The following is a 68,951-nucleotide window of genomic DNA, read 5'->3' on the forward strand; positions in this document are numbered from 1 at the left end:
TCCCAAGTCAGCAAGTGCTTCCTCCGTCACCAGACTCCCAGTCCCATCACCTCTCCTGGTTGTCCTCAGTGGGTGACGCTCTGATGCGGGAAGTCCAGTTGTGGGCACCTTTGGTGAGCTCCTCCTTGGCCACCTTTCACTGGGTCACTGCCCCCAGGTGCAGACATGATACACATACCCAGGATGCTTCCCTGCAGCCAGGTGCAGCCCCTCTGTCCCCGTGCCTTTCTTGGGCCTTCACAGCCGAGGGGCTCTCTTTGTCCTCTGGTTGGGGTCATGTCTCATTCTCTGCTTCTCCCACAATAAAGCGTCAGTGCCATTTGAGTTTCAGTGTTGAATCTGTGCCTAGGATGTCATATCTGCATTGTCCTGTCTGACTTTTCCGGGTCTCACCCTTGCTTTTCCTCGGGTCCCTGGCCTTACATGGATCTTGGCCGTCTGGTTCTGGCCAGGTGGCCATTGGGTGAGCGCTGCTCCTGGTAAACAGCCAGGATTTGTTGCTGAGGTGCCTCCTGGCAGGTTCGGTGCGTCCCCTGCACCGGGGTGCCGATTCCACGTGGCAGCTGTGAGACGGGCATTGTCACCCGTTATAGAGGCTCCCACAGCTGTGAGCAAGGAGCCAAGTCACGCCAGGACTGTCAGGCGTTCGCGCTTCAGCGTGGCTTCTCAAAAGCACCCCCACTGACACACACTAGCCGCTTCTTGTTGCCAGAGTGGTTGGTCCTTCTTTTTCCTCATCTCTTCGCTCTCCGGCCAACCCACCCCAACCCTGCTCCCTGACAATAGCCCTGCTTTCCTCTTTCTCCAGCCAATTCTTCTCCACCCTAAAGTTTGTGACCTGCATGTATATATGCTTGTGGAGGCATCAGTATCTGTTGTGTGCGTGTGGCAGGGGCTCACTGACCAGTCTTTAGTGAGCCGGGCGTTGCTCAGGCACTGGGGGCACTGGGCACAGGCTTACGGTCCAGCGGGACGGGGAGAGTGAAATAAGCAGCTAACAGAAACCGCGAATACGCTGTCAAGCAGTGATGAACGCCGCGAAGCAAAGTTGGTGGAGTAAGAAGCAGGGGGTTCCGGGGTGCTCTTCGAGGCACACGCGTGCTTCTGCAAGCGTGTATGTCTTCTCAGGGGCGGTTAGCAGCGTTGGCTTGAGCACAGTGCTAGGGAACCGGGTCCTCAAGGGCAAGACCACCTCCCAAGGACGAGCCTCACTTGAGGGGGGCATTTGAGGTGCCCATGGCCCCTTCTCCTCCACGTTGTTCCCTATCCTTTCACTGCAGCCTTTCTTCCAGCAGGCCAGGACTTTTCACATGCAAGGACCTTCGAAAATATGATTTTCCAATCTCTTTCTTCAATGCCACATTTATTGAAAGCTCGCCCATCCTTTGTGGCTCAGCTGAAATGCCACCTCCGATGTTCACATGTCTTCTGGTGCCTCTGGGTGGATGCTGTTAACTCATCAAGCGTTAAATGAGCAGGAACATTAGAGCTGCCGCCCAACGACTCTCCCGTCCCCCTACTTTACAGGGGTGCGAAGCGAGGCCCGGATGGCTACGTGCACTGCCCAAAGTCACAGCCCCACACACCCATGGCATCATCCCCAATCTGTATTACAGTTGGTCCTTTATTTTCCTGGTGCTGTGTTAGCTGCACACATCTGTCCCTTCACCCCATCCCCTCCCAGCCCCTTGTCCCTGGGTCCTCAAATCTAGCTTACAGTTGGCGCTCAATACAAGTCTGCTGCAGAAATGCATAGCTTAGTCTAGCCCGCCCTCACAGGAGAGAAAGAGCTCAAGGTACACACGTGTGTCCTGATGATCGGGCATGCAAATGAAGAGACACATTTGTGTTAATAAAATTGTGTTTGCTATGCATCCGTTTGTATGCAGTTTATATAATTTATCAACCAAACTGGGGCACATGCTAGACTGGATTCTCAGACGACAGGCATAGGCCAGATGGTCTCAGGCAAGGCCCCCCAGGTCTAGCACACTGGCTCAGTGTCAAAGGCCTGCCTTCAAATCCCGGCTCTTCGAATGGCTAGTTGTGGCCCAGGGCAAGATCCTGCCCTTGTAAAGTGGGGTCGATACCATCTGGCCTCTACGGAGCGCTTCCCTTGTCCGGGGTTCTCTTCCCAGCAAAACTCTTCTAAGCATCTTATGTCTGGCAACTTGGTGAATTCTCCCAACAACCTTCTAGGTTTTATTGTTATAAAGTGCAATTACAATAATGCACATCTTTGTCATGAGGGGTTAAATGACCCACCCTACATCGCATGGGTAGTAAATGGCAGAGGTGGGAATTGAATGGCAGTTCCAGAGTCCATGCTTCCAGCTGTGACACCTCATTCCCTGACAAAGTTCTCACCTTGGAGGAGAGGTGAGAACATGAAAAGGGGTAATGGAAGTAACACAGTGCCTGGAATACAGTTTGCAGCCAATAGATGTCAGTTGTTATTCTAATAATTAACGCATGTTCATGGGGTCTCCTGTGTTCGCTGGCTGTGCACAGGTCCACGACCCGTCGATCCACAGCAGGACTGTGCCCAGAGACCCGGCTGAGACGGGCTGAGCGAGGGCCGGAGGGCACTGGGTCTGTTCACCGGAGCACATTGCCAGCCAGTCACCAACGGCTAATTTCCAGACAGGAAAAATAACTCTTTGGTGCCTGTATTTTGTGCACACACTGCCCTCTGCCATCAGCTCCAGGTACCACACCTTCCTCCCAACCACGAAGGGGCTGTGGGATGATCTTGAATGGCTCTGTGCTCACCGCGGAGCTGCCAGCTGGAGGAGATGCGTTTCTGCTCCCAGACATGCCCAGGCTGGCCCCAGCCTCCGTGTTGCCCAGGCCCCATCTCCTGTCTCCCCTCCCTGTCCTCTCTGACCTCTCCTCTATGCTGGCGTTACAGTCCCGTCAGAGGACCGGGGGCCTTCAGACCACTCTTCCTCCACGGGCACCTGAGAATCTGGTGCTGATTCAGGGGTCCTGGGAGTGAGCCCCCATCCCTCAGCACTCCCTCCCCCGGCCCCACCTGCGCTGTGTGTAAAGCCCTGCCTGGCTGCAAGGGGGTTCCTCTGAGAACTCTCTCTCTCTCTCCTTCTGGGTGTTTCTTCCCTTCTCCTGCCCGGTTGCTAACTCCTGTCCCCAGGGCCCTGCAGGCTCCCTTATAACGGGGGCACAGGCCAGGGGGATGGCCATTACTCCCACCCCTCAGGCAGGTGCCCCCAAGCCCAGCCCACCACTCGGGCTCCTCCCTATGGGACTGGGTGGGGGTGGGGGTGGGGATGGGCTTCTCCCTCCTCTTTGGGCAGGGCTGCACGATGCTCTGATGGGAGATAGCGAGCATGTCATTAGTGATGACTGGCTTAATCACAGCCTGCCGCGCGGCCAGGCCTGTTTGCTCTGGAAGTGGGAGAGGAAGAGGCAGATTGAGCATCAGACCTCACAGTCACGATCGAAAGATTAAGGCATTTCTCCCAGCCTCTCTGTTCTCTTTCAAAAGAAGAATCATGCAGTAAAGGGGCTGGGGGTCAGCAGATGCCTTAGCAACTTCTTCCAGACGTGGCTGTGGGTGGAGGGGTCTGAGGGAAGGAGATGGATGAAATAATACAGGAGTGGGGGCCCGCCGGTGTTTTGAAATGAGGAAATGGAAGAAAATATGCCTTCCCGGAGCAAGACCGAGCTTGTCTTGACACAGCTTTGTGCTTCTGAGCTCAGGGGAGAGCTCCGTGTGATGACTAGGTAGGTGGTGGAGTGGAGCTGTAAAGAGTGCAGAGAGCTTTTCTTTTTAAAAAGAGGGAAGAAAGAGAACTAAAGAGGATTGATCTTCACTAAAGGCCTGGGGGTCTGTCCAGTCCTAACAGCCAAGGAGCCAGAGCAGGAGGAGAGAGAAAGAAATGAGAATGAAGGAGCTCCATGAGATGCAGTCCAGATGGGCTGAAGGTAGAAGGACACTCAGGCTGGGAAAATGGAGAACTGGCCTGCAGCTCCCCAAGCCAGAGAGCAGCTGGGCAAGGCAGTTCCTGTTGACAGAGCCCTGGGGGCCCTGGTGAGGTGGGAGCCAGGGGAACATCACTTTCCCCCAAGGCTCGGAGAGGAAAAGGTCCAGGGGACCAGAAGACAGAGCTCAACCAGCCCTGAGAAGTAAGCAAGAATTCAGGGGAAGGGGGGCTGGCCCCGTGGCCGAGTGGTTAAGTTCGCGCGCTCCGCTGCAGGCGGCCCAGTGTTTCGTTGGTTCGAATCCTGGGCGTGGACATGGCACTGCTCGTCAGACCACACTGAGGCAGCATCCCACATGCCACAACTAGAAGAACCCACAACGAAGAATACACAACTATGTACCAGGGGGCTTTGGGGAGAAAAAGGAAAAAAATAAAATCTTTAAAAAAAAAAAAAAAAAAAAGAATTCAGGGGAAGCCAGGCTGATGACCGTCCCCTTGGGAGGAAGGAGAATTCTGGCCAGAGGCTCCAACTCACCTTTGTAACGAGAGCCTATCCTCGAGATTCAGGCGAGCCACCCAGGCTGCCCCAAGGGCCACGTGGGTTGTGCCCAGCACTAGGGCTCAGGGAGGGGCAAGTGGGGACTGAAATCCAGCTGTGTGCCCAGGCGAAGGGCTGCATCTGCCCAGAGGAAGGGGTGCCTCTTTCTAATGGGCACAAAGGTGCCATGTGAACCCTGCAGCCACTTGGCTGAATTTCTCTGACGTTTCTCTCTTGAGGTAGGAAAGATGGGATGTGCCCCTCCTGAGCTGGGCTGCAGCAGGCAGATGGAAGAGATGCTAATGCTGAGGAGAGGTCCTGGGGCAGGCCCTGGACCCAGAGGACGGTGTTTGTGGAGTGACACTGAGGAGCATGGTGGAAAGTTCTAACACTAGCAAAGATAAGGGAACCACTGCCAGGGTTCAGGTCACCCAACATCCTCTGCTAAGTTTTAATAAATAGACGCTTGCTGCAAACGTCTTCTACAGTAATGTGGCGCCAATAAATGGGAACTGCGACCATGGCGACCGCCTGTCTGGGATTTCACCAGCATGGGGGCTTATGACAGAGCAGGCGTGCAACAAAGGAAAGTGGAATTGAATTTAATTTCACGTCATCCAGCTACCTGCCTTCTTAATAATCTGGGGAATTCATGTTAACATATGTGTGTCAAGGGTGGAGGGACAGGGACTAGGAGGGACGAACAGCTGGAGTATTCAAGTTTTACAGACTTGGGGAGATGTCACTACAGCGACCCCTGCAAACTACTGGAGAATCTGGTACTCTGCTCTCTGCGATAGGGTGGGTCATGTTGGGGGTGATCAATGGTCCAGGTTTTCCAGAACTGTCCAGATTGTAGCACTGAAGTCTCATGTCTTGGAAAACCCCACAGTCCTTGGCAAATTGGGACAGTTGGTCACCCTACAAAACAGTACGTAAGTCAGTCCTTCTTCCTAACACAGGACTTTCTGCTCCCCTCCCCCAACATCTCTCCCACCCTGCCCCAGCCCTGTGTCTAGAGCCCCAGATAGCAGCAGTGGGCTCTGCCCCACCTCTTGGGTGCATACCCCTCTGACGTTGGACTTGACTCTCCAGGACCCAGAGAACTACATGTCAGGAAGGGTGTGGGGAGGGGGTGTGGAGAGAATGAGGAAAAAGTAGATGCACCCTATTGTCTGAGAGAGCTAACTCGGATGAACAGGCTGCTTTCAAACTGGTTTCGACAGGCAGGGAGCATTAGGGTTCAGCTCTCAGCTCATTTTCAAAGGGAAATCGGAGAACTCAGTTTCAAGTCCTTTCCAACTCTGAGACGCTGTGGTTTGCCTCCAAGTCTTGTCTCATCCAACTCAAGAATCCCTTAAGCTTCTTCCTCTCTCCATCAGTGACTTTGATTTACGGAACGCTGGTTCCCTCAGCTGTGCCCAGGAGTAGTCAGAAGGCCAATGGACTAGAGAAGAGTGACCTTCAGGATCCATTCTCAAACCAAGCAGACACGACTTTGGTTATGTCCATTTGGGATTATTCGGGGCACTTCTCTATATTTACCTCCAGTGTGATGTACTCTGCAGAGTGGGACTCTTACCTTCCAGGAGTATCCTTAACCAAGATGGCAGGAGATTATGGTGCATACGGGCTCAGCTCCCTCGTGGCTCCCTGGGTACACGTTCTTTAACCTAAAGCACTGGCTCTTCGAAATTTCTTCCCCCAGGACCTCACATGATTCCACACTATCTGCCAGGAGAAGGGAACTATCTTGGCCAACTCCACATGTTTCTCCCATTAATCTCTACTCCCTAAGTCAAACCTTCCCCTGCAATCGCCTGGGCGGCTCACAGCCTCTCAGATGCCCTGTGCACCTGACCGGTCCAGCCCACTTCCCAGTTCCCAACCCCCACCTCCAAAAGCCCGAAGGATTTTATCCTAAGTTTTTTTAAAAATCAGAACTTCAATAACGCCTTGTCTCAATCAGTCATTTCAACACAGACTCCCATACAGGCACATGGAGTTAAACTACAGCAATAACAACAGCAAAACAGCTTTCGTGTGCTTATATTTTGTCTCTTCCAGTTTGAATTTCTTTGAGGGGAAGGAGAGTGTCTTAGATGTCTCTCTGTCTGTCTAGGGTAGAGCAATACACACAGGACACACTCAATCTTATAAGCCACGTGCTGCTTTACGATATTTTGGTCAATGACGGACGGCATATATGACGGTGGCCCCATAAAATTAGTCCCATATAGCCTAGGCGTGTAGTAGGCTTTACCATCTAGGTTTGTGTAAGTACACTCTGTGATGTTCACACAATGACAAAATTGCCTAACGACACGCTTCTCAGAATGTATCCCTGTTGTTAAGTGACACATGACTGCACTTACTGAATGAACCATTTCTTCAGGCCTTCTTGGGACACTCATTAGTCCAATAAACTCAAGGACTGGGGTGTGGAGTGTGATGACTAATTGAAGGGTAGCCAACACAGTGAAGATTGGAACTGTCAGAGGCCATGGACAATTCCCTGCAATTAAATTCCCCAGGAATCAGTCAGGAGGGGCCCCTGTGTGCGGCACGGTCACAGCACGGCCATCAGGAAATTCCCCTCTACTTTCTCCTCTTCCTTCTGCATCACCACCACCACCATGGCCATCATCACCATCACCACCATCACTAGCCCCATCCTGACCAGCCCCCAGCACAGGGCCCGGCACATGGAGGCACCCACTGCGTGCTTGTGGAACGAATACAAAGGGTGCCCGGAGCCCTGCCCACTCCCGGCTCTCCCCAGCTGTGACTTCTGGGTGTGAGTGGGCTCAGTTCATTCTGCGGCATTTTCCTGGACACCTGAAAGCCTACTTTTTATTTTCCCTCAGTCTTCTCCAGCCTTGAAGCTCCAGCCTCATGCCTTTCCTGCTCTTTGGTTGACGTCTCCAGTAAGAGGTCCAGCTCCTCTGGCAGATTGGGGCTCACACTCACCAGGCGGCAGAGGTGCAAGCTTGGCCCAGGAGACTCAAATCACCAGAACCGTGTTTCTTTCCCCTTGGAGCCCCTTAGTGAAGGCCCAGCTCATAGGGATTCTAGAATAAAATAGCCTGGTGTGAAAGGGAGTCTTTTCTTCCCTCTGCCCATCCCCATTTTGGCTGACTTTCTCTCTGAACTCTGGGGTGTCTAATCTAGAGCAACGACCTTGCATAAGCCCCCAGTTCAGGCGCAACCTCCCCTTCTCGTGTCATCAACTCGTCTCAGTGACATAAAAGAAACACGAGCAGGAGGGACTCAGAGACCACGGCTGCCGTGCCTGCCTCGTGCATCAGAAAGTCTGGGCATCTTTGGCTCTACCTCTCATCTCTGTCAAGTAATGTGATGGTCAGGAACCCGGACTCTGAGACCAGACATGCTCGAAATCCAGTCCCAGCTCTGCCTTAATTGCTGAGTGACCTTGGGCAAGTTCTTTAGCATCTCTAAGCCTCAGTTTCTTCAACTGCAAAGTGAAGTTAGTAACGTGAGAGTTAAACTAGAAATCCTTGCTCTGCCCCGTGCCTGGCACACGTGAAGTAAACAATCAGTGCTGACTCTTCTCGTTACTTACCGTCGCAATTACTATTGCTGCCACCATTGCTCCTCTCCTACAGAGAATGCATGCAATCTGGCTTAGAAAACCACGAGAAACCGCTGCAGGATGCCCTCCCAGGCCCTGGGCTAGGCCCTGCCGGGAGGTTGGGAGACAGGGTCCTGGAGAAGGAGCTTCCACTGCTGCCTTAGGAACCGTGAGCAGAACACTGTGTAAGGGGAAGACCCTCCTAGGCAGCATCCCAGGCCTAGGCTCCATCCATCCCACTGCCCAGCTCACAGGCTCCCCCTTTTTCCTCCCCATCAGCGGGCACAGTTGTCTGTCTACCACCTCTGGCTGATCCAAACGGGTCAGGGCTCCCCAGCTTAGTTACAGAAAGTATCAGAGTCCTGCCTTGGGCAGCTACCAGATGTTTGTTTTTGGAATAATCTTTTAACATTTCACACCGCCAGGACTACCTAAGCTATAAAGGCCTGGTCTCTCCTGTCCCCAGACTGAGTGGCTTCCTGAGGTGGCCAGGAAAGAGGCAGAACAGCCCACAGTGCCAGGCGTGAAACTCAGGGGCTGCTGCGCTTTCATCACTGGGCGCAGTGTGTTACCCCAGGGAGCACAGGGGAGAGTTTCTCCCAGGCAGAGAAGAGCCAATGTGCCAGCTCCTGAGGCAGCTCCACGGCTCGACCTCTAGGATGGGGCAGGCAACCTCATCCAGGAGAAAAACTTCGGCTGCAGGAACTGCCAGCTGCCTGAAGAGATTCCCACTGTTGAAAAGGCAACATCAAGGTCACCACCACGCAGGCCCTGCCCCGTACAGAAAGCTCCAGATAGCACCCCTGCTGGGGGGCCATGCAGGCTCTAGGTGGTCATTCCCACTCTCTTCCCGGGGTCCGTTCCATTGCTGGACAGCTGTGGTCCTTAGAGTGACCCAAAGAGAGGCCCCTGAAACTTCTTTCTCGGGCCCAGATCTTTGAAGACACCATCGTGTCCTTTCTGAGTCCTCTTCCTGGCATGAACACCCCAGCTCCTCAACAAGACCGGATAATAGGGAGACGGGTTCTCCTGGGAGGAAAGCTGGGGGCTTTGGGTGAGCCCTCAGAGCCAGGCACTTCCCCTACTCCTTGCTGATAGATAAGCAAGAAGGAGGCACCTGGAAAAATAAAGCGAGGAGATCCCTGAAGGGGATAACTCTCTGGGTCCCTCATTAGGAGCTCAGATGAAGGCCCATGAGGCCGCTGCAGTCGGCAAGGGCAGCATATTCCACTCACTATCAGGAGCGCTTTGTGGCCGCAAAGGGCTTGGAGATCTCTGTTCTGCCAATCATCCATGGTCCCTGGCCTTCCAGCACAAGGAAAAGAGACAGCGGAGAGACGCCCTTTCCAGTGTCCCAGGCTGGATGGGATAAAAGGAGGCAGTGCTCTGCGTGCCTCATCAGAGTGTCCTCCATTGGTGACTGCTTTTCTCCAGCTCTGTCAACGCCACCCTTCCTGCCATGAGTTGGCAACTGAACATCAAGTCCGATGGTGACAAAGGTGGCTTCAGCGGGCACTCGGCAGTGGTGCTCAGGAAGGCTGTGGGCGGTGTGGCTTCTCACCGTGCAGCTGGCAGAGAAGCTGGGGCTGGCTTCGGCAGTCAGAGCCTCTACAGTCTTGGAGGGGATTGGAGTATTTCCCTCAATGTGGCTGGTGGCGGCGTTCGGACTGGAGGGTACAGCTTCCGGTCTGGCTCTGGGTGTGCAGGGGGCCGGACCACTGGCTTTGCTGGCAGCATCTTTGGCAGCATGGCCTTGGGGCCTGCATGTCCATCTGTGTGTCCACCCAGAGGCATCCACCTGGTCACCGTCAACAAGAGCCTCCTGGCCCCCCTCAATGTGGAGCTGGACCCCGAGATCCAGAGAGTGCGCACTCAGGAGCAGGAGCAGATCAAGGCACTGAATAACAAGTTCGCCTCCTTCATTGACAAGGTGGGTCTCACGGGAAGAGGATAAAACAGTCCAGTGAGATATAAGCAATTCCCCGCAGCCTGGGAGTGGACGGGCCATTGTGGATGGCAGGGTTGCAGCTGGACCTCAGGGTGGGTTCCCTGATCATAACAGGGGCAGAGCAGACTTGTGAGCTAGATGGTGCAAAGGCATCAATGAATGTATTGCTTCCTTTGGGATTTTACAGAGAAGGGTGGGAAACTGGGTAAAGGGTAGAAAGAAGCGATGGGTTTCCAGAGGACAGGTGGATGGATCTCAGCTCTCTAAAGAGGGTGAAGGGCTGATAGAATCAGCATTGTTCCAGAGGGAAGGGCTCATGGTACAGAAGAAACGCTCAGGGGAGACAAAAGGAAGAGCGTCTCTCGGGTGCTGGGCCAGGCAGCAGAAGAAAGCTCTGGAATGTCCTTCTTCAGTGAGTTTTCAGTGACTGGATTTGTCCAGAAGGCTCTGCAGTGAGTATTTGCAAAAGGTCTAGTCTGCATGGAATTCCACAAGTGGAGAGTCAGCACTTGAGCCAAATGACTTTAGAAAAATCTGGATAACCCAGGGAGTTAATGGTGTATGTCTGTGGGTCATGATAGCATCCATTGTGGTTCCAGGTGCGGTTCCTGGAGCAGCAGAACCAGGTGCTGGAGACCAAGTGGGAGCTGCTGCTGCAGCTGGATCTGAACAACTGCAAGAACAACCTGGAGCCCATCCTGGAGGGCTACATCAGCAACCTGCGGAAGCAGCTGGAGACGCTGTCCGGGGACCGAGTGAGGCTGGACTCGGAGCTGAGGAGCATGCGGGACGTGGTGGAGGACTACAAGAAGAGGTGAGCAGGCCCCACCAAAGGTCATGGATCATGTTTCCAGAGGCTCCTGGGCTCTTGGAATCTCTGTGCCACTTTTTAGGAGGGGACACAGTGAGTACCAGGTCAGGGGCTCCCCCTGCTCCTTGGTTGTGGGGGAAGGACCTCCCTTGCTTGATGGGAACATCCTGCCTGGCCGAGAGGAAGGAGTTCTGTGCTCGTTGACCCACTGATTGGTTCAGTGGCCGATCTGGGGAGGCTAATAGGCACCCGGATATTTTCCTAGGATCTAGCAGGTGGAATGTAAATGAAGTAACTCAGGGACATAGCACTGCCACCACCAGGCTCTGAGGGCTCACCTCTAGGAGATCCTGCGGGGTCTCTGTGTCTCGAGCACTTGCCCGGCTAGCCGGAAGAGATCACTTGGCCGAGGGTACTGAGGCCTCTGCTGTCTTCTCTCCTTGTCCACAGGTATGAGGTGCAGATTAATTGGCGCACAGCAGCTGAGAAGGAACTTGTGGTGCTCAAGAAGATAGGGGAGAGAAGAGCCTATGGACTCGGGTCTCTCTTGCGCCCCCATCCTAACCATCTCTGCTCAAGACTTCAGCTGGGGCCTCCTGGGGAGGGGCTGGAGCCTGAATGGGGATGGAGTCATGGTTCTGGCCTCTAGCAAGTTGGACAGGCAGGGCACAAACCCAGGAAATGGACAGAGACAGACAGGAGAGAGCTCTGGTCTGGGAATTGGGAAACTCTGGTCCAGCTCAGCCTTCCTGTGCAGCTTGAGAAAACTTACTCTACCTTTCTGGGCTTTGCTTTCTCCAGGTGTAACAGAAGAAGAGCAGGCCCTATTCCTCTTTCCCTATTCCCAAAGATTCAGTAAGTCTGAGAGAAACACAATATCGAGTGATTTTATTTATCAACATGCTTCCCTTTGTGGGCAAAAAATAAGAAATCAGATGCCTTTGGGGGCAGGAACAGGGCAGCTGACGGGATGAGGGTTGTCTTGACCGATGGCTCCGGGTGCCTCTCGTCAGGATGCAGATGCAGCCTACGCAGTCAAGGCGGAGCTCTAGGCCAAAGTGGACTCTCTGGACAAAGACATCAAGTTCCTCAAGTGCCTGTACGATGCGGTGAGGACACGCCTGCCCCCCACCCCCCTCTCCAGTCGAGGGCTTCACCGGGCTCTGCCGGGGAGGGGCCAACAGGAGGGATTTAGGAGAAACAGAATGAAGGATGTTTTCATGGAAAGGTGCAAAACCCTGCAGTGGGAGACCATGGACGTGTAGGAGCCTGGTCTCCGGAGGCCATCACACAGGAGACAATCCCATCCCAGCCACTAGAGTGACCTTGCCTGCAGGCGGGAAAAAATGAGCCCATGAGGTCCCACTAAAGCACAGGTTCTTGATTCTGTGAGTTGTAGGAAGTGCTCTGCCTGTTGCCCGTGCGAGGCGCACCCTGCCCCTGGGAGCATTCCTCCTCGGCTCCAGTGGGCACTTTTCCCTTGTACTGTAGTCCTTTCCGCCAGGAGCCACAGGGCCAGAGACTGACAGGCAGAAGAGGGAGGCGGGGGACCTTGACTCTGTCCTCACCTCTCCACTCAGGAGATGGCTCAGATTCAGACTCACACCAGCGAGACCTCCGTCATCCTGTCCATGGAGAGCAACCGGGACCTGGACAGCATCATCGACGAGGTCCGTGCCCAGTATGAGGAGATCGCACTAAAGAGCAAGGCCGAGGCCCAGGTGCTGTACCAGAGTAAGGTGGGCACCGGGTGGGTCTCCTCCTCCACCAGCCCCTCCTTTCCTGGGGAGGGACACCTCCATCAGTGACTGCGAGAGAGACCTTTGTAGATGTGCTGTCTGAGAGAACGGTTATAGCCAATGGTTGAATGACATTCTACTCAAGAATTCTTGGCAGAGACTGTTCTCAAAGATAAATCAAAAAACTGGTATGGGTGACATATCCAGCAGAGAGGGACGGGCAGTCATCTGATGGAGGAAAGCAGCAAGGTGTTCTTGCTATAAAACAAACGTATTTCCAGGGATTGGGGCCGATGGAGAGTCATAAACATGGAAGAGAGTAGCTGTGGGTGACACAGGTGGGGCAGGGAGTGAAGAAGAGGAAGCCACGAGCTCTTTTCTGACACGTGTGGGAGGACTTCCAAGAGGAAGAAGTGGAATTCAGGGAGCCCTCTGGGTGATGGGAGTTACGCTTTGGAGTAAAACACTTCGGGCCGGTTGCTGAGAAACCCTCTACCTGGGCACTCTCCAGGGCTCCCACCAGCCCCGCTCTGGCGCTCCTTTTCACGTTCGTTAAATCTCACCACTGGGAAGGATCACAGGCTCCTTGTTCCCTGTCCATGGCCCTGTCATCCCCCCTTCTCTGGAGGACTGGGCAAGGGGACAGGGGAAGAGCTGAGCTGCAAGTCCTGAGCCAACAATCCCAGCCCCAAGGGTACACGCGGCCCTTGGCTTCCCTGGCCCTCCCATCATAGAGGAAGGATTGCCCGAGAATACACGTTCCATGGGGACAGGGACCTCACCCATCCTGTTCACTGCTGTATCCTCAGTACCTGGGGCAGTGCTTGGCCTTTAAAAGATGCCTTTATAAAGAGGCGCCACATGAGAGGAGAGGGTCGGACCTCTTCATACACCTTGGAAGTGCTCAATAAATGTGACCAGCATCTTTCCTTTATCCAGCCCAGGAAAGACGTCAGGCAGGGTGATGAGAAAGGAGGGTAGGCTAGCAAATAGGTTCTGCTTGGAGAAGCAGGTGGACCTCTAGGTCAGAACCGCCACCAAACAGCTGGAAGGACGCCCGGGTCCCAGCTCCATCACCTTCTGCTCCAGAGCCACCTCCCCTGGCTTGGCTCCAGCGGTGGAAGAGGTTGCTCAGGACCCTTTCCCCACCTCAGATTGGGGGCAATTCTGTCTCATCACCAACTTCCTATCTCTGGGAAACCAGATCCAGGAGCTGCAGCTGGCGGCTGGCCAGCACGGGGATGACCTCAAACACACCAAGAATGAGATGTCAGAGCTGAGCCGGCTCATCCAGAGGCTCCAGTGTGAGATTGTGAACGTGAAGAAGCAGGTGGGCAGCAACTCCACCGAGAACGCCGGGGCTCAGTTTCACCCTCTGTGATGGAGGCCCTGGAGCCCCCTCTTTAGTAAAAAGCAAATCTCCCTTGCCTGGGCTCGGGAGCCCCTCAACCACCCACAGCCCCTCTTTCCCATCCTGCCCCAGGATCCCTGCACTCAGAGCTGACACCCTGCTCAGAATTGGGACGGGCCTCAAGCGTATTTCATCTGACTCCCACAGTTTACAGATAAGGAAACAGCTGGAGAGGGGAAGTGACTTGCCCAGGATCCTCAGCTGGTTATTAACAGAGCCAGGACTGGAACCCAGGTTTCCTCTTTCTCAGATTTTTTCTGTGTGCAACAAACCTGCCCTACAACCCTTCAGGTGTGCCCCTCTGACGGGAGGTCCCACACCTCCTCCCACTGGACACACAGCACACACAGGGTGCATGGGGCGTGCAACTCAGCCCCTCCACAGCCTATAAAGATGGGCACAGACTCCTGGAGAGAGAACTCAGACACGCCATCACAGTAGCTTGGGCACAGGCTTTGTGCCTATTTTGGTTGGGGGTGGGAGGCCTCAGATTTTCCGAAGTTGGTAGTGGGCCTGGATGGGTTTCCAAGTCCCTCAGCTTTGGCCTGCAGAACTGAGCCCTTGAGTCAGCCTTCTGATCATCTTGTGCTCTGGGTGTGCTGGAGATGGTTCCCCCTACAGCTCTCAGGGCAACGGGGTCAGGGGGGTTGTGAGGGCGGGGCCTCCATTGGCCTCACTGCCCTTTCGTGTGTTGAGGGTCCTCTTCTGTGAGTGCCAAGAGGCAATAAACCTTGGGAAGCACAGGAACCCAAGAGTCTGGTGGGCTTTCTGCCCAAATGCCTCCCTCTGACGTCACTGCTGTCGTCTCTGTGGTGCTGGGAGTAGCACCCTGGGAGTTACGGGGTTCTGTTCCAGCTCAACCGCTAACCAGTCACCTGCTATACTCAGACCAAACAGCGATTCTTCACCTCGTGAGCGGGTCATGCACCGCTTTGAGAGCCGGTTAAAGCTGTGCACCTTTCCCCATGAAAAGTACACAGATTCATGTCTGTGTGTTCAGAGGTCCATCCGTGGACTCCCCGGGTCATGGACCCCAGGACCAGATACCCCTAAGGCCCTTCCCGGCACTGATGCTCTGCCCTCCCCAAAAGACCAAATCCCCGGTGAAGCAGTAAGAGGGGCTGGGATGATGGGGTGGAGGGGACCCACAACCTGAAATAGCCTTTAGCGGAATCCATGAGCCTTCCGCAGAATTGCCTCCTCCGGGGCCACAGTGCAGGCGTGCCTCTGACCTCTGGACTGTGGGGCCTGAGTGCGGTGCCCAGCCCGGATGCACGGTGAAGGTCCCAGGGGCTAGGTGAATGGGATCCTGGGGGATGGAGTGTGTCTTGTGCTGGAGCGCTGGGAAGAGCAGAGGGGCAGCGCCCTGGCTGCAGCTTGTCCGCCTGAGAAATGGAGAGATTCCTCGGCATCTGGAGCTTAGGTGTGATCCTGAGAAGTGCACGGGGTGACTTCAGGACTCAGTTTGGAGATTCCTTTGAAGCCCTAGAGGGGAAATCTTGAAGACAGGACCAGTGGTGACAACTTCAGCTCTGTAGTCAGACTTCAGTACGTGGGGCAAAGAGACAGAAGGAATGGGGGCGTGTGGGAGTTTTGGATGGAGAGCAGCCCAGGGGACTGAGGGAGCACCCACACTGTCCAGTTCACTTGCTCTGTGTAGACCTCCAGTGAAGGTCCGTTTAGGGGCTGAGTCATCGGCCGGGTGATGCTCCTGCTCCCGTGGTCCCTGCGCATGGATTGTCATTCACACCTTTCATTACCTGGTCAACTCTCACTGCTCCTTGGAGATTCTGTTCAGGTTCCCACTCCTCCTAGAAGCCTTCCTGAAACCCCCGGGCTGGGCTGAGTGCCTGCTTTCTAGGATCTCACAGTGCCCGGTGCTTGTCCCCACCGTGCTGTTTCCACATGTGATTGAGATGGTCTGTGTGTGACTGACTACATCACCACCAGACTTGGCGGTCCCAAGGGCAAGGACTGGCCTTGTTCTTTGCTGGGACTTGCAATTAGTCGACATGCAAGAGAGCTTCACCCAACAGAGACGCCCAGAGAATGGTGTTCCTAGGCCCTTACTATCTAGCACAAATATTTTTCAAAATTTTGAGGGGTAAAACCCACACAAGTATGGCCATTTTGACAAGATCACCAAGACCATTTGTGGAGGAAAGACTAGTCTCTTCAAGAAACGGTGCTGGGAGGGGCTGGCCCCTCCAGTGGCAGTGGTTAAGTTCACGCACTCCGCTTCAGCGGCCCAGGGTTTCGCCGGTTCGAATCCTGGGCACGGACATGGCACCGCCCGTCAGGCCACACTGAGGCGGCGTCCCATATGCCACAACTAGAAGGACCCACAACTAAAAATACACAACTATGTACGGGGGTGGGGGGGAGGTGATTTGGGAGAAAAAGGAAAAATAAAGTCTTTTTTTAAAAAAAAAGAAATGGTGCTGGGATAGTTGGATTCCCACATGCAAAAGAGGGAACGTGGACCCTTGCTTCTCACCATGTGCAAAATTAGCTCAAAGTAGATCAACAACCTAAATATAAGGGCTAAAATCATAAAACTCTTAGAGGAAACATAGGAGGAAATCTTCAGGACCTTGGATTTGGCAAAAGATTCTTAGATATGATGCCAAAAGCATAGGCAACAAAAGAGAAAATAGATAAATTAGACTTCATCAAAATTAAAAAACTCTTGTTCATCAAAGGACATTATCAGGAAAGTGAAAAGACAACCTGTGGAATGAGAGAAAATATTTGCAAATCATCTATCTGATAAGGCTCTAGTATCCAGAACGTATGAAGAACTCTTACCACTCAGCAATAAAAAGACAAACAACCCAATTAAAAAATGAGCAAAGGATTTTAATGGACCTGTCTTCAAAGATGACATACAAACCGCCAACAAACACATGAAAAGATGCCCCACGTGATTAGTCATCAGGGAAACGCAAATCCAAACCACAATGAGGTACCATTGCACATCCTCTAGGGTGGCTGTAATAGAAAATACTGGAAAATAAAAAGTGTTGGCAGGGATGTGGAGAAATTAGGACCTTTGTACATTGCTAGTGGGAATGTAAAATGGTCCGGCCATTGTGGAAAACAGTTGGATAGTTTCCCATAAAGTTAAACATAGGATTGTCATCTGACCGAGCTGATCCACTCCTAGGTGTAAATATGCAAAAGAACTGAAAACAGGTGCTCTGAGAAATTCATATCCATGTATGCTCGTAGCAGCCTGTTCACAGTAGCCAGGAGTGGACACAGACTGCTATGGTCTGAAGATTTGTGTCTCTCTAAAATTCACGCGTTGACATTCTAACCCCCAAAGATGCTGTATTGGGAGTTGGGCTTTGGGAGGTACTTAGGTTATGAGGGCGGAGCCCTCGAATAGGATTAGTGTTCTAATATAAGAGACCCCACAGAGCTCCCTAGCTTCTTCTTCCACATGAGGACACAGCAAGAAGGCACCGGCTGTGAGTCAGGAAGAAGGCCCTCTCCAGATGGTGACTGCGCTCACACCTTGACCTTGAACTTCCCAGCTTCCAGAACTGTGAGAAATAAATTTCTGCTGTTTATAAGCTACCAATCTGTGGTATTTATTACAGCATCCTGAAAGGACTAAGACAGCCCAAATGTCCATCAACAAATGAATGGATAAAAAAAACTCAGGGTATACACTTTACAATGGAATATTATTCAGCCATAAAAAGGAAGGAAGTGCTGATACATGCTACAGTGGGGATGAACCTTGAAAACATTACGCTAAGTGAAAGAATCCAGTCAAAAGTCACAGACTGTATGCTTCCATCCGTATGAAATGTCCAGAACAGGTAAATCCATAGAGATTTGGTGGTTGCAGGAATTGGGGTATGGGCATGGTGTGTGCCTTCTAATGGGTACTGATGACAGTGTTTGGAACTGGAGGAAGGTGGTGGTTGCATGACATGGTGAATGTACTCTATGCCCCTGAATTGTTCACTTTAAGATGGTTAATTTGAAGTTATGTGAATCTCACCCAGATAAAAAATAGAACTTGGGGATGGTAGCAGAGAAGAGGCCAGAGAAACTGTGTCCCTGAATTTTGCTCCCAGCCTTGCCCACCTTATGGCAAACAGCAACCTGGGATAAAGACAAGGAGAGAAGTTGGGCTAGCAGGAGACGACGTACCCTGCATTCGACTGACCAAGGGCAAGCCTGGGGGATTTGGGGTGTGTGGCAAATGCCTGGCACAGAGCAGTTGCTCAGTAATTGGTGACTGAATCACCAAATGCAACAGAAGATGGCAGTCAGAACATCTGTGCCCTGTCTCCTAGGGCCTCATCCACGCTTGCCTGACACGCCTCCTTCTGCCTCTGACCTTCCATTTTCTGGTCTTTACAAACATCCTCTCTAGGTTCCAAACTTGGCACAGCACAAGGCTTTAACTGATTCAGCCATTGTCATTGGTCCAGAAAGTCTCATTGAGACCGATGCTCTGTGACCTTGAGAAGTCCCCTTGTCTGTCCTCCTGCCCCTGGGAAGGGATGTTCTTCAGGCCAACTCGTCAGAACCTCTTCTGCTTGTATGTTCTCAGGGATGTTGAAAGAACAAGTCAATGAATGGATGAATTTGATTCCCTCAATTGGTCACCAACTGGGAGTCACCCCATCCCCCACGGCTGCTATTGAAAAAGAATATAATGAAAATGGGATAAGCGCCTCCCACTTGTGTGCCACTAGTGGAGAGGAATGGAGTCCTGGAGATCTGAAAGTGATAGCTAAGCCAAGATGGGCCCATTGTCAGGTGGACTGTCACCAGAAACCCGTGTACACATGCATAGGCACGTGCTCATTGGCTCACAGGCTCAGGTCTATGGAAGATACTGAAAATATTTAACAGCTGGTACAATCAGTCACTAACTCTTCACAGTGGCTGTCAGCCACAGACAATCAGGACAGCCACGCCAATCCCTACTGGCTGGACACCCATTCTGCTCATGTCAGCGTTCACGACCACTCACACACAAATGTGCGCCCACACACGTCCTCTGATGTGTATTGGAGCACGTCTGTCAGCTGGCAAGCAGCACTCACAATTCCTGTCACAGGCCCCGGAGCCTGGGCCCCAGGAGCGGAGAGCATTGCCCGGCTCAGAGGGACTGTTAGATGATTTTAGGCTGGAGGATGTGCACAGCACTGGGGCAATAGGGCTGTGTGCAGAAAGGTACAGCCGACCCTGACAGGGAGGGTGGAAATCCGGGAAAATCAGGGAGGCTTCTCGAAGGAGGTGTGTCTTGGTTTGTCTTTTTTTTTTTTTTTTAATAAAGATTTTATTTTGTTTTCCTTTTTCTCCCCAAAGCCCCCTGGGTACACAGTTGTATATTCTTCACTGTGGGTCCTTCTAGTTGTGGCATGTGGGACGCTGCCTCAGCGTGGCTTGATGAGCAGTGCCATGTCCGCACCCAGGATTCAAACCAACGAAACAATGGGCCGCCTGCAGCGGAGCGCACGAACTTAACCACTCGGCCACGGGGCCAGCCCTTTGGTTTGTCTTAAAGGATAGGACAAGCCTGCCCCAGTGGGCAGGAGACTCAGAGAACAACGCAGAGCGTGACACCGGGGAGAAGCATGATGCATGTGAGAGTTACATGGAATCATCTTATAAGTACCCCAACCCCATCTTTACCTAGGTCCAGAAATTACATTGATTTTCTTCAAAAGAGCACAGAGGGCAGAGAAGGGGAGCGAGGGTCAGCTCCGGCTGGCCGGAGTGTCTGGGACAGGAAGGGAAGAGTGTGGGCGAGGCCAGTCCTGGTGAGCACAGTTCTTCACACTGTCATTCAGATTTTGGGAAGACAAACAGCAGGGAACAAGAACAGGAGGTTGTGGGAGGCTGGAGGTGGCGTGTGCCCCCGGAATGGGGCAGGCATCTGCCCGGGACACTTGCACACGAAAAAGCCAGGACAGTGTAGAGGCTGCGAGCGTGGACTGCAGCCAGGCTGCTGGTCGAACCCTGGCTCAGCTCTTCATTAGCTGTGCGGGCTCGAGTAAGTTACTCAACTTCCTTGTGCCTCAGTATCTCCATCTGTAAAACGGGGATGATCACAGTGCCCGCCTCCTAGGACTGTGAGAATGAAGCGTTGGAGCAGGGCCTGGCAGGGCTCACGCTATGTGTTAGCTATTATTACTGTACCGTCATTATTATTATTTACAGGTGCCTCGCATCTACCTGGGGGAGTAGGTGGGGCGGGCGTTAGTACCCCCTTTTTAGAGATGTGGAAACAGAGGCTTAGGAAATTGGGAGACCTGTCCCTGGTCACACGGCAGGACCAGGACCTGAGTCCTCAGAGTCCCAAGTCCACACACTTTGCCAGAGGCTTGAAGTGGGGCTGGAGGAAGGAGATGGCCAGCAAAGTGCAAAGGAGGTGCTCCCGGCCACGGAGCTGAGCGAGGAGGAGGCGAGGGGGCCAGGGCTTCCCTGGAGGGTACCTCTGGCAGCCATACGGCAGGATGGGAGCAGGTCGAGTGCCTGGCGGGACAGCCCTCCCCCGTCCTTTATACACCAGCTCCTCTGGGGTGAGCTCACCGTCAGCCTTGCCAGCTGCAAACCTGCTGAACAGCTATCCTGCCCCCAGATGAGCGGCTCTGATTGTGGCCGAGACCCCCAGGGACTGGGCTCCATCCAGCTGGCTTGGGGCTGAGGGCCCCGCCTGCTTGAAACCACAGGAGGATATAGGGGTACGAGGAGGGGGTTTGTGGGGAGTCACAGACCCCATGCTCATTTCCTGGGCCCGTCTGCTGAGGAGAGCTGGCAGGACTCGAGCCGATGTCATCCAAACAGCCCAGCTCATTCTCTCTAATTTTGGAGACAATTAGTTGCTCAGAGAACCACCTGCCCCTCTCTCTGTGCCTCCAGCATCTCCCCACCCCGACTCCTACTCACACAGCAGCTGGATTCTGCTTCCTCAAACACGCATTGTTCAGGCTCGGCTCAGCTCCAGAGCCCTCAATGGCTCCCTATCACTCGCCTTATCACATGCCCAGCCTCGGATCTGGGGTCCCTCCACCCACAGTTGCCTTTCACTTGTGATTTCTCTGGCCTGGAGGGTCCTTTCCTCACAAATGCCCTTCCTCCTGCCAGCCTGGGCTGCTTTCACCATTCCTCACTGCCAGTCTACCCAAGCCCTTTTCCCTTAAAACCCCCTCCTCCAGGCAGCCCCTGCGGATTCACTGTCCCCAGATCCTGCCTCTCCTCTGTGTGTTCCCCTTTCCTCTCACCCAGCAATTACCCCCTCAGATTGTACTAGATTTTCTTGCCTTTCTCTCTCTGGGGCCTTCTGTGGAGGCTTCTCAGATCCCAGAATGCTGAGAGTGGGGAGCCAAGGGGTCCTAATTGAGGCCATGGGATCATCATGACCATGTCAGACTGACCACCGTCACAGAGGAAGAAACAAAAATACAAAGAAAGCTACAAATGATTTGTGTAAACCAAACAAAACATTTTGGTTACAAAACCAAGAGCCATATAAATGTAGTTTGTTTAACAAGCCACGTAAATTTTCCTTGAACGGACAAGTGAGATGCTCCCGGTGCAGGGGGTTTGAGTCTCTGATCTGACACACGTCCCCCCGCATTTCACAGAGGAATGATGCTGTGGCTCAGAGACATCCGTGCTTGGCCAAGCGTCACTCAGGATTTAATTCCCGCTGAGAACACAGGGCCATCCCAACACCACAAATGATGTGAGGGGAAGATGAAGCTGGGACGCGGGATGCAGTAGATGACATCTTGTCTCCCCCACCAGCTGGAGAGGCCTCCTGCCCCCGAGCCTCCACGGATCGCAGTGAAGGCTGGGGCAGCGCCTTCATAACCTTGGTGAGCCACTCCCTGTCCTGGATTGTTCAGTCCCTTCCTTTTTCCCTCCAGCAAAGACGCAAGCACCCCAGGAGCCCCACCTGGGCCCACCCTTCCTGTGGGTGGCCCAGAACGCTCCCCTTTCCTCTTCTATCATCACCCTCATCAACAACATTGGGTGTTTCATTCCTGAAGGCCAGTATCTGATGAACGATTTCACGCTAGGGTGTTAATGACTTGTTAATAGCTCGCTGAGATGCTTTTCCCAGGGACACCTGCATTTGGAGGGAATCCAGAAACTAAGTTCTTTGAGGGCAAGATAATTTGTACTGCCCTCCTCAGCACTTGGTAGGTGCTCAATAAATATTTGATAAATGGATCAATACCAGTAGACTCGATGTTTGAAACGTGCTTCCTGCCGAGATTTGTACCTGACAAGCTCTTCTGAGACAGCGGCTCTTATTATTATTACTTCTAACGGCGAATTCTTCATTATCAGAGATGGTCTGAGAGGGGAGATTCCTTGAGCCTGGGACCACTGGGAGGACCAGCCCTCCGTGTTCCCCAACAGCAGGTGACACTGTATGGGAAGGTGCTGATCCAGACACCCTCTCCCAGGGGGGAAGGAAGGAGAGGAGAAGACAGGCCGATTTTTGAATTCCACTTTACTTTCTACTTTTGGTAATTGACAGCATTTATTGAACATCGACTGTGTACCAGGCGTTTACTGAGCGCTTGACATGTGTAATTGTCACGACTACCCCATGAGTTTATGATCCCGCTTACAGCTGGGGAAGCTGAGGCTTAGAGAGGGGGAGCACTACCCGGTGCTGGAGTGAGATTCCGACCCCTGGAGGCCGGGCTCCCACCTGGTGCCATTCTAGGGGTTGCAGGCCCGGGAGCTCCCCGAAGATGCACTGTCCCTGAGTGGCTGCTGCTCCAACAACCATCAGTCCTCGGTCACCTGGGAAGGGATGTCCAGGAGCTGGGCCCGGGTCCTGAGGGAAGGTACAGAGGGAAGAGTCGGCTGCGGGACATGGAACCCTCATCCAGGCCCCAGCCCGAGGGAAGGCGGGAGCCTACACACAGGGGTCAGCGGACAGAGGCATCCAGGGCACAGGGGAGGAGATGGCACTAAATCCGGGGTTTGATGCAGGAATTTGAAAGAGTAGAAGGATTTGGATCAGAAGAGATGCGGAGAGAGGGTGTTCCAGGCTGGGGAGGAATAGTTCAGCAAAATGTTGGAGGTATTGGAAGAGGAGGCCTGCACGTGAGATGGCCTTGGCCAGAGCAAGGAGCAGCAAGGAGGGAGGTCGCGGGAAGAGGCAGGGGCAGGGCCGCAGTTGCAGGGACGTTGACTTCTGGGCTGGGGGGGGCAGCCAAGCGCGTGAGAGAAACATACAGCCAGCAAAGCCATCGAGGGGACCACCGTGTGAGGACTGGATTCCAGGGGCGTGAAGGGCCTTTGGCGTTGCATCATGAGCTCCTGTGTCCCAGTGCTGGGCACAAGGCCTGGCACACAGTGAGCGCTCAGTAGAGATTTGCCGAAGGGAGAAAGTGAGGGAGGGAGGAGTATGCTAGGTGGCCTCTGATCTGGAGGACCTTCTACTCTCCTTACAAAGGAAAACTGAGGTGGCAAGTGACACAGCCTTCCGAGGAACCTCGTGGGAGCTGCCCGTGGCGTCATGGTACTTCAGCACATGCCAAGAACATGCTAAGGGAGAGAGACAAGGGGAGCTCCGAACCGGGCTGTGCTGACCCAGAAAGACGTCTGGGAAGTGGGCAGGATGGCGAGAGAGTAGAGCAAGAGGTGGTGAAGGGAGAGAGGGAAAGATGGATGGGAGCTGGAGAGGAGGGGTGGAGAGAGAAGTGGGGAAAGAGAGAAGGGAGGGAAACAGACATTCTGGTGAACCCTGGAGACAAAATGGCAGGGGGCAGGTAGGGAGGAGGGCAGGGGAGGGGGAGGGAATGGATTCCAGGTCAACCCCTAACAAAATGAGAGAAAGCCCCATACCAGCCTGGCTCCGGGTCCTCCTCCCTCCTGCGTCCACACCCAGCCAAGAGTCCCAGCCCCCCATGCAGCCCAGCGGGAACCTCTGGGCAAGGGCAGTCTCCAGGGAGAGAACTGGCCACGAGTGGAACAGGAGCCACAGCAGCAGCAATCACAGGGGAGGCCTGGAGCCCCTCGCAGAAGCCAGGGACCCAGGATGGAGCGGACGGCAGGCAGATTCTGGGGCAGGATCGAGGGGCTGTTTGGAGCAGGATGGCCCCGTGCTCACTGGGCCACCCCCTGCGGAGGCCAGCAACCCTGGGAGGGCCCCGGCCGGCCTGTCTCCTTGGCTCGCAGGGGTCTGGAGGGGCGCGGGAGGAGTTCCGTCTCACCTCAACAGCAGCTCCTTTATTTGAGCTCTAAACAGAGGGCTCCTGTCCTCAAGCTGCTCCTGGTCTCATTAGCAGGTACACATTGTAGAGAAGACAGAAATGAGGAAACGGACCGCCCAGGAGTCTCTCCTTGAGAACTCCAGGCCCGGGCGGCGGGGGGCTCTCTCTGTCATCTCCATACCTCCTTCCAGATGATTCCCTGAATTTCACAACCACCTGCTCCAACTCCATCCTCCGTTCTCTTCCTTCCGTCCAGTGCTGGAAGGGCTGGACGTCAACTGTCCCTTGCACAGCCTGTAGCCTCTCTTATCACAGGAGTTTGAGAGGTGAAGGATGGGGTTCCCATTTCTTGAGATGGACGTGGCCTCCTGTGTCCACACTTGGCTCTGGCCTGGGCTGCTCATGTCCCATGCTGGGGAGAGGGTCACTCTACCCCAACATTTCAGCAGAGAGAGCTGCTGTCCTCTGTGGGTTAGGAGAAGAGGCCGTCAGTGGGGTGTGCCTCCAAGAGGCCCAGGGGAGAGGTGAATGCCTAGATGAACGGCCATGTCAGAGAAAGAAGGAGACACAGCTATAGTTGGGGCCCCAGGTACCCAGTCGCCTGCCCTGTCCAGGGAAGCCCATGACCTTCCTGCTCCCTGATCCCCCAAGAGGAAGCCCCCAAGCCAGAGGAGATTAATCAGAACAAGGATGGTGCAGTGCCAGTGACGTCCCCCTGGAGAGGCTGGGCCTGGGGCAAATTACCCTATAACAGCAGGTTAATTAGATAAGCCCCAAATTACATGAGCAAGGCTTGCAAGCCCAGCAATTTGAAGGTTTCATGTTGTTTCAGAGGTGAGGAGGGCTTGATCTCGAGCTCAGCATGGAGAAAATGACTTCTTGCTCCCAGGCAAGCCAAACCCACGAATTAAGCTCTCAACGGCCCATCCATGAGCCCAGCGCCAAGCACATATAAGGAAGGGCACCTGCTGGTCCTCAGTGCACCCTACAGAGCCCGTGTGGGATTTTGCCTCCGTCCTTCCTGCGCCTGAGCTCCATCACCACGAGCAGCATGAGCCGCCAATTCACCTGCAAGCCAGGAGCTGCTGCCAAGGGGGGCTTCAGCGGCTGCTCAGCAGTGCTCTCGGGGGGCAGCTCCTCCTCCTACCGTGCAGGGGGCAAAGGGCTCAGCGGGGGTTTCGGAAGCCGGAGCCTCTATAACCTGGGCGGCGCCCGGAGCATCTCCTTCAATGTGGCCGGTGGCACCGGGAAGAGTGGAGGGTATGGATTTGGCCGGGGTCGGGCCAGTGGCTTTGCTGGCAGCATGTTTGGCAGTGTGGCCCTGGGGCCTGTGTGCCCTACTGTGTGCCCGCCTGGAGGCATCCATCAGGTCACTGTCAACGAGAGCCTCCTGGCCCCCCTCAATGTGGAGCTGGACCCTGAGATCCAGAAGGTGCGCGCCCAGGAGCGGGAGCAGATCAAGGCGCTGAATAACAAGTTCGCCTCCTTCATTGACAAGGTGGGTCTGCTAGGACCTGGGGAACCTGTGCACAGCCCTTCTCTTCTCTTCTTGGAACATAAGCTTTGTTACAGCAGAAGAGATTGAGGTTAGAGATGAGGAGGCCCTTACTGTGGACAAGGCAGGTGTTTTCTACCATCAGGGTGACTTATGTAAGATTCCCTGCGTGGCGTTTCCTCAGAGAAGACAAGTAGGTCAATCTCTACTGGCAGAGGCTTGTCAGGGTCTCCAAAGGGAGACCCCTGCTTCTTACTCTTGAGGGCCAGCGTGGTGCCATTGCTAAGCTTGGGGCCCACGGAGCTGTGTGCAGAAAAAGCCAGTGAGAGGGCATCTGCCCCAGAATAACTGGGGAGGCTCGTCCTCCTCCCATTTGTTGCGAGCTGCTCTCGTGCGCTGGTCCTTTGACCGATGGATCAGGAGCATCAGTGTGTGGTCATTCACGGGGGCTCATCCCCGGGCGTTTGTTCCTGTGGGCTGAGCACTCAGGGCAGTGGGGAAGAGGTCTCCACACGGCTCAGACCTGGCTTGGACCCTGCGTGGCTGTGTAGAGAGTTAGCTATCCTGTCTGTGCCTCTGTTTGCTCATCTCTACAAAGGAGATAATGACCTGCCTCTTGAGGTCATTGTCAGGTTTATTAAAGAAAATGCATGTGAAGATCTTGGCACAGTGCCTGCCGCATACGAAGTCCTCCCCACACGGTGGTTACTGTTACTGTCACTTTTATCTCTGGAGAGCTACGAGACGGGTGTTGAGATGGAGAGGGATGAAAGGCCTGGAAGAGGCCTCGGGGGATCCTCTGGTCCAGATCGGCCTCTGACTTTCCTCAGATAAGAAACCTGCTCCCATTTTATGAGTCAGCAAAAGCACGGTGGGAAATGTCACGCCCAAGGTCATCTGGGGGAGGGAAGGTGAGCTCGGACTCTCAGCCACCTGCCTCCACAGCCAGTACTGAGGACTGGAGGGCCACGTTGGCTGCATAAGGATGGGCCAGCCCAGGACAAAGCCTGTGGTTGAGACGGTCAGTGGCTGTCAGAGCCTGCCCCCCGCGCCTCTAGACTCCTGCTGAGAGGATTCCCTATGCCCGCTCACTCAGGGGCAGCGCCGTCTCTGTGGCTCCTTACTCCTCTCAGCCACTTCACATCTGGAAGATCAAAGTGTTCTGAGGTTTGGGGTCTAGAGGGGTGGGAGTAGACTGACCTTCGGCTGGGCTGTCAAACCCCATTTGGGGGTAAAGTCCAGAGACACGGAAAGAAAGATGCACATGAAGACAGTCATGTCTGTGAGCAAAGGCGGTCTGCCCGGGGTGAGGGGGAACAGGTTCAAAGGCCTGGGTGATTCCCAAATAAATTTAGTCTCTAGAGGAGGACAATCCCATAATCCCAGGCAGCCAGGGAAGATGGTGCCTCCTATCAGCAATCCAGATGTGTCCGTGTGTGGTCCAGATGCGAATGGTGGTGTCCTGGATGTAGGGTTCCTCGGTGGTTAATACTCAGTCTATGGATAAACATGAGAAAGTCGGGATTGGTTAAACCAAACCAAATGCTGGAGGACCTGCTGGCGGCGAGCTGTTTGGTGGCTAATCCCATCTCAACACTGGACCCCAGACAGTTTTCTAAGGTCCTGTATTTCTGACTTTGGGGAGCACAACCTTATTTAAACAGCAGTTGTGCTCATGAGGATTAAGAGAAGTCACATTTTCAAAGCCGTGCTCCCTAAAACCAAACAAGAGAGGTACACGCAGATCCACCCCCGCGGTCAGTTTCCCGGCCCGGTGAGGCCGCGATGGCGCGGGGGCTCCAACTGTCCGTCTCGCCCCGTGTGCCAGGCTTGCTCCAGGGAGCTGGTTCTGAGGAGCAGGACTGGTGGGGGGGGGGGGGGGGGGGGGGGGGGGAGGAAGAGGCCAGGAGCAGAGATGGAGTGAGGGCCTGACGCAGAAATTTGGAATATCCAGAAACTCTTGGACCGTGGAGCTTCACTGAACTTGATATGTTACAAAATGAAGCGCAGACTCTCCCTTCATTACAGTGGCCACTCTTCCCAAAGATGGACCCAGCCTGAGTCTCTCCTGGTATTTTCAGGCACATCTGGGCCCTGAGCTGGTTTCCGCTGCTGGGTTGAGTGACCTCATGCCTGGGTTATGGGGACACATGTCTGGGTTCAGTTCTGGGCTCCACCACTTGTCAAACCATTGGACCTTGGAAAGAGACTAAACCTCTCCATGCCTCAGTTTCCTTTCCATCAAACAGGATTACCGATTCGCCCACCTCACGCAGCTGTTGTCAGGGGTGAAGGAGAAAACGCACAGTGCCCTGCGAGTGACAGGCGTGACTGTTTCCGTGGGGGCTCAACCGTCTCTGGGCTTTGGGTTCCAGGTGCGGTTCCTGGAGCAGCAGAACCAGGTGCTGGAGACCAAGTGGGAGCTGCTGCAGCAGCTGGACCTGAACAACTGCAAGAACAACCTGGAGCCCATCCTGGAAGGTTACATCAGCAACCTGCGGAAGCAGCTGGAGACGCTGTCCGGGGACCGAGTGAGGCTGGACTCGGAGCTGAGGAGCGTGCGGGACGTGGTGGAGGACTACAAGAAGAGGTGAGCGGAGGGGACCCCCTGCAGCTAGACAACGCCCCTGTCCCTCTGAGCTCATCCTGCAGGGGCGGGCCCCTTGGGGAGCCACCGCTACCCCAGCTTAAAGCTTTTGGAGGTGGGGGGTGGTGTTCCTCGTCATACCAGGTAGAATCACGCCAACAAAACTCTGGAACTTACTCCCTGCACCTGCAGCCTCTGGCCTGGCACTTAGGACAATTACCCAGTTAGCTGGGCAGTGGGCAGAGGGTTATATCTCTGGCTCTGGGGTGAGGGAAACCTTGGGTAAATGATTCGTGTTCTCCCCGAGCTTCTGTGTCCTCATTGGCTGCAAGAGGCTTAATAAATCCATGCCCCGCCCAGAACTGCCGTGAGGAGAAGTGAAGGAAATGCTCCCGTCCATTTGTAGGCTTTATTCAGATTGTGAGGGAGGAGGTTATCTCTTGCTTCCTCAGAGACTTCCCACAGGACATTCGCTCCACATGCTCCTTCCTCATTTTTGAAGCTGGATCTTCAACAATCTCCTTCTTCCAAACCTGGTTACCATGTCCCCTCCTCCAGGAAGCCTTCCTTGCCTGGCTGGCCCCACTGGCCCAGTCCTCTGAAGCCCCTCAGCACGGGCACACCGCTCCGCACTCGGGGTCTTCCCTGGGCAGATAAGGGTTCTCAGTGAGATATACTAACCCACCGAGCCCTGGCTTTCCTGCAGGTACGAGGAAGAAATCAACAGGCGGACGGCTGCAGAGAACGAGTTTGTGCTGCTCAAGAAGGTGAGAGGGGAGGCGGGCACAGAGTCCAGGGTGGCCTGGGACGAGGTGGAGCCGAGCCTGCCCATGTGCTCTGCTCTCAGAGAAAGTGAACTGACTCAGAAATAGTGAGGTGAAGGTGGGGGAGACCACGATGAAAGACTACCCAGAAAAAGGAATAAAAAGGCAGGAGGATGGTGACCTTCCTAGTGTTTAACGTGGACAGGGTTGTCCACAGTGAAGAGCAGCAGAGGATGACACACAGGGGCTTCCCCTGTCGCTGTGGGGTCCGGGCTCAGGGAGGACTGACAGCAGCCTGGCTGGGCTCCCTTCCTTGGAGGGGCACCCCATCCCTGCTGAGTGAGCAGATTCTCAGGAAGGTGCAGCCGGGGCCTCTTGCTCCTCCTCCTCCTTTTCCATGAGCCTTCCAAAGAGGACAGGGTGGCTGTTTCCCAGTGCAGTGCACCCAGGCTGGGTGGGTGTTGCCTCCTTGGCTGTACCGGCAGTGACCGGAGCATGGCTGGGGCATCTTTCAGGACGTGGATGCAGCTTATGCCAATAAGGTGGAGCTGCAGGCCAAGGTGGACTCCATGGACCAGGAGATCAAGTTCTTCAGGTGCCTCTTCGAAGCCGTAAGTCCCTCTCTCACTCGACCCCTCTGAGGGCGGCCAGTGGGTAAACCTCTGTTCTGGGGGCTGGGTGAGGCACTGGGGTCCTGCTCCCAGAGAGGCCACCCTGGTTAGCTGTTCATCTCCCATTTCAGCCCTGAGAGGCTCCCATCTGCACCCTGTAGGTGGGAAGGAAATGGGCCAGGCCCTGAACCATGGTGGCAGGAATCCATCTGAGGTCTGGAGGGAACTCGCTTTGCTCAGAAAGCAAGAGCCTTGGGTCAAGCCTCTAAGTTGGCATCACCGGGGTTTGCCCACCTGGCTTGGGGGAGGTTGCCAGCCTCAGACAGTCAAGTTCTAAGACCATCCCTGTTTCCCCTGCAGGAGATCGCTCAGATCCAGTCCCACATCAGCGACATGTCCGTCATCCTGTCCATGGACAACAACCGGGACCTGAACCTGGACAGCATCATCGACGAGGTGCGCGCCCAGTACGAGGAGATCGCCCTGAAAAGCAAGGCGGAAGCCGAGGCCCTGTACCAGACCAAGGTGAGGTGGGCCGGGGCGGGCACTCCAGTAGGCATGAGCGCTGGGCCTGGCCGTTCCCAGACCAAAGGCAATGGCCAGTTAAGCGTCCAGCGTGCTCTTCCCTCATGACATCCCCAAGCCCGAGCTGTCATGTGCCCCCGACTTGCTCATCATGCTCATTGATGGCTCTGTGCTTCGGGGCCCCCAGTTCCAGGAGCTGCAGCTGGCGGCAGGCCGGCACGGCGACGACCTCAAGAACACCAAGAACGAAATCTCCGAGCTCACCCGGCTCATCCAGAGAATCCGCTCAGAGATCGAGAACGTGAAGAAGCAGGTGAGGGACCGGTCGTCCGGGGCCTGAGGTGGGCGGGCGCAATTGGAGGGGAGAGGAGTTGGCCGGGGACGTGGGCCTCCCAAATCTCTGCCCAGGAGAGGAAAGGGACCAAGGAAGTCACTGCCTCAGACGCTTAAAGCAGACGTCCCTGGTGCATCTCATCTCCTACTCACCCCGAGACCTCTACTTTGAGGTCCCCTCCCCGCCCCAGGGAGCTCCTCTCATCCCCCAGGCTGGGCTGGACCGAATCCCCTACAGCATCCCCCTAATCAATGTGCTCTCCTGGCACCTGGTGCTTCCCGGTACTTGTCACACTTCTGTCACTGCCCTACATTGGTCTGTCCCTTCTTCTATGGATGGGAAAGAGGCAGGGAGCAGCTGCTTTGTCCCCACTGTGTTCCCAGCATCTGGTACAGTGCCTGGCACGTAGCAGCAGCTTAGTAAACATCTGTTTATTAAATGATTGAGGAGAAGTGGGCTCAGAGAGCATCCCTCGAAGTACCTTCTGCGGATATTTATTAAGGCCTTTCTCAGAGTTGCTCCAGGGAATATAGGCTGCAGTCTCGGCTTTAGTAGGTGGGCGACAAGATGCACATGTGTAATAAAACAGCAGCAGCTCCTATCGTTTTAGCACGTTGAATCCTCACAAAGACCCTGTGAGGCGAGCACTGCCCCTTGCTACAGAGCAGGGAACGGAGGCTCAGAGAGGTTCAGTGGGTTGCACAGCTGGTAAGTGGCAGAGCCGAGGTCTAAACCAAGTCTGCTGACTCCTCGTCCAGTGCTCTTTCCACTCTCCCATGGGCTTTAGCACTTAGCAGCTCTGTGACGTTGGGCAGGTCCCTTGTCCTCCCTGCACAGGGCGTTGTAAGGACCAGACGAGCTAAGGTTTGTAAGAGGCCTGGAGAGGGCTGAGGGTAGGGCCCGGCCTACGGCAAGCGCTTGGGAAATAACAGTTGGCCTTGGGGAATCTCCTTCCCTGCGCCCCTCGTCCGTGGTCCCAGGCACCTGGGCAACCACTGTCCATCCTGCAACATCGTATTCCAATGATCTCTCCTCCCAGACTTTAAACAACTCAAGAGCAGAGAACCAATCTTACTCTTACTCGTTTTGTATCCCTGGCACAGGGTGCCCAAGTAAATGTCTTTGCGATGAACTGAAGTGGTGCTGGGTTGGCCATCATCCCAGGAGGGCAGGATGCACTATTCTTCATCACCACCACCATCTAAACGCAGGGAGTTGAGTTAGAGCTAAGGAGGGACTTGCCAGCTCCAGAAGGGTCTCCAATCTAGAAGAGAGCACAGGGTGTAAGGAGGGGGGAGGTGGGCATCTCTGCCCCGGAATCTCAAAGAATGAGCAGGATCTAGATATGAATGGCTCCAGTCACCCCTTCCAGCTTTCCAATGTCTCCAACTCTTTGTTTAGGCTTCCAACCTGGAGACAGCCATAGCTGATGCCGAGCAGCGGGGGGACAACGCCCTGAAGGACGCCCGGGCCAAGCTGGACGAGCTGGAGGCCGCCCTGCACCAGGCCAAGGAGGAGCTGGCCCGGATGCTGCGCGAGTACCAGGAGCTGATGAGCCTGAAACTGGCCCTGGACATGGAGATCGCCACCTACCGCAAGCTGCTGGAGAGCGAGGAGTGCCGGTGAGGGGGACGGGCTCTGGCAGGAAGACCCCAAGGGTTTGGGAAGGACCAAAGGAGAAAGCCTAACACATTGTAATCCAGAAAAGATGAGTTCCTGGGGAGTGAAGGGGTGGCGATGACAGAAATAATAAGTACTTAATAATACCTTTCCCTGCCCCCACCATCGCAAAAACCACACAAAACCCCTCTGCTACATTAGACCTCTTGTTCCATCTTCCCTACCTGTCCAGCACGTCACAAGCTTGTCAGAGATGTCCCAGGATGGCCACTCCAGCTTCCCCAGTGTTCTCAGAGATGGAAAGGCTTAGTGCCAGGCCTGGTCCTGGGGAGGTGTGCACGTTGCCCACACATGTGCACCTCACACCAACTACTGTTTGACTTGGGTTGTCGCCGGGGTACCCCAAAGATTCAGGGGTGGCCCCCACCTCTTCTCAAGCTCTGCTTATGCCCAAGAAACCCTGGAATTTCCCCAGGCGGCTGTTGGGTTCAGAAACCCACGTCAGGCCAGTGAGGGCCCTAGCTGTGAGGTTAATTGTGGTTGGATGACTGCTTGCTCTTATTTTGTTTTTCGCCCTAACAGGATGTCAGGAGAATTTCCCTCCCCTGTCAGCATCTGTAAGTACTTGTATGCTTGGACCTAAAATAGTACAATTTGTGGGCTGGAAAGGCCCTTGATCACACACACCCTATGTGTGTAGATGTGCAATCTAAGGACCAGAGAGGGAAAAACTGACTGAGATCACACAGCCAGCTGGCAGAGGCATGGTCAGCAATCAGGACTCCTGACTCCAAGCCCAGGCCTCTTTCCTCCTTATCACTCTGTCTCCCTGGTCCCAGGGATGGCAGCCCGGAAGGCTGTCACCACGGGGATGGGGAAAGCAAGAAACTGAGTATGGGTGTGTGTGAGGCTTGGGGAGCCAGGTGTGCAAGTTGTAGTCAGCCCTGGGCTGGGGGATTAGAGGGGACGAGTGATGGGGGACCTCAGAGGTCAAGCTGGCAGCGTGGGATCTCTGGGTTCCTCTGTGGGGCTAAGAGAGTTAAACCAGAGCTTCCGAAAGATGCCATCTGTGGGACAGCTAGGAGGAAGGAGGGATTGGGGGCTGGGAAATTTAGCAAAAATGCCAATAGAAGGGGCAGTGGGTGGGTGTCCAGAATGACAGATGCCTGCATTGGAACGTGGACCAAAGGGATGGGCCTCTGAGAGTTAAGAATCAGCCAGATTGGCTGTAAGCTGGGCAAGCCAAGAGCAGGACATGGGGGAAACTGTCTCTGGGACATTTTCCCCTCGAAGGGGGGCAGCTGTGACCAGAGCCCCCACATAACGCATCACGCCAAGGACAGCCCCATCTGTCCTGGGGAAGGTGGCTTCCTCTTAGTTCCACCCCAGCTCTGCCCGAGGGGTGCTGACCTGCTCTCCCTCTGCAGCCATCATCAGCAGCACCAGCGGCAGCGGTGGCTATGGCTTCCGGCCCAGCTCGGTCAGCGGTGGCTACGTGGCCAACAGCGGCAGCTGCATCTCTGGAGTCTGCAGCGTCCGTGGCGGGGACAGCCGGAGCCGGGGCAGTGCCAGCGACTACAAGGACACGCTGGGGAAGGGCTCCAGCCTGAGCGCCCCCTCCAAGAAAGCCAGTCGGTAGAGAGGGCTGCCCGTGCCCCCTGCCACCCTCGTGTCCCCAGCTCTGGCTCCCACATGCACCCTCCCCAGCCGCTGTCAGCCCCATCCCCACCCTGCTGGCCCTGCTCTTGTACCTCGGTCGCTGGCTTTGGTCACCCACTTCTCCCAGCCTGAGTCTTCCTGGGCCTGGACAGGTGTGGGTGACTAAGCTTGGTGAAATTCCTCCCTGCTCGTGCCTGGTGTTCACCTCCTTGGCTGCAGTCAGCTCGGCCCCTGGCTCCTAGCCTTCCGTCCTCTGCCCAGCCTCTGGCTCAGTTGTTGACTTTTGTATCTGGCCTCCTGAGCTCACAATGGGGCCTTTGTCCTGGCTCCTGCCTGTGCTGGGAGCTGGCTCTGTGTTCAAGAAAAGCAGGACTGAAGGACAAACTGCCAAGAGAGGCCAGTCCCCGCCCCCGCCGGGCTCCGTCTCACGGCTCATTCTGAGTGGGACCAAGCACGACTCGGGGTCTCTATCTCCCCTCCTGCACCCAGAAGCAGAGAAGAGGAGGCTCGCTCGCTTCTCCTTTCTTCTTACAGCCCCTCCTGTTGCATCCTCAATAAACAGCGCAATCTGACGCTCGGTCTCTGAGTGTTCAAGGTGTGCACACACACCTCCGTTCAGATGCTCCTGAGAGCAGGTGCCGCACACCTGCACGGATGGACACACCGGGACACACACAACACACCACTGCGCATCACCAGAAATGCATCCACATTTCTAGGTCCATTTTCTCTGGAGAGCAGAGGAAGAAGAAGCTCTCGGAGCACACGTGGTGGAGGGGCTGGGAGCACGGTTGGGCGGCAGGGAGATGAAGTGCCTCCAAACTCTACTCAGACTTTGGGAGGAGGGAGGGGATGGGGAGGAGAGAGAAGAGAGGAGATGCATAGAGCAGGTGTGTATGCAGCCTAGTCTGCGGCTTTCGACAGAAGCGTTAACTGTGCCCAATGACAGAAACGGTCCTGCTCCTGACAGGGACTCTGGACTCCTGAGAAGTGGCTCTTTCCCAGAGGGGAGGTAGGGGCTGGCTGGAGAGGTACCCGCAGTTCTTCAACCCTTTCCTCTCTGCTCAGAGGCCTGGCCTCCTGGGGGGCCGCTCAGGAGGGGTGGAGCTCGTGGGGTCTCTCTGCCATAAAGCTAAGATACGGAACAAGTGCTTGGAAATTGGGGTGGGGTGAGTGGGGGTTCGGGCCAGGCTGTGAATTTCAGTCCCTGTGCAGTTGGCACCTCCCCAGACACCTGTCCACCCGGGAACCACTGTGGTGGTGGCCAGTCTTGCCTTGTGGTGAGAAGGGGTGTAAGGAGGACAGAAAAGCAGACTCCCCAGTGACCAACAGGGGCCAGCAACCCTCAGCCAGGAAGTCCTTGGGGGCCTGAGGGGCTTCCAAAGATGGAGGTGGAGGGGTTGATGGATGGGGCAAATGGGCTGGGTTGGTGGATAGAACATTCAGAGTGGTGGTCAGGGCTTAGGGCAAGGCTGCAGGGCCAGGCTTGAACTCCTCAACACCCAGGAGGTGACCATCAGCCAGAGCCTCCTGGCCACCCTCAACCTGGAAGTCAACACCACATTCAGCAGGTGCGGGTGGGGGAGGGCCAGCAGATCAGGACTCAGAGCCAGTTTGCTTCCCTGGTCGACAAGGCAAACCTGTGTGTGTGTTTCCAGAACTGGGTAGAGACACTGCCATTTCCTCAGCAAAGAGTCCACACACACCTGCTGCCTCTCCTACCCTGCTCCCTTTGCAGCAGTAAAGACTGAGGAGGGATAGTAGAAAGAACTTACCAATCAAGAGGCTTAGAAGAAACAGCTAATTCTCAAATGTAGGGCTGGAGGCTGCATCTCTAGATGCTGCTGGTTTATCACCCAGATTTGGGGAGGGAGTGAAGAGCTCTCCCACAGCCCCTTGTGCCCCAGGGCTCACAGGGATCTCCCGGTGGGCAGGGTTATCCTGGGTTTTGAGTGTGTTTTCTAGAGCAGCAGATCAAGGTGCTGGAGACGGAGTGGAGCGTCGGCAGGAGACAGTCTGGAGCCCCACACTGAGGCCCCCGGTAGGGACCTGACTTATCAGCTTGATGGGTCCCCAAGTGAGAAGTCTTGGGTGGCGTGGATTATACACCAGGCAGGACTTGGCGGATGATTTTGGGAACAAGAAAGGGCTCTGAGGAAGGAGACTAATGACAAGAACAGGCAGGAAGGGTAGCCACTGTATTCCATGAGTCTACATGGTCATTTGACTGTGGTTGCCAAGAGCAGGGGTTCTTTACACAGGCTGAAAAATAACCTGTGAACTTTAAAAGATACTGATGTCTGAGCCCCCACCCGAGACCAATTAAGACAGGTTCCTGAGGCGGGGCCTTGCATTCAGTGGAATATTCTGAAACTTAACGAAGGGATTCTAGTGACACCCAGAGCTGAGAAGCACTGGCCTAGAGGGTGATCTTGTGGTTGTGTCTAGATGCAGAGGGAGAAAACGGCACAATTGATTAGTAATGCCTGCCACGGCCACAGGTGGAGGCAGCGGTGGTGCACTCTGCCCTCTCTCATTGGTGTCTGTCTGTGGCTTTACAGCTGACCAAGTTCTTTCACACCTGTTGTCTGAGAATAGCCCTGGGAGTGAGGGGATGCTGTTATTGCCATTTTACAGATGAAAAAATTGAGGATCAGATCCCCCACCCATCTACAACCACCATGGGCTAGAGAGGATCCCAGAGGCACCCTGTGTGTTGCCTGCCTTTTAGGGGGCTGAGTGGAGAGTGGGTGCAGGGCTCGGACTAGACGGGAGTTGGTGCTTGGCAGTGCTGCCACTTGCCTGCTCCTCCCGCCTGGCAGTGTCCAGGAGGAGATGGACCATGGGGTGAATGTGGAGGAGGGCTCGGTGGGGCCATGAGTCCTCTCACAGCCCTGATGCCCCGAGGTGCATGCCCTCTGTGCTGCACAGCAGGAACTGCTCTGTTTATTCCACCAGTGAAGGAACTGAGACCCAGGGAGGGGCAGGGGCCTCTTCTGAGGTCACCTATGTTGTCAGGGGCCAAGCCAGGCTCGGACTCCAAAGCCCTGTGCTCTTTCCAATACACCCACGGGGACACCACTGTCTCCCCCATGGGTGAGGAGGCATGTCCCTGAAGCGGGCAAGTCAGGGACCTGGGTAGTGTCAAGAGCAGAGGGGACCCCGGACACTGGAGGGGAGGTGAGCACTTACAGCATTCAGTGGCACTCTGTGGGGTGCAGAAGTGGGTGCAGGTAGGGCCTGAGGTGACTCCGGGGGCTAGGGCAGTAGCAGCAGGAGAGGGGAGGCGGGGCAGCAGCCATCTGCGAAGCCATGGGGCGTGAGGTGTGCAGCCAGCCAACCCTCTCCACTCGAGCCTCTGGTTCCTTGAAGCCCCGGAGGAGCAGAGGGAAGACACGGGGTCTCTGGAGACATCTGAGGCAGACGAAAAGAGGTTCGCATTCACACTGTGGTAGGGTTGAGGTCCACGGCTCTACCTCCCCCTCAGGGGTGGAGCGGCCTTTGGCAGGAGGGTGGAATGGAGGCCCGATGGAGGGGCAGCACAGGAGACCAACTTCCTGGGGGTCCCACTGGGGCTGGCCCTGGGAGTCGGAGTTACGGCTGAGCCAGTCCTGGTCTCTCCCTGGAGGATACGGGGCTTTGGGTGCCCTTTGAATCATGTATGGCCTGGTTTCCCTCTGCTGCTCAGCCGCTTTCATCTCCCCCACCCCCAAGGACCATATGCAGGGCTGGAAAATCTCATGTCCAATGCCCCCTCACGTGTACCGAAACCGAGGCTCAGAGAGGGTAAGTGATGGGGCCTGACCCAGGCCTCTGACTCCAGATCCGTGTCTCCTTGTTTCTACCAATTATAACAATTCTTGCTGGATCCCCAAACCCAATCTGAGGACCAGCAGGGCAAAGGCCTGCTCACGAGCACCCCAAAGTATGAAGTGTCACCCTAAGTCAGGGAGTTCCTCACGCTGCTGCGTCAGGAAAGCTGGCCTGTTGGCCTGGGGCTGAGTTCCCCACCATCTTGCAGGACGGGACAGATACGCCTGAAGCCTAGGCCTCAGATACGTGCATGTTCCAGTCCACGGCAGCCAGCAGCTGCTGGACCCGGCTGCGTCATCTTGAGGTGCATGCCCAGAGGAGGGGGCCCTGGCCCAGGCCCTGGAAGACTGGGGGGGCCTCTGCAGTGCTCTCTGGCGGGGCTCCCTCTGCCTTCTGACAGTTCCAGGACAAGAGTCTGTAGCTGAAACCCAGGCTTAAAAGACATCAGGCAGGAAGATCAATGAAAATAGGGCAGGAAAGTCATGGAAATGGGATCTCCCTTGAACTTCTGAATGGGTTTCTGTGGCATTTGGGATTGAGGTGCATTCCTGGGGTGCCGGTTATAGGTATAAGGCCCTGGAGCCATGATCAGGTGAAAGGAAGAGATGGGGAGTGGCGAGTGGAGAAGCTGAGGACAAGGGGGAACAGGGGGGACCTGTCCTGAGGGACTGGTGTAAACTTCTCTCCGGATGGAGTGGCCTGCTGCATGCGATGGGGTGTTTGTCATTATTGGAACTGTCAAGAACAGACTCAACAACTCTTGACAGGCATTATAGAGGACTCAAGAGTTGTATGCATGGTTTGGCTAGACCAATACTTCTCAGACATTTGCATATCCATCTTCTGGGGATCTTGCTAAAATGCACCTTATGCTTCAGTGGGTCTGGGGGGCGGGGCCTAAGAGTCTGTATTTCTAAAAGCTTCCAGGTTATGGATCCTGCAAAGGAGACTAAGGAGGAGTGAGCAGAGAGATGCTTGGAGAACCAGGAGCGGGGCTTCAGGAATCAAGAGGGAAAAAATGCTCAGGAAGAAGAAAAGGACCAAGAGGAACAAATATTGAAGAAAAACCAAGAAATGGCAAGATTCAAAAGACAGCTGTGGACCCAGTGAGGGGGGTCAGGGGAGAGCGGGGCTGAGGCCTGTGGAAGTGGGAGCGGGAGGGCAGCAGCGGAGGGTAATGAGCGCATCATCGTGCCTATTGATAGTCTCCAGGAAGGTACTGGGTGGAGAAAGAGAGGTGCAAACCAGCAAATGTATCAAGGTCTTGGGAGAAGGGAGTAGAGGTGGGGTGCAGGGATTACAGGTGGCAGGATGAGCTCTGAAGGGGACTTGGGGGCAGGATGCTGAGAAAACTTATACCTGATAGCCTAGACTTATTGTGCAGGTGGAAAGCATGGCCCTGTGCTGAGTGATAGTGTGGCGATGGGGTGTGGGGCACGAGCAGAGGTGAGGGGCAGGAAAGGGAGCTGATCCCAGGTGTGGATCTCAGGACAGGAGCCTTGTGACGTGCTTCACATCCTGCCTCCATGTCTGTCCCACTGTGATGCCTTCCTCACATCTAAGTGATGCTCCTCAGAGCGGATGCAGGAGAAAAGGAAGCAAAGCTATAGTCCCTGCACTCAGGAAGTTTCTGGTCCCACAGGCAGGAGGAGCCACTCAGGAAGCATGCAAGTGGAGGAAAAACTGGGGCAAATGAATAAACTATGAGACATAGAAGCTGAATCCAGAGTGGGAGCTGGGAACGCTATGGGGCATAGGGCTGTGTCCCACCCTAACTGAAGTGCCAGGTCCAGGGTCCAGGACACTTTGAATGGGCTCCCACACTGGGGGCCAACTCAACACCTCCCACCTAATTCCTCAGACTGCAGAGACGAACTGAAAGGTCAAGAGGTCAATCACCAAGGGCAATGGAGATGCTGAGGCATCTCTTGGGCTGAAAGCAGAGACTGGTCTAACAGCACTAGAGGCAGCTGGACAGCTCCACTGGATGGGATGGCTTGTGCCAGAGGGAGCCTGGAGTCAGGCTGAGGGGCAAGGGCATGGAGAGGCGGATGTCCCAGGGATAGAGGGGCTGTGGCTGGCCGTGACCATGGGGGAGAGGAGAGAGAGGAGTCAGTGTGCTCCCTTCCCTCAAATGCAGGTGGTGAAGGCCCTTGATGCCTGCAAGGGTCCCTTGCTTTCTGAGATCCCTTCTCTGCTCCCTGACCTACCTCACTCATCGTTCCCCTCACCTCCCCCAAGATGACAGGCACTGGATCATCCTCACCTTTGTACTCCTGTGCCTGGCACAGCATTTTCCCTCAGCACAAGCTGGTGAACTAACCCCCACCCCTGCTGTGGGGCCCTGACTCCAGGCTGCCATTGTGGCTACTGACAGTAGCTGGCCTTGGGACTCCCAGCTGGAAGGCACCCTCCAGCAGGCCAAGCCAGACACAGTCGCAGCTCAGCTAGGGGACTACCTGGGGCTGCTGTGAGTCAGGCTGGCCAGAGCTGTGGAGTTTGCCACCCTCAGGACATCTCTGGAGGGCAAGGAGAGCCAAAGGGGTCCCACAGGGCACCTGGGGGTCCTGCCAGGGTGGCCAAGGCCTCCTGGCCTTGACCCTGCTCAACTCCTTTTTTCCTTCTGTGAAGCCTCATCCCCTGGGCCCTTTCTTACACTTCAGGCCCAGACTACAAGACAGGGGTCCAAGGGGAGGGAGAGGAAACTGACGCTTACAGAGCAGCTGCTGTGGGCCAGAATCTCCCTGGGCTGGGCACATCACCAGCGTCACCTCTCTGAGGTGGGTATTGTTATTTCTAAGACAGAGACACGCTAAATCCAGGGCCACAGAGCCAGGACATGGAGCCAGGATTCTGTGAGGTCTGTCTCTCTGAAGCCCACACTCTTTCCATGTCGCCACCCTGCCTACCAGTATGGGAGTCATCTGCTTCTGCCCATCCAGCTGCTGTGCTTTCCCACCCTACCCTGACATCCTGTGGGCTCCCTGCCCGCTATCTGTTGGAACTTCTGTCATATTCCGTCATCGGAAGCTTGATGTTTCTGGGTCCTAGGCACTGGGCTGCGTTCCCTTTACGCCTACTGATGGCCAGGTGACCCATCTCAGCTTTCCCTACTGCAGGCTGACTGCGGAGGCTGCGGCCCCGCTGTCCCCTGTCAGTCATGGACGCTGATCCCCTCCCAGGTGGGGGCATCAAGGCAGCACATAGATCCACCGCCCCTTTTGCTCCCCCTGAAGCCCTGGTCCCCTGGGCCAGAGGTGGCCAGGGCAGTGGGGGTGGTGTTGGCCCTGGGACAGGAGCAGCTGGGGACAAAGGGGGAGGCTGCGAGGAGGGGCTGGAAAGTGGAGCCAGTGTGTGCAGGGAGCGCTTTGGAGGGAAGGAGGCTGAAGCAGACTGGGGCGGGCAGTTTATCCCGAGAAACTGGTGGGGCTCTGGGAGCAGAAGTATCAAATGAAATCCTTGACCAGCAAGAAGGATCTGGAGAAGCAGTAAGGAGGTGGCCTGGCTATGCCCGTGGGTCTTCTGGGCACCGTCCTTTCTCCAGATGTCCATGTGGTGGCCAGTGCAGCCAGCTGGAGATGGCCACCAGCTCGGCCATCATCCCTGACAGAAGTATCTGCGCTTTTCTTGAGCACCTTCTGAGGAGACTGCGGAGTCCTCGTGTCCACAACCCGGCCGCAGAACGGTTCTGCTTCGTGTTTGACCACGGCCCCTCCAGCCACAGGACCCTGACCCCTAGCACGCAGGCACAACGTTGCCCAGCAATACAGAGTCTTTCTTATCTGCTCACTCAGCCCTTGGCCTTCTCGGAGGTGGAGATTCTTGGGTCCTGCGGCCCAACCCCAGTGGCCCAGTTTGCTAACTTTCCTCCTTCACCTGTGGGCTTATCAGCTAGAGGAGGGGAGATCTTTTCAAGCCCATGTCTGTCCTTTCCTCTGCCTTGGCTATTTCTAGCTCCCCTCACCCCATTCTAGACTGGAATGCCATCACTGTCCACTGGCAGGGCTGGTGGCAGAGGGAGAGAAAGCCATCGAGATCCAAAACTGAAGACTAGGCCATGCAGCAGACAATGCAGCAGCATAGATGCTCCAAGGATTACTTCCATTTACAAGAAACAGAAAATGGTTATCTTCTAGGAACTAGCTCCCCTCGCTTGGTCTTAATTGTTTCCTGGTTTGAGTAGATCTTTGATGGTCCTGGAATCCAGCCAGATCAGGAGACAGGGGCCTCTAGGTTGCCATGGAAAATCCCCAAAACAAACAAAAGGTGAATGAATCATGGCTTTTGACTGCCCGAGGGATGGACGGGACAAGAGTGGGCGCTGGGAAGATTCCTGTGTGATTTTCTCCCCAAGCAAGCAAGTGGAACGTCAGGGAAAGGGGCCCCAGGCAGGCTGAGGCAGGTTTGAGAAAGAGGATTGATTGGTGGGGACACTGCTCCCTCGGAAACCAGAAAGCCCAGGGTGTCCCCTCTGCCCGTCCTTAGTGGGCAGGTGACCCCAGACCCTGGGCTCCACAGTCAGGGGTCATGGAGGCATCTTCCCAGCTTCCCTGGTGGGACGGAGGTTGGGCACCACCCTCTGAGCATCCCTTGTATTTCTCAACGGCACAGGTGCACCTGGATAAATACCTGGCCGGGAAGAGGTGTGCGGTGAGAGCACTGAGCGAGCCCCAGGTGCTCCAGGCCAACAGGGTAGGACCGTGAGAGTCCATGATCAACTAGGTTCAGATCAGATGCTTGGGCTGCCAGCCTTTTATTTTGCCAAAACAGGACATTAAAAAGCAACAATTGCCATCTACTGCCTTCATCATTTCATAAAAGAAGGGGACAATTTAACAGGAGGAAAGACACTCTCTCAGAGTAAGCTCAGTCCTTCAGGTTAAATACAGTTGGCCACAGGAAAAACTGACTGCACGCACTCATTTTCCTCCGTTAGCTCCAAATGAAGGAAAAATGCCTCAAGCGCGGGCCCCATCTTGGCATTTGTTGTGTAACCCCTTTGTGTCTCGGTGTCCGCGTCTGAATCATGAGAATAAAATCCCTCTGTCAACTACATAGCATTTAGAAAATCATCAAAAAGGACAGTGAAGGGGAAGCTGTAGAGAAATAGCAGGAGCCGAAGAACATTCTGGATGATGAGCAGACCATCCTGCAGAGGCACCGAGTCAGGCGGAGGCCGTGGGCTCTGGTCCCAGACCCCATCTGGCAAGGTTGCGCCTTACAACGAGTTCAGCAACCGCTCCATGTCTGTTTCCTCTTCTGCAAAAATAGGCATAAGAATAAGAACTGCCTTCTAGCGTTTTGGTGGTGGAGACGTAAAATGCCAGGCTCAAAATAAATGTTAGCTGCCACTATTACTGTTATTATTATTTTTGCTATTAATAGAGACAGTGATCGCTACCTCTGAAACCACAGGCAATTTTCACAGATTCACCAAGGACTTCGATCCTCATTTGATTTCCCAGCAGCGAGAGCGCTTGTCACCTCCTTTCTTCATCCTCTACACTACACTGATGTATGGAGCCCATATTTCGGAAACCTTGCCTTCTCCAGGGAAGTAACCCAGATCTTCAGAGCCCACGACTTCCTTCTCAGTCTCTGCCCACCATAATGCAGGTTTTCCCTGAACCAAACACTTGCCTCGCCTGAAACCACGTCTCTCTCACTCCTGGCATGTATGTGTTGCTAAGTTTGTGTTTTACTTCAAGCAAGATTGCTCAGATTTACTTTAAACAGGATTTTATCCCCGAGGCTGCCCCGCTCAGTAGTCTCGGTCAACGTGTCTGTTTGCTCCGGGGGTCCCCGCTGGGCAGAGCCTGGCAGGTGCGATGTTTTCTTCTATGGTGTTCAGGACAGAACTGCCACAAGCTGGACTCGGTATTTTCAATGACAGTGGGAAGAAGAAACTTACGGAGCGGTGTCCCCAGTGCTCTGAACACCCCTCACCCACACCACGACCCCCTCAGCAGCTCAGCCGCCCCTCTGCCTCACTTCAGACCTGTCTTTGATGGAGCTGGGAATGGCCACCAGATCATTCACCTGAGGGCCAGGCGTGTCAGCAGTCATTGCCAAAGCTGACTTCCAGCTGTGAGGCTCTCAGGGCGAGAGCAGGCAGGCAGGGCTCGGGCCAAGCACAAATCCTGGGAACAGCATCTCTGTGGCACCAAGATTGGCTATTCAGGGCTGGTGCCTGGAAACTGGGATGTGAGCCAGGACGAGCGAGAGGAGAGGAGAGTGAAGAAAGCTGTCCTGAGTGGAACACAGGGAGGAGGCAGAGGGGTCTCTGGTCCACGTCTCTGAGGCCTGGAGATTTGGAAAGTGAAGGATGGGGAGGGACAGTCTGTCAGTGCCACAAGGAACAAGGCCTGGGGAGTGGGCTAGGGGTAACAGGAAAGTCAGAGACAGTGGTGTGCTGGAAAATGTTTAACAACCAGCTCTGAAAAAAATGTGTGTGTATAAATATACACACACACATACATATATACACGCATGCATATATGTATGCATGTGTATTTATATGCACACACATAAGTGTATTATAAATTTTACTGATACATAAGCTATGCAGCACACAACCTACAAATAATAATAAAATATAAATACCCTTTATTGTAAACTCTATGAAGCCAACTGGGTCAAAAACTGCTTTCAGTTCATTTTGGCCAAGCTCTGAGATCCGTAGCCAGCCTGTGGTTACAGCTGACAAACTAGTAGGCTCTGATGTGAACAATGTGGGTTCATGTTGTCATCCTAACGATTAAGATGAAAGTGAAACAATGAAGACGGATGCTGGAACTTCCCTTGTTCCTCAGTGATGGGAGTGACTTCTTTCCTAAATCAGGTAACAGTTTTGAGTACTGGGAGACTATTTCGTCAGGTTTTTTTGCTGTCCACAACATAATGGCTATAGTCGCGACACACTTCTAAGTTTAATTTGCATGACATTTTCTCCATCACTTAATTAACTCTAGACCAGGGCTGTCCAGTGGACATGCAATGCAAGCCATACATATAATTTCAAATTTTCTAGAAGCCACCCTAAAAAAACAGCTGAAATTCATTCCAATCATGTATTATACTTAACCCAAGATACATAAAATATTCTCATTTTAACATGTAATCAATATAAAATTATTAATGATATATTTTACATTCTTTTTTCAGACTGTCTTCAAAATACAGCGTGTATTTTATTTTACGTTTATTACACCTCTAAATTTGGATTGGCCACATGTCAAGTGCTCAATAGCTACACAGGACAAGTGGCAACGGTGATAGACAGCATATCTAGATAATCAGTGAACAATAAATCATTTCAAAATATATCCATGTATCGATTCGTTATGTTGCACCCCTGAAACTAATCTAACGTACGTGCCAATTATATCTCAATAAAAAATACAAAAAAAATAAAACAATAAATCAAGCTCTGATTCACAGTGCTGGCGATTCCTCCGGTGTAAATACTCCCACAATGGTGATTTCCAGCTGCCAACATGATCACATGATCACAGGGTTGCAAATCGACGTGTAATAGCACATCATGGCATAGGATTTCCACCATACAGATTCAATAGATGCATGCAACCTCAAGAGCTTAGATAAGAGTGAAATAATTAGAAAGATAGGAGTTTTAAATGTTTCTTACCTTTGTTTTTAATTTAATTGTAAGTCTATATAATGTCGATGAAAATAATCCATAACCAATCTATAAATGAAAATTTGGGTGAGTTTATTCTGAGCTAAAATGTGAAGGCCATGGCCCAGGGCCTTTATTCCCAAAGGAAGAAAGGGCACCAAAGAAGTGGGGTGTACAGAGTGCTTATATACCCCCAAAAAGCATGTTTCACATATGATTGAAATGTTCTTTTACAATAGTCGCGAGACTGCTCTGTCAGCACAGCGATTGATGGACACAGCAGGTAGGTCTGCTGTCTGGGTGGACACAGCAGGGTGGCAGGTCTGTTGTCTTGAGCTGGGTGGTCAAAGGTGAGCACCGCAATCAGTTCCCAGCCTGAGGAAAGATGCTAGTCCACAAGGAAATGCCAATGTAGGGGGAAGTTGCACCTCTTAAGAGCATGTAAGTGTTTAAAGCAGATATACAATGCATGCTCACCGGCCATGTCAGACCCTTTTGGAAAAACAAAGTCAGGCCGAATTAGGTTTACACCAAATGGCTTCCTCACATACTCCAATATATCCTATTGCTTGCCGTTTCTATTTGTCAATAATTTAATTTGAGTTATAGCTGTGTTTAATAACCAGCTTACCAAATTCTTGAAAATTTGACAATTGTCTCTTCTTAGCCAGCTGAACTTCTCCAGACAACAGTCATCAGAAACAAGAGCAAGGTGAGCCTTCAAAGGCCACAGATGGCTTTTTGGCAGGGAGCAAAATGGGATTTTTCTCTGTTAAACTTAACGGGCATTTATTGAATGTGCTGGTTAATTTTATGTGTCAACTTGACTGGGCCGTGAAGTGCCCAGACACTTTGATTAAACATTACTCCAGGGATGTCTGTGAGGGTGTTTCTAGATGAGATTAACATTTGAATCGCAGGACTGAGTGAGGCAGATTGCAGTTCCCAGTGTGGGTGGGCCTCATCCAATCAGTTGAAGACCTGAATAGACAAAAAGGCTGAGGAAGAAGGAGCTCTGCTGGCTTAGCTACTTGAGCTGGGACATGGTCTCCGTAGGACTGGAACTGACACCAGCAGTTCTCTTGGTTCTCAGGCCTTCAAACAGAGACTGCGACACCACTGGCTTCCTGGGTCTCCAGGTTGCTGACTGCACAACTTGGGACTTCTCAGTCCCCCAGTCATGTCAATCTCATGTCAGCCTAATCAATCAAGGAGCCAATTCCTTATAGTTAACGTATATGTATGTATCTCCTAGTTGGTTCTGTTTCTCTGGAGAACCCTGACTAGTACATTGAGGTCTCAGCTGGTATGGGAATGATGCCGGCGATCTGGTGCAGGGGGAGTGGGGGTGGGGGGAATAGAATGAACACAATATGATTCTGGCCCTCAGAGGTCTCGTGATCTAAGGGCAGCAAGGATGCCCACAGAAGCAATAATACATGCAAGCTATAAAGAGGGCCCTGAGGGTTGTGGGGCCCAGAGGTGCCTCATTTTGCCCTCGGTTTCCTTGTCTGTCAAATGAAAGGGTTGGGCTGGGGGAAGCTCCAGGTTCCCTCCCAGCTTCTAAGGTGGGTCTTCTCACACGATGATGAATAGGGGTGGTAGCTTCCTAGATGAAGTGACATTTGAGCCAGGCTTTAAAAAAACGGCTTTCTCAATGGACAAAGATGTGGTTTCAGGGAGTCCCAGGCGTCGGGAACTTGGAAGGCAGAAAGCAGAGGGGCAGGAAGGAGATGAGTACCCTGTGGGGCTGCAGAACAAGGAAGGGAGAGCAGAGAGGGTAGGTACCAGAGTTTTAGAGGCGGAAGGGCCTCAGAGTTTACCCAGAGATCTACTGGGTTAGGGCCTCAGTTTACAGATGAAGGACCTGAGGCTTAGAGAGGATAAGTAACTCGCCCAAGGTCACACAGCTGGCAGGTTGAAAATCCAGTCCACGTGACTCGATATAGATAAGGATATATGTAATTGATGCATTCATGCCCAAACTCACACATTCATAAATTTATCCCAGTTAGCGGCTTATTTCCAGACGTTTGGGTCTAGGATATCATTGATGAACACAAATCTAAAATTTTTCACTTTATATAAAAATGCCTGGATCCAGGACTCTCAAAAAGGCATCCCCAGAAAATAGGACGGAGATGGGGAGAATACCATGAAATGACTAAGAAAAAACATCGAAAACATATGATAAGATAATTAGCTTACAGTAACCTCTGAGAAAGGGGCTAGGCATTCGGACATCTCAGCTTTCATCTGCTGTCACTGGGGGGACCCTCAGCTTCCCCTCTGCACCCGAGCCCTTAGCCCACAGACCTGAGATATCAAGGAGAATACAGTCAGCAGGCGCTACCATCGGACCTCTTGAGAGCCCCAGGTCCCCCACCCCCCCCAAGGCAACCCAGGGAGCCCCCATCCCCTCCACACACTGAGCCAAGGGATGATCTTGTTCCTACTGAGAGGGCCAGGCTTTGGGTCCCCAACAGACTGCCCAGTAGGACAGGCTCAGATGGAGTCTTCTCAGACTCCTCAGAGTTCCAGGTCAGAACTCCAGTTCAGACTGTGGTGGGTGGAGAGCATTCCCGTTCCCTGCCTGCAGCACCCCCTTTCTCTTCCCACCCGCTCTATCCTCGCCACAAGGACCTCATGCAAACCCCAGCCTACACCTCCAAGCTCCAACCACAACCCACAGACAGCCTAACGGAGTGCCCACCAGCAAGGCAACCGGTGCTCCTGAAGATGGAGCTGGGGAAGAGGCCTGTACAGGCCTGGGTGTGGGCTGGGGGTATGAGTAGGGAATTCTGGGGTCTTAATTCCCTAAGCCAGTCTAGAAGAGGAGTGTGGCTCCAGATGAGCTTGTCCTTGTGGCCCTGCAGACTCCTTGCTCTGTGGGGAGAGGTCAGCTGGAAGGGGCCAGAGCAGGGCCCGCTAAAGTGGGGTCTAAGGCTGGGACCCCTCATGACTAAATATAAGGTTGCTCCTAGACACGGGACCCGCACTCAGGACACCAACTGGAGCAGAACTAGGCAGCAAGGCCAGGCTCCACGTGTGAAAGGACAGGAGGATGGAGCAGGTTGGGGCCCTGAGGATGGGGCGGTGCTGAGCCCATCAAGGAGACGGGAAATAAGTACAGAGAGAAACTCTGAAGGTAGGAATACTGCTAATAGCTACTGTCTATTGAGAGTGTCCTGTGCGCCAGAACATGGCTAGGTTCTTTAAGGATCTTTCCTTATTAAATCCTCATCAACGACTCCATTAGCACTCCCTTTTTATATAAACAAGGAAACTTAGGGCCAGAGAAACGTGCTTAGGGGCACCTGCCAGAAGTGGCCCCCACACTCTCTCCTGCCCTGATGGCATTGTGTGCTGGAGTGGGGGAGAGGAAACGTCACTGTCCCCTCTTGTGTCTGCTGCAGGGCTTGGCTCTGTGTCTTCAGGCACCAGATCTGAGACACTGGCTCTCTGGAAAAGTTGGGGGCCAACAACAAGAGTCTAGGGGGACAAAGGGTGAGGCTGGTGCCAGCACTGTGGCCTGGGCAGGACTGCCAGATGTGATCAGGTCAAGCAAGGGCCCAAAGGCCCATGTGGTCAGAGCTGTCCTTAGGCGGTGGTCAGTGTGGCCATGGTCCTGAGCCGATGGCCTAGGGAGGGGACAACTGCCTCAAGGTGAGAAGGCTTGGGGATTTCTCCCGGGTCCCTCCTGAGGTCAGTGAGAGTGGTCCTCTGCATCTGCAGGTAGACGCTACCTATCCCAGGTGGGGGTTCAGGTGCCTCAGCCACCTCCTCTTCCCCAAAACATATCTGGGCCGACCCGCCCACGGCCCCCGGTGTTTTGACTCCCGGGTTGTTTGGTCAGAAGCTGCCACTTGCTACACTCACCCTCTCACCCCGGAAGGACTATAATTTGCCTTTCTAAGTGCTCATTTGTGGTTTCCAGACACTCGATGGTATAATTACAGAAACGGACTCGCCACCTCCCTGACTCGGAGTCAGGTGTACCTGTTGGCCCAGATTCGCAGCTGGACCTTCTGAGGCCGTCAGGCAGCCCAGGTTTTGCCCTTCCCCTCGCCCCTGGTCCTGGGCCCTCTCCCAAGGGCAGCAGAGGGAGCCCCTCGTTTGGCGGGAGAGGAGGCCTGAGATCAGAGAGCGAGGCCTGGCTTGCAGCAGGAGAATGGACGCAGGGAGCCAGGAGGCAGAGGGCAGGGTCTGTTCCTATTCTCCAGAACCCTGGGAAGAGGCAGCAGGGGCACGTTAGGACGGAGTCTGGGGCAGAGGCTTGAGGAGGGGGACGAGGTGAGGGGGGAGGGATCCTGGAACACAGTTCCCTCCCAGCAGACCTGGGGAAGGCTGACGCTGCTGGCACACGATGTCATTTCAGGCAGTGTCACAGCCTGTTTGAGAGTCTTGGTCTCATTTGAAGGTGTATTAGAAAACATGTCATTCAATCATCTACAAAGTTGCTTTATAAAATAAATACAGGAGGTAAACTCGCAAGCCAATTTAAAGAAAAAATATTAAAGAAAATAACAGTAGAGGTGGTTTGTGGATATGGGCAAAATCCTGACAGAGGCCCTTGAAGGACTGGAGTTTGGGAAGTATGTAAGGAGTCATACGATATCCGGGAGGGGCTCAGAGGCCGGAAAGGCCGGCGCAGGTGTGGACCGGCTGTGAGGGCTGCGACCAACTCCCCAGGGACATGAGCAGCGTGGGATCTGGCAAGCTGCTGCTGTGTAGCCAGATTGGGATATAACCACGTTAGTCTCCCTGGGGCGTCAGGGTCCTCGAGTCAGAAAAGGGGGACCAACGAAGATATGTCCCCAAATATAGAAAAATTTGCCAAAGGGAAAAAGGAACTGATCTTCTGTGTAACTCCACAGAGCAGAGCCACCACCGAGAAGTGGATGTTGGAAAGAGGCCGATTTCAGCTCACAGTGAGGAAGAACTTTGTTCTAGTGAGAACCGTCTGAATAGTGGGTCTGGGCAGAGGAGAGTTCCCCTTGCTGACCTCCAGTAGGGCTGGGGAAGGGCGCACCGTCTCTGGTCTCCCCTGGCAAGTTCAGTGTGATCCTCCAAAGAGGGAAAGTGGGAGGGAGGCAATGACTGTGTTCTCAGAGGCTGAGGAGAGGGTCTGTGACCAGGCGGCTCGTGGCCAGTGTTCCCGGGGCCCAGCCACATGCCGGAGGGGTGATGCTCCACAGGCCAATCGAAGGCTGATTCTGGTTGCTGGGAGCGGATGAACGAGAACAGGGAGAGTGAAGACTGCGAAAACTTCCCTCGGCCCTCAGAGTTGTGGATGCGGACCTTGCCCAGACATCTCAGGACTCTTGTCCTTGGAAAACAACCTCACCTGGATCTGAGCGTATTGGATTGAAGAACGTGGCCAACCTGTCACCCAACCTGAGGCCCAGCTTGAATCCCGGTCCCAGACCAAGGCAGGTAGTTGATGATGCTGGAGGCCTTTGGAAGCGCCGACCCAACTGAGTGGCAAGGTGGGGCCCAATTTGGTCACCTGGAACCGATGTTTGGGGTGAGACCATTTGTGCTGCTTTGGTTTCCTCAGGGAGCAAACCCAAGACATGACTTACTCTGCTCCTCCCACTTCCCTGCGGGGCTGTCCCCCACCAGGGGAAGAGCCGTAACCCCGCCATGCTCATTTCCCTGGAGGGATACAGACAGGACACAGGCCGTGGGAATCCTCACGGGGGTGTAGGGGGAAGCGGAGGGCAGAAGTCCTGAGCAGCCCAGAGCTATTTCCAGGTGAAGGACTGTCTTTAGCTCGTGCTCCCAGCTGAGGTCATTATGAGATAAATCTATTAGACATGCCCTGTTCTCCTCAAGAACTGGAAGCTCTGTCAAAATTCTAACACAAAGGGCACTTTCTGTTCTCTGCCAACCAAGAGGGCTGTGGGGCTTTGGGCAGCTGGACGGGGCCCATGCCTTTTGGGGTGAGCCCTCTGGGGGCTGTCTGGGAAAGGGTGGGGATGGTTTCCACCACCTCCCTCCCAAAGAACTGGACCACTGGGAAGTGTCAGCATTTGTCCACCAGGCCAAGGTCCACAGGGAGACACCAACTGTGGGGTCATGTTCTAGGACAAACACATTCTTCACCAGCTGGCAGAGATTCTTCCTACGAACTGCCATCTTGCCTTTCTTGGCTTCGCCAGCATGAAGACCGTAGCTGAAGGCAGGCAATGGAGGGCGAGACCACTAGGTGGACAAAGGCAGCAACGGACGAAATCAGTTGGCCAGGAAATGAGGCCACTGAACTGCTGAGATACCAGTCCCCTCAAAAGAACAGGACAAAGCCCGGCAGAGCGGGGCTCTTCACCGAGCAGCCAGGCCCACCCCAAGCGGCCAGGCCCCAGCGTGGGGCAGGCGTGGACTTGAAGGTTCGCTCCCGTCCAAGAGTAACCAAAGGACGAGTCTACATCCAGCCCGAGTTCTTCCTTCCCTCAGCCAGTGAGTGAGCACCTGAGCCTGTCAGTCCACTCCAGGCACTGCTCCTGCCAAGCCTTGGGGCAAGGGAATGTCGGGGGTGGGAAAGGTCAATACTGAGGAAGATGGACTCAGGGACCCGATCCAGAGTGAACTCTCCCGCTGAGACCAGTGGCCAAAAACCCAGACTGCACACAGACCCTAGGGCAGGAAAACACACCTCCAGCAGAGGATCTCCAGTAACGAACGCAGCCTGTTGACTGTTGTCCCATAGACCTGATCCAGTGCCCGGTGGGACAACATGTGGAACAGGCCAGTAAAGGAGAGAAAGGTGGTCCTCTGCAGTGGGCAGCTTTTGGAGTGGGGCTGCGAGGAGCAGAATTCAGGAAGGGGGAGGGGCAGGCAGGGCTGGGGGAAGGAGGCAGGGAAGAGGTCTTGAATCTGGGAGAGGGTAACCCGGGTGTGGTGGAGGGTGCAGAGTAGATCCCCTTGGTGGAAGCAGAATCCGGATGGAGATGGTGCATTTGCGTCCTGTTGCTGCTGTAACAAATTACCAAAACACAAATTTATCCTCTCAGAGTTCTGGAGATCAGAGTCTGAAACGGGTCTCACTGGGCTAAAATCAAGGTGTCGGCAGGGCAGCATTTCTTCTGGAAGCTTTAGGGGGAATCTGTTTTCTTGTCTTTCCCAGCTTCTGGGGCCACCCACATTCCTTGGCTCACCACCCCTTTCCTCCCTTCTTCGAAGCTGACAATGTCACTCTGACTGCCTTTTCTGTCTTCCTCCTCCACACGGAAGGACCCTTAGGATTATCTTGGACCCACCGAGATAATCCAGGATAATTTCTCAATTTTAAAGTCAGTTGATTAGCAACCTTCATTCCTTCTGCAGCCTTAACTCCCCTTTGCCGCGAAGCATGACATATTCCCGGGTTCGGGGGATGAGGGTGTGGACATCTCTGGGGGCTGGTATTCTCCCCACCATACATGGTAGTAAGGATGATGAGGAAGGGGGATCCAGAAGAATGAGGAGGTGAGTATAAGGCCAATAGAAGCTCCTGCATGTTCTTGAGCAAAGGGGGGACGGGAGATAACCTTGATTCTCAGGGTTGGAGTGAGATAATGTTCCAGACTCAGAACAATGGAGCCATGTTATGGCTGAGGACTTACAGACCATAACGTGTTATTGTTCTCTGCTGAGGGCAGTGTGCCAAACTGCAGGAGGCCATGGCTGGCCCCAGAGTGAGGGGGCCCAGCCCTCAGGGATGCCCAGGTCAGCTGGTGACTGGAGACTGCCCAAGAGGCTGAATAGGTCACGACATTCAGGCTGCAAGGCATCAATAGCCCTTGAGTGCCTCAGTGGCCCTGGACAGCGAGTCTGCAGGGTGAGGAGTCTCACCCTGGGTGGGTCAAGCCCTCGGGGCAGACTCAGAAACCGGTTGGGACTCCTGGGCTGCTGAGGAGGGAAGCAGGGTACGGTGGGGGCACAGGAGGGTCATAGTGAATGGGGCTTTTGTTCTCTCTTTGGCACATGCCTGCCTGGGAGGGCTGATGGGTAAGTGGAGAACACTAGGTCCTCATAGATCCAGAGAGTTGGCAGTTCCATCCTGCGGGGGCCTCGCTGTGTTGACGGCCTTAGCGTGCCTCCAGAATCTCTTCATGCGTAGGTCTTGGGGTTTAGGGGCTGTGATCTAGTTAGAAAGAGGCGATGGTATGGCAGACCTGTCTCAAAGCTGGTTTGCAGAGGAGTTTCCGTTTAGGTGGTGTGTTTATTTAAGGAGGCTTTGGGGTGTGGGCTGCCCACGGTGCTCAAGGTCCCCTGAGCACCACTACTTGTGCTCTGGTTGAGAAGACAGGCTCTAGGAACATCCAGACCTGGGGTCAAATCTCACGTTTGATGCTTATTAGCTGTGTGACCTTAGATAAGACAGATTTCCTTTCTGGGGTTCGGAAAACAGCAATAACAATAGTGCTTTATTGCCTTGGATAATGTGAGTGTTAAATGAGACAATGCATGTTAAGTCCTAGCCCCACGTTGGGCACACAGTAAGCACTTCAATAGCCATTCGTTTCAAAAAAGAGTGGGGGAAATGAGGTCCAATGTCACCAAAAGAAACGAGGCTACATGTCGGAATGAAATGAAGTTAATTTCCTTTCTGAGTGGCGCAGCCTCAGGCAGGAGTTGATCTACTCCCTCTGAGGCCACTGGGTAGCCTGGCTCATTCTTAAGGGTCAAAAATGGCAAACGACACTCAGGCTGGGTCTTCCCATTTCATTCCCTCCTGTCGGTGGCCTCTGCTCATCTGGAGCGAAGCTCTGCCGGGCCTGTGTGGGTGTCTTGGCCATAGGGAGTTGCTGGGTTGGGAGAGGTGAGAAATAGAAGGAAAAACTGAAGGCTGAACCAAGATGCTGGACCACTCCTGAGGTGTTGGGGAAGTATTGTTGGTCACTTCTTGGCCCTGTGGAAACCACTGCCTTGGAGGCATCTGGGCCTTTGCCCCATCTCTGGTCCCAGGGAGGGAGGGAGAGGAGTGATGGTCCCCAAGCTTCCCCTCCAGGAAGGTTGTATAGGATGACCCCAATCCACTGGAGTCTTGCCCCAGAGGTCCCGCTGCCCCACCCCGGGTTCTGGCAGTCCAGAGAGGGGAGGGTCTCCCCAAGGTCCATCCCCCATCTCCACTCAGGGATAGAGCTTCCTCTCCCTCAGGGTCCCTGGAAGATGCTGAGACACCTGAGTGACTGCCGAGTGTCAACCATGGTGAGACAAGGGCTTTAGGGTTCATATCCAGGCTCTGTCACTTACCAGCTACTTAACTCCTCTGGGCCTCAGTTTTCTTGTTTGTAAAATGGGCATCATAACAGGCCCACCTCATGAGGTCGTGAGTGGTAAATGAGTTACACTCGCTGTCTGGAACCATGCCTGGGCACAGTGAGTGCTGTGTAAGCATGGCTGCTCTGATTGTCTTCTGTCATGCCACAAAGCACATCCTGGGCACCGACCCACCCTGTGTTTCAAGGAGTTTGGGGATCACGGAAAGTCCAGAGTTTCAGAGAAGCTCCCCATCCAGTGATCGTCAGAGACATCTCACTCATTTGGAAGAGACTAGATCTTTGCCTCATGTTCTGTGTCAGGGAAGCCAAGACAGAGACAGAGACAGAGCCAGTACTCAGCGTAACTACCCTTCTAAGCATGAAAGCTGGGGAACAGTGGGCCCTGGGGTGGGGTGTGAAGGGATCCACCCGGCTGAAGAGGGGAATTGAGGCTGAACGGCCATGGGAGCCCAGGCACTGGTAGGTGGAATGAAAGACATGGGGCCCCTTGAAACAGTTTCCGAGGACATGGATTTGGTTAGAGTCAGCCGAGAGCACGGTGGGGTTCTGAACACAGGCAACGGAGCCAGGTCTGAGTCCTCCCTCCTTGTATCCGTCAGTGGGAGGACAGGCAGGGGAGAGGGGCAGGACAGGAAGGGGTTTGCACCCTCCCATCTGTGGTCAGCGCCCCAGCCTGATGGGACCTGGTGGGACCTGGTGGCCTGGCACAGGCAAATGCCTTGGGGGAAAGGGCCTTGGTGCTGACTTTGGCTCAGAGGCTTGTCTCCACCCTGGAAAGGCCTGGGTCAGTGCCAGCAACTCTCAGGGCTGCACACAGGAGAGAGGCGGGAAGCAGTAAAATCACATCACCCGTGACAGCCGGAGGTCAGCCCCTCCATCCACGCAGGCCTCCTTCCACCCTGGCCTCGGGAGAGGGTCCTGCGTAGGCAACCAACACATGCAGCCTTGGAGTGGGACGTCAATGGGCTCTTGCTGAAACCCGGGAGAGACAGTCAGGGCAATGGATGGCGTGCAGAACAGGGCAGACCTGGTCCTGGCTCTAACCCCATCTTGCTGAGGGATTTGGGGTTAGGGCTTCACCTCTCTGAACCCAGCCTCCTCCTCTCCTAGTGAATCGCCGAGGGACATCTGGGCATGGCTGGGAGGGGGTGGGGAGGAGTCAAAGCCAGAAGATTCCCATAGGAAAGTCTGGCCGGGGCTCACCCTGGATGGCTTGTGGGAACGGAGTTATCTGAAACCAAGTCAGGCTGAATTCCCCAACCCAGCCTTTGCGGGGCCACCCCGTCACGAGGCAAGTGGCGTGGCTTACTGTGCTGGCCCTGGCAAGGAGGTCGGGGAAGAGACCTGGCCCTGTCCTCAGACCCTGTGTCTCTCCCATGGGCCTGTCCTGTTCACCGCTGTGCCCCCACTGTGGCGGCTCAGTGCACAGCACCCCGCAGTTGCTCAAAACACGCATGTTGAATGAAGAAATGACTAAATGATCAGTGCAAGTGTTTCTGTGCTCTCTCTTCTCGGGTGCCTTTGAGGCTGTGTCTCTCTTGGAAAAAGCTAACAAGTTTTCACGAGGCCTCGACAGTGACTACTGGTCTCAGTGGACCGTGAGCAAGGCCGGTGGTCTACGTGCCTGTGGGATGTGAAGACAGGAGCCGTGAGCACGTGCAGAAGATGTGGCCGGGCCGGGCAGGTGTCCATTCGCCTCCAGCACTGTCCAGACCCCGAGTGTGTTTCCTGAGGCTGGTCCTGGGAGAGGTGACATTTCCAGCCTCGGTGCTGTCGTCTCCTTTCTTCCCTATCATATCATCTCGGTCTGTACTGATTCACTCCCAAGTCATTAGAGCTCACCCAAAGCCGAGGGGAAAGCAGGATGGAAGCAGGACTCTGTCCCCCCTGCCTGGCCCTACCTTGCCAGGATGAGGAAGCAGTGGCCCAAGCAGAAACTCCGAGAGAGCAGCTCCAGTCTCTCCTCCATGTGCCCAGCCCTCGTTGTGGATACTGGAGTAGGAACAGAAAGGAGCAGGGAGGAAAGGAACATGGGGCAGGTTAAGAAGGTAAAAAAGCTTCCTTGCATGACTCTGACCTCGTAAGGATAGAAGTCCGGTATCAATGAATCGCATCCTGGCCTCTCCATTGTACAGAAAGGCTGAAATTGCCGGAGTACCAGGCACGCTCACACCTGTGTGTAAGAACAAAGCAAATGCCAAGAAAATGGTAAAAGCTCTTCTTTGGTATTCACGATTTTTGATTCACGGATGCAAAGTCCATAGGGCAGTGTCTGCCACACAGAAAGTCCTGTACAAGTGTTTATCAAAAAAATGAAATCACCCTCATGGAAGGCAAAGCACAGAGGGTTTTGCTGTGTATCCTTTTTTTAGTCTCTCTGACTAATTAAAGTATTTGTTGATTTCCAGCCTACGGTTTCAATCAACTGAGGGGATTTTCAAAGACTTTGGTATGTCATTGGCAAAACACCCTTCAAATGAGGGAAGAACATTCCCAGACCTGCAGGGACCTGTTGGCGGGAGGCTGAGAGCTCCGTGGTACGCCTCTCGCCCCACAAGTGCCAATCGCCCGCCGAATCTGAGGGCTGGGGGCCAGGCTGCTCCCCACAGCCCCCTGCAAGTTTGCCCCACCCTTCCTGCCAACCCCGGCTCGAAATTACCATCCCAGCTGGCGCGGCCCCTCCCATGAGCTCGAGCCCCTTTCCTCCTGCATCTGCAGACTGTGCTCGTCTCCAGCGCCAGTGGGGGAAACTGCAGGGAGAGGTGGGGCCGGGTGTTTAGGGCCCCAACAATTCCAGGGCTGGGTTAGGACCAAGACACAGCCCAGCGTGGGCCCACAAGCTTCTGCTCCTATGCTGTGACCCACAATTTGTGTGAAGCCCTTCCACAGGTAAAGTCATCTCCAAGGGCCCACTTGTCACCCAAGTAATGGCACAGGGCCTCCAAAGCCCATCGGAGCCAAGGCGGTGTAGTTGCTTCACGTGTGGACATCTGCATTTCTACCCAGGACTATTTTCAGATGCCGGGTCTGAAGGTCCTAGAGAGGCTGGGTGGGGTTCCCAGCATCACAAGGCAGCCCTGGCCAGACATGGCCGCTGTGGGATGGGTGGTGCATCCAGCTCCCCAGGCCCCAGAGGGGCCGTCTCCTCTATGCCCCTGTGATCCTGAGAATGCAGCTGAGATGAAAGTGGGCCCCAGAGGTGGGTTGGGGGCAGGATTCCCGCTGGCTCCCAGCGGGAGGTGGAGGCAGCGACAATCTTCCTGGAGGCTGAGGCTTTGTGAGGAGTTGCTGGGGCTGGAGCAGTGCTCCATCAGCTCTTCCAGCTCCTGCGGAATCTGGCTCGTGCTCCCAGATGGGGCTGCCAACTGTCACCCAGGGAATAGGTGACTCATGCCTCAACTATTGCTCCCCACTTTTTGTGCTGAGCAGGCATGGGATAGGAGGTCTGGAAAGAAAGACGAGGACAATGCAGCTTTCTTTGTCTCCTGGGAGGGGACATGTTGGCTGGGGCAGGCATGGGGGCCACTGGTAGCCTCCGGGCAGGGTATGGGGGAGAGGAGTGGAGGGAAGTCCAAGGAATGAAGAGTCATGAGCATGCCTGGGCTGAAGGGGACAAGAGGCCTGTCCTGTAGACGTGGACCCTGGGACAGAAACAGATGGTCAGGACTCTGGGATTTGGTGTGGGGCCAGGGAGGGCCTCACACCAAATCTGGGGAAGGAGTGGAGGGAGATGGCCTTAGGTCTGTCAATTCAATCCAAAAAATGTTTGCTGAGCACCTTCACTGTGCAAGGCTGGGCTGAGTGTGCAACGATGTGAAGATGAGCAGACGTGTTCCCTAACCTGAGGGAAAGTACCATTTGGTGAGACCTACAGGACGTGTGCAAACCGTCTTCTATTGAATAGATGTTCTGTTGACTGTGTTCTAGTCCATCCATCTTTTATCACAGGCATACAGATTGCGGGGGGCTCCGAGGAGGGGGCCCTGGGCTGGTGTTGCAGGATTTGCCTAATCATGCCCCATGGACACTTGCACCAATCCTACTCCCTGCCTGGTCTGTGAGGCACGTCGCTGTTTATGAAATGCTGCCAGTGTTCCATGTCCCCACACTCCTCTGTGAGGGAGGCCAGGGCAGTCATCATTGTCCCTCCTCTGCCAGGGACACCCGGAGGGTCAGCCACCGCGGCTCCCTTAGCCTTTCACTCATCTTTTGCAGATGAGAAAAACGATGCCTGGAGAAGCGAAGTCATGTGTCCTGCCAAGTCTTGGTAACTGCCTCTTCTGGGGCCCAGCAGAAAGCTCAGGGAGCTCTGTGTAATCCCTCTGTTCCTGCCCCAGTGGGATTCCAGGCTGGGTGGGACTCCCACACTGCTGGTGCCTGGCTCCCCACGGGCGCATCTCCACTATTTATAGCTGTCCAGGTCTGGCAGTGCGGGAGGGGTGCCCTGCCTGCTGGGGGTAGGGTTTCCACAGAACTTGGACAGAGACTGCCTCCCCCCAACCCCGCCTGGAGTCAGGCACCAAACCCTTCCCGCCACAGTTACTCACCACCCACAGATCTTCGGTCACTGGCATCTGAATCTGAGCTTGGCACATTCTAGCGATTCTCAGACTGGCCAGAATGCATTCCTGTTCCACCGAGTCCTACTCCTTCCACAACACAGCTGGGAGGAGAAGGAATGCAGAGAAGAGAATGTCCTAGTGTCTCAGGAGGGGTGGAGCTTTCCCCAGGGCAGTGGGGACCAAACCCAGGACCCGGGGAGGACACATGTACCCTCATGGAGCTCGTCCAGTGGAGAGGGAGAGTTAGAGCTAGGAGTCCCCAGACACTTGCTTCAAGCTGGGATCTGTTCTATCGGGGGCTGAGGGTCCCCCGATATGTCTCAGGACCCCTAAGACACTCACGTCTGTTGCCTGAGAGGCAACAAAGTGTGAAATTGATGAACTCAGTAAAATTCACCCCTGAGTTTCAGGAATTCTCCAGGCAGGGAGCCAAGGAGGGAGATCTCATTGCTCCAGACCTGTAAGCCCAGCTCTGGCCATTGGTCTGTCTGGATTTCCCTGTCCACCGCTTTCTCATCAGCCCTCCGGGGAGCAATCACATCTCAGCTGATCCCTAGCAGCTCAGGGTCATTTTTGCACAGCTCTGGCTCCCTTGTGGCCAACCGCAGGCTCTGACTAGAGAGTCCTGAGCCCAGGCTGGGTCTTCCTTTCTCTCCTCCTGCAAATGTACCTCCTCAGCGCCGGGGCTTTGAACCCATCCCCACCCCACCCCTACCTCCAGCCCCAGGGCAGGGGTGTCGCCCACAGCTCTCAGTGGCCCAAGTGTGGCCTGGGGGTCTTGCTTCTGTTTTGGGGAGGCAGCCTACTTAGATCTGGAGCCAAAAAGAGAGGGTGTAGTGGAGGACAGACACCTGCCAAAGCCTAACCAGACCCGCTGTCCCCCATCTGGTGCCACAGCCCACCTGGACAAGATTTGCAGAGGGGTCTTACGGAGGTCCACCCTAAAGCAACTGTGGCAGGTTGTTATGCCAGCTGCCCGGTCCCCGGAACCTGCTCTGGCAGGACAATCCACAGCCTGAGAACCCCGTTTTCCATTCCCCTGGCCCTGAAGGAGACTCTGGGCTGCAGCCGAGAGAAAGCACAGCAGTTCCCGCTGCTTGGCACGGAGCGGTCCGCCGTTATAACAGGTCTGCAGGTTCTCAACATGTTCCTGACGAGATTAGAAGCTCCTGCAGGTATGTGTTTGTGGCGGCCTGCAGCCTGTATCGACAGATACGATGACTCATTTCTTCCCTGGTGGAATCACTGAGGGCTTGCTGGAACACACCCGGGGGGCCAGCGGAGCGGGCAGAGCAGCTCCCCCTGCAGAGAGACGTGACTGCCAGGCTGAGTCCCAGGACTTTCTGTGAGGGACCGCATGGGGCCCCTGGGTTTGTTAAGCCCCGACAGGGTCCTGCCCAGGCTGAAGAACCAGCAAAAAGGTTAAGTGCTGCAGAAAATGCAGAATCAGGAGGAGCTGGGGAGGGCTAGGCCTGCCCTGCAGAGAGCAAAGTGGTAAATACCGGGGGCTGAGGGTGTCCCCCGTTCTCTGTTTCTGGAGCTTGGGGCGCCTTTCTGGCTGGAACTTTGCAGGATAATCTGCCCAGCAGGCTCTGGGATAACTGCGCCTCCCCCAAGAGAGGAAATTCTGCAGGAAAGGACAGAGTTCTATCTTCCCCTCTGCACACAGCGGAGATCTCAGGCCACAGTTGCATTTCCAGGTGCTGAAGTCCCCATAGCAACCCCCTGCCTGGAAGAGTGAGAAGAGAAATCACTGCCAGTGGGAACTCACTTTGCCCCCGTTCACAGGCAGTGTACACCGCGCTGGGCAGTTGACAATATCCCCGGTCCCATAAGGATCCCTTGGGACATTGGCCAAATGCCCCCTTGCTTCCTGGCATCCTTGGGCTGCTCCCAGCCCTGGGACGCAATGGCGAAGATGGACCTGAGGACAGCATCGCCAACTTGCTGCTAAGACATCAGTGCTGCAAGGCAAGGTTATTCCTACCTAAGCAGGGCCTGCCAGGAAGAAAGTGTTTGCACCCCACACGGCCCGCGCAGGTGTGACGGTGAGCTCACAGCTGCCCCCGAGGCATGCCCAGCCCACTTAATCATTCACAGCTCGACAACTCTCCCGCCCAGCCCAGCTCTAGAGGATAAAAGTGGGGATTGCAGCTCTGGGGAACACAGCCACCTTCTGCGTCCTGCTGAGCTCTGTTCTCTCCAGCACCTCGGACCCCCAGTACTCAGTACTCTTGCTCCACCAGGAACAAGCCATCATGTCTCGCCAGTCGAGTGTGTCCTTCCGGAGTGGCGGCAGCCGTGGCTTCAGCGCCGCCTCAGCCATCACCCCATCTGTCTCCCGCACCAGTTTCACCTCCGTGTCCCGGTCCGGGGGTGGCGGTGGCGGCTTTGGCAGGGTCAGCCTTGGGGGTGCTGGTGGAGCGGGTGGCTATGGCAGCAGGAGCCTCTACAATCTGGGGGGCTCCAAGAGGATCTCCATCAGCACTAGTGGCGGCGGCTTCAGGAACCGATTTGGAGCCGTTGCTGGCGGCGGCTATGGCTTTGGAGGTGGCGCCGGGAGCGGATTTGGTTTTGGCAGTGGCGCTGGTGGTGGCTTCGGGCTTGGTGGCGGCGCTGGCTTTGGAGGTGGCTTTGGTGGTCCCGGCTTCCCCGTCTGTCCCCCTGGCGGCATCCAGGAGGTCACCGTCAACCAGAGTCTTCTGACTCCCCTCAACCTGCAAATCGACCCCACCATCCAGCGGGTGAGGACCGAAGAGCGGGAGCAGATCAAGACCCTCAACAACAAGTTCGCCTCCTTCATCGACAAGGTGAGACATGATCCTTTGTGAAAACCCGCTCTGAGTGTGGGATAAATTCCAAAGAAAGAGGGGGTGGGGTGGGGAGCCTTTCTGACTTTGTGCAAATACTTCAGAGTTTGCAGTTGCATGTTTCCATTTGTTTCCATGTCCTGGATTTGTGGCCCACTCTCTTAATTAGACTGGCACCTTCAAAGAGAGAGTCTTATGCCCCTTCAGAGATTACCCTTTCAGGGCTCTGAGATTACTGCTGGAAAAGAGATGAAGTCCGTGCTTCCTGTAACGGGACTGATCGCATAGAGAGGAGGATGAGTCCACAGGGCAGTAGCCTGAGTGCCTCGCAGCCCCCACCGTGCTGGGCCACAGTCCGCCCAAGCTGTGCCCGGTGCTGTCTGTGGCCTGGATAAGTGTCCCATCGACCCCAGAAAAGTGGGGTTAGGCTCCTCCCTCTAGACCTCCCCTCCTGGGGCCCAGGGCCAGGCGCTGCACAGGGGAAAGGTTCATGGGGACAGCATGAGATGGAAGGAAAACTGGTGAATTGATCAATGAAACACAAAATCCAAATTTCTCATCTTCAAATTCTGTCCCCTCCAGGTGCGCTTCCTGGAACAGCAGAACAAGGTCCTGGACACCAAGTGGACCCTGCTCCAGGAGCAGGGCACCAGGACCGTGAGGCAGAACCTGGAGCCTTTGTTCGAGCAGTACATCAACAACCTCAGGAGACAGCTGGATGGTATCCTCGGGGAGAGAGGCCGCCTGGACTCGGAGCTGAGGAACATGCAGGACCTGGTGGAGGACTTCAAGAACAAGTGAGTTGGGTGGAGTGGAGAAAGGGGTGGCCGGTGTCTTCTTGGCACCAGATATACTTCATAACCAGACTACTGCCTCTACCTTCCCCACGGACTAGAAGCATATAGCTTCCATAGACACCTAAAAAAAAATCCAAGTCCATGTTTAGAAAGTTCCAGGCCTGAGCTCGGTCCCTCTGCAAAGCACTTAGCCACCGTCCAGAGCAGCAAGCGCAGCGCCCCGGTACCACCCAGTGAAATAAGCGGTCATGCAATCCTTGCTCTTTGGGGCTTTCCTCCCCTAGACACTCAAGGTACACAGCACGGGCTTTTGATGGATTCCCTGCAAAGCAGAGATGACATAACCCAGCTCGGTGGCTCAAATAATTTCTTTAGTCCTTCTGAACTAGCAGCTAGCCTGCTAGTTTTTTGTTTTTTTAAAGGGCTGTGAAAGCTGAAAAAAAGCACTAGAGAAATTGACTAGATGTGGAGTTGGGGAGAAACAGCACAACTCTCCTACAGCAGTATTCTTGAAGCAACTGAATTATAGCAATAATAGAATGATTATCTGGTAGGCAGCTACAGAGAAAACGGTATCCTAATGGTAAGGATCTCTCCCAGGGGCTCACCTACCAGCGCCCCCTCCCTCTCTGCCGATATGACGTAAGAAGCTCGTTCCTGGTGGGAAAGCAGGCAATAAAGACCCCAGGCCTCACCTGGCCCTCCTCCTCTGATAAGCACTTCCCATTGTTTTTACCACCAGGTATGAAGATGAAATCAATAAGCGTACCACCGCTGAGAATGAGTTTGTGATGCTGAAGAAGGTGCGTGGGTCGAAAAAAACCTGTAGCCAGTGGCTATGCTCTCTTAAGCTCATTCGTTTAAGTCAGGGTGGAAATCGGGTGCAGTGCCAACCATGCCTGTTTCTCTAGGATGTGGACGCCGCCTACATGAACAAGGTGGAGCTGGAGGCCAAGGTCGATGCGCTGATGGACGAGATCAACTTCATGAAGATGTTCTTCGAGGCGGTGAGAAATGCCCCCTGTTCAGGACCCAGAGAGATGGTCACTGGGACACCACCAGGAATCAGGGTCTCCAGGATTAAGCAACTTTCAGTGGCTCCTAAGCTAGACCATCCCTGTCTTTTCTATTCCTTTAGTACTACTCACACTTTGTTACTTATAAAGCCAATCCTTAAAAAAGTCAGATTTAAAGCAAAAGACCTGTTCAGCAGTCATTTGGCAGAGCGAGGTTTGGAGGGAGTTATAGAGGCACAACATACCCTTCCTGGCCTCCTCCTCTTTCTGGAATACTGTCCTCTCTCTGTTTTCTCCCAGCATGGCAGACCACACAACTAGATGCTTTTAAAATATGTTATGAGCCAAGAAGATTCAAGTCTGAGAGATTACACAGTAGGGGTTTCCTGGAGATTCAGAGTTGTTAAGATTCTTTTTAAATAGATTTAGTAATGATTTGGATTGTTTATTAACTCACCTAAATTTTTTAGGTAGATAGTTGGTATTTTTTCTCACGAATTGGTATACCGCAACGAGTAGAAGCTTTGAATGGACCTGATATTAAATAACACAGTCAGATAACTGACTTCCAATGTCCCTGCAGGAGCTGTCCCAGATGCAGACACACGTCTCAGACACGTCTGTGGTCCTCTCCATGGACAACAACCGCTCTCTGGACCTGGACAGCATCATCGCCGAGGTCAAGGCCCAGTACGAGGAGATTGCCAACCGCAGCCGAACGGAAGCTGAGTCCTGGTACCAGACCAAGGTGGGTGCTGTGGCGAATGTGTCCTGAGTGAGGAGATGGACATGTGTCCAGGACTCCAGGCCCTGACAAAACGCTAAGGATGAAGTTCCCAAAACCTGTTGAGGCCTCTTGGGATGAGTTATGGGAACAGTCCTGTATGCATTTGCCACATAAATTCAAGACCCTGAAGGAGAATCTCACACCAGTGTCTCTAGGAAAGCAAAGGCACTAAGGAGGAAATTCTGTCATATCAGGTCCTCCTTGAGAAAGCCAAAACCAGCCCCAGGCCCCAGATAACTACGTGTCGTGTCGCTTCATGGGGATACGTTCTGAGAAATGCACTGTTAGCTGATTTCGTTGTTGTACAAACATCAGAGAGTGTACTTAAACACCTAGATGGTGTAGCCTACTACACACCTAGGCTATATGGTACTAATCTTAAGGGACCACAATTGTACGTGCAGTCTGTCGTTGACCAAAACGTCATTATGCGGTACATGACTATAGACCACTTGCCACCTCATGGTAGCTCCTGCCTGTGAACTTGGGAAACTGTTTCCATCCTCATAGAAGTAAAATCTTTCCTCTTTTCTGGTGGCATCAGTATGAGGAGCTGCAGCAGACCGCTGGTCGGCATGGCGATGATCTTCGCAACACCAAGCATGAGATCTCCGAGATGAACCGGATGATCCAGAGGCTGAGAGCTGAGATTGACAACGTCAAGAAGCAGGTAGGGAGAGGGTGAAAGAAGGCAAAGAAAGTGCCTGAGCTCTCAAAGGGAGACGTGTTTTGTTTTGTTTTGTTTTACTTTACTTTTTCTGAACACACACACACGTACACACGCAGAGCTGGAACAAGTGCCAGTGTTTCAATGTTTCCGCATCCACAATGACCGGGATGAATGTACTGGCTTCCCTCTGGAGTCTCAGAAAGATTCAGTTCAGCTACTAAGGTGTCCCCACTCTTCCTTCCTTTCCCTCTGTAGTGCGCCAACCTGCAGAACGCCATTGCTGATGCTGAGCAGCGTGGGGAACTGGCCCTCAAGGATGCCAGGAACAAGCTGGCCGAGCTGGAGGATGCCCTGCAGAAGGCCAAGCAGGACATGGCCCGGTTGCTGCGGGAGTACCAGGAGCTGATGAACACCAAGCTGGCCCTGGATGTGGAGATCGCCACCTACAGGAAGCTGCTGGAGGGCGAGGAGTGCAGGTGGGCAAACATATGGCTGACATCATGAGCCCAAGATGGCCTCGAATTTGATAAAGTGGAGCTTCTTCTCCACTACAGGGTGTAAAGCACACACACAGGTAGCCACTATCTTGTGCATGATAATCATCCATCATTAATCTGGTTGCAATCCGACACCTGGACATACAGCTGACCTACACAATGCGGCTCCAACTCACTTTACTGACTTTATTCCTATCAGTATTCACGGATGCTGCCTCTCCTTCAAACAACTAAGCAACTCAACAAATTTCATCCCCATTCTTCGGGTACCTCTTCCTTCAGGAAGCCTTTTATGATTACTCCAGCTGAGTGAAATTCACCTGACATTGGATTCTCAAACGATTCCATTTCCTCTGTTCTGCTGACACTGCCCACTGCCTGCTTTCTTTTAGAAGTGTTTCTGTCCATGCCCGGTCTTCTCACAGAATGTAATCTACAAAGCAAAAACTGCTTCATACATATTCACAGTTCCCGCAGCCTCTTACTCATGCTTTCCACATAATGGGTGGAGGAGAATGTGCATTATAATCTTCCTCTGATAACCTGTTTCTAGGTCAAGTCGTCTTCATTGGGTACTCCCCGTAGAAAGCCATGTCTTTCTCTAAACTAAGCAATTTTGAGGGGACATGCATGCTCCTTGCTTATAGAAGAAGCTCTAAACATGACTCTTAAAGTTATTCACGTAGAGGAATGCTGTCTTTCGGCGAGTTTTTAACTCTTATTTCAATCTTCCCCCTTTCAGACTGAGTGGAGAAGGAGTTGGACCAGTCAACATTTGTAAGTAACTTTGAATAGACATTAATAATGATGATAGTTTGGGGTGTTTGGTGCCAACTCAGAATCCTGCTGTTTCTAGACACCAGACACTCCCATCCCCATATAGTTACTCAGTGCGCTTAGTGAGCAGCAGGTGATGAGGGGAAGAACACAGACTGAGACACGAAGCAATGTGGCTCATGTCTTATCTCTTAAAGACCACGCCCTGTATCTTACACATCTTGCGCCCTGTCCCCCTGCCTTGCCCCTTCCCCTCGAGGAACTAAATGACTTAGTTCTTCTGGGCCTCATTTGCTGCTCTGTAAAAGGGGCCAGGTTCAGGGCTAACATTAGTAGGATCAAATAAATTGGACGTGTAGGATCAATCTGACAGACTGGTCTCACCAAGTGCTCCCTCCTTTCCCTGCAGCTGTCGTCACAAACAGCGTCTCCTCCGGCTACGGCGGTGGTAGTGGTTTTGGCGGCGGTCTCGGTGGAGGTCTTGGCGGCGGCCTCGGTGGAGGTCTTGGTGGCGGCCTCGGTGCGGGTGGCAGCGGAAGCTACTACTCCAGCAGCAGTGGGGGTGTCGGCCTAGGCGGCGGGCTCAGTGTAGCGGGCTCTGGCTTCAGTGCCAGCAGCGGCCGAAGCCTGGGGGTGGGCTTCGGCAGTGGCGGGGGCAGCGGCTCCAGCGTCAAGTTCGTGTCCACCACCTCGTCCTCCCGGAAGAGCTTCAAGAGCTAAGAGCCCGCTGCAACACTGCTTCCCATGTGCAGCGACCCGGCCCGCGGCGACCGCCTCTTCGAGGTGGCTGCCTGAGCCAAGTTTTCTCTTTTTCTGGAGTGTAGTCTAGACCAATCCCGTTGTAGAACCACATCTTTGGTTCCTGGAAGGGCCCATCCCCCGTCTCTAGTCTTCCGTTTCGCGATTCTATGTTCTGCTTCGAATCAACCTTTAGGTCTCTAGGGCGTGGTCCTCGGTGACAACACATTTTCCAGCATCTAAACTGTCAAAATGGAGTCCCCACCCCAATCTCAAATTTTGTTCTGGTTCTGACTACCTCCAGAGTGTGTTCAATAAAATGCTTTTATAATATAAGCTGTTGTACAGACTTGTTTTTTCAAGGTCTACAACCAGCCTAGAGACCCCCTGAGGGTCCATCCAGATGTGATCGGACCCTCTGATGACTCAGCGGGAGAATGAAAGGACCTTGAAGGGAAAGTGGCCATCACGGATGGTCCAGAGATTGCAGGAAGCATCTGAGAAAAGCCTCTAGAATGAAGGAGACTCTGGCAGGTGTGAATGGGGGTGTGTGTTCTATTGCAACTTGGACAAATTGCAGAGCCTCTTGTTGGAGACGGGCCCTGTTCAAGGTGGGCTGAACAGCATAAACGGGTTTAAGTAAAAATTTTTTTTTCTTTTTTTTTTTTTTAAGTAAAATTTTTAAGTAAAGAATACGTTGCCTTCAGAGCCCCAAAAGACCCCATAGATGTTGGGCCTGTTCTAACATTGTGGGTGCTGAGAGGATCAATAGCTGTTTCTTCACAGTGTCAAGGATGGAGTGGCCCTCAGATTACCAAATACTTTCAGGAATTTAACTGAGGTGGCAGAAACTTACATGGTGTGGGGAACAATGCTCCATCCTTTCTTTGTGAGCGCCTTTGTGAATATTTGTGTGTCCTGAGTGAGTGTGTCCAGTGACTCTCTTTGAGGGAGGATTTATCATTGTCATATCATACCTGTGCTCCTGGAGAAAGTCAGATGCATTTAGGGTCTTGCCTGCCAAGACTGTGTGCAGTGGCAGGGCTGTCGAGCATCTGGGTAAAGACATACTGTGCCCCTTTAGAGGTGAAGGCAAACCGTGACTGAGAGGCTATTGAAACGGGCACTGAACAGCGCACCATTAGCCAAATCCATGAGAAGAAAATATTTACCAGTTGCTGACTGCAGTCAGTAATTTCAATAATCTTGGGTCAGGGCCCTTCATGAGTGTGACCATGGCATCAGGGTTGCGGTAATCCACTGGGAGGCACCTTTATTCTTTTTAAGTTTAAAAATAGGCCAAATTGGGCTGTTGAAAGGAGAAACAGTGCATATAATCATCCATTCTCTAAAGACTTCTCCTATAATGGCTTTCACTCTTTGAAGGTCCTGTTTTAATTTACACTGGAACGTATATTAACTATTTTAACTGGAAGAAGGTCCATGGAGTACCCCCCGTTTTTTTTGATGGGGAAGATTGGCCCTGAGCTAACTTTGTTGCCAATCTTCCTCTATTTTGTATACGGGATGCCACCAGTGCATGGCTTGATGAGCAGTATGTAGGTGCATGCCCAGAATCTGAACCTGCAAACCTTGGGCTGCCAAAGCAGAGCACGCAGACTTAACCACTACTCCACCAGGCCGGCCCCCATGGAGTCCCATTTTGTCAAGCCAATTTGTAAGTGTCAAGGACTTAATTTTTTTTTTTTTTAAAGATTGGCACCTGCCCTAACATCTGTTGCCAATCTTTTTTTTTTTTCTTCTCCCCAAAGCGCCCTTGTACATAG

At 53.9% G+C, this 68,951-nt stretch overlaps 4 protein-coding genes and 1 long non-coding RNA gene across 10 annotated transcripts in view; 4 read left to right on the forward strand and 1 right to left on the reverse strand.

The window, feature by feature from the left end:
• Positions 1–324, forward strand: part of LOC124245323 (keratin, type II cytoskeletal 72-like) — a 12,431-nt gene extending 12,107 nt beyond the window's left edge. For both annotated transcript variants that reach the window (XM_046672641.1, XM_046672649.1), the window contains exon 9: positions 1–324. This exon is cut by the window's left edge and continues 261 nt beyond it. The gene's annotated coding sequence lies outside the window, so the exon portion shown is untranslated.
• A 9,209-nt stretch (positions 325–9,533) lies between these two features.
• On the forward strand, positions 9,534–22,048 carry LOC124225794 (keratin, type II cytoskeletal 74-like). Its single transcript, XM_046638460.1, is given in 8 exon segments — positions 9,534–10,004; positions 10,622–10,836; positions 11,284–11,342; positions 11,845–11,942; positions 12,414–12,572; positions 13,777–13,902; positions 14,234–14,294; positions 21,888–22,048. Coding segments are annotated over 8 exon segments (1,350 nt in total).
• Positions 22,049–25,167: 3,119 nt separating this feature from the next.
• On the forward strand, positions 25,168–34,364 carry LOC124245334 (keratin, type II cytoskeletal 71). The gene is made up of 9 exons (XM_046672659.1): positions 25,168–25,695; positions 28,068–28,282; positions 28,986–29,046; positions 29,559–29,654; positions 30,015–30,179; positions 30,367–30,492; positions 31,915–32,135; positions 32,716–32,750; positions 33,561–34,364. The coding sequence occupies exons 1-9, from the start codon at positions 25,249–25,251 to the stop codon at positions 33,770–33,772; spliced, it is 1,578 nt and encodes a 525-aa protein (XP_046528615.1). The 5' UTR covers positions 25,168–25,248; the 3' UTR covers positions 33,773–34,364.
• Positions 34,365–53,646: 19,282 nt separating this feature from the next.
• Positions 53,647–61,126, reverse strand: LOC124245860 (uncharacterized). 4 transcript variants are annotated; one of them, XR_006890356.1, is made up of 3 exons: positions 59,975–61,126; positions 59,058–59,173; positions 53,647–56,683 (listed from the first exon to the last, which is right to left on the reverse strand). It is a non-coding gene; the product is annotated as an uncharacterized LOC124245860 (long non-coding RNA). The 4 variants fall into 4 exon arrangements; XR_006890357.1 differs by having other exon boundaries at positions 53,647–57,955; XR_006890354.1 differs by having other exon boundaries at positions 53,647–54,801; positions 55,360–59,173.
• Positions 61,127–61,240: 114 nt separating this feature from the next.
• The window catches only part of KRT5 (keratin 5), a 28,330-nt gene continuing 20,619 nt past the window's right edge, over positions 61,241–68,951 (forward strand). Inside the window, exons 1-9 of one of the 2 annotated variants that reach the window (XM_046673614.1) lie at positions 61,241–61,882; positions 62,465–62,679; positions 63,422–63,482; positions 63,591–63,686; positions 64,279–64,443; positions 65,027–65,152; positions 65,408–65,628; positions 66,392–66,426; positions 66,836–67,500. In XM_046673614.1, the coding sequence (XP_046529570.1) occupies positions 61,331–61,882; positions 62,465–62,679; positions 63,422–63,482; positions 63,591–63,686; positions 64,279–64,443; positions 65,027–65,152; positions 65,408–65,628; positions 66,392–66,426; positions 66,836–67,146 (1,782 nt within the window). In that variant the 5' untranslated portion in view covers positions 61,241–61,330 and the 3' untranslated portion in view covers positions 67,147–67,500. Of the gene's footprint in view, positions 61,883–62,464; positions 62,680–63,421; positions 63,483–63,590; positions 63,687–64,278; positions 64,444–65,026; positions 65,153–65,407; positions 65,629–66,391; positions 66,427–66,835; positions 67,501–68,951 lie in introns of those variants that run through there. The other variant, XM_046673622.1, reaches the window with a different exon arrangement.

Source organism: Equus quagga, chromosome 1 (assembly GCF_021613505.1).
Source record: "Equus quagga isolate Etosha38 chromosome 1, UCLA_HA_Equagga_1.0, whole genome shotgun sequence".
Lineage (NCBI taxonomy): Eukaryota > Metazoa > Chordata > Mammalia > Perissodactyla > Equidae > Equus > Equus quagga.

Coding starts and splice junctions, on each gene's coding strand:
- LOC124245334 (XM_046672659.1), top strand. CDS start 25,249: ATGAGCCGCCAATTCACCTGCAAGCCAGGAGCTGCTGCCAAGGGGGGC. Junction 28,283..28,985: donor GTGGAGGACTACAAGAAGAG/GTGAGCGGAGGG, acceptor GCTTTCCTGCAG/GTACGAGGAAGAAATCAACA. Junction 30,180..30,366: donor AGGCCCTGTACCAGACCAAG/GTGAGGTGGGCC, acceptor CGGGGCCCCCAG/TTCCAGGAGCTGCAGCTGGC.